Here is a 72,089-nt window from a genome sequence, read left to right as displayed (position 1 = left end):
ATACAAAGTAAATAAAAAATTGATCATACATAACAATAGAGTATAAATAATAAAATTTATGAATGATTCGCTACTACAAAAATAATAGAGTTATAAGAGGAAAATAATGTAAGGGTAATTCTTGCGTAAATTAGGCCTTCTATAATAAGTAGTAGTGTGCGTATTCATAGGTCAGCATTCAGCAACACATGAGAGTACTTCTTCATGAAAGCTTGTTTGTTACTCTTCATGAAAGCTTGTTTGATATATTAATTAATGAATTAATAGCTTAGGAGTATAACAACACATATAAGTGAAACTTCGTGGCAGCGAAGAGAGGTAGCTTAATGTAGCCCCATAGAAAGGGATGATAATAAATAATATGGAACACAATGAAATTAATTAAAAACAATTTTATTTTGTTTGGTTAGAATTCACGCATGCAGCTAGCAAGACCAGAAGATGGACGCAGAAGATAGGAAGAGCACATTTTCCGCCATAATTACTTGAGATCACATGTGTTGGTGAAACGTGTGCACCTTTTCAGCTGTGCTAACACAAACTTCTTTTCATTAATAGCTTAAGAGTATAACAACACATATAAGTAAAACTTCGTGGCAGCGAAGAGAGGTAGCTTAGTGTAGCCTCCATAAAAAAGGTCCATAGTAAATAACATAGCACACCATGAAATTAATTAAAAAATAACTCTATTTTGTTTGGTTAGAATTCACGCATATAGCTAACAAGATAAGAGGATGGATGTAGAAGACAGGGAGAGGTAGAGCACATTTTCTGCCACGATTACTTGGGATCACATGTGTTGGTGAAACGTGTGTACTTCTCAGCTGTGCTAACACAAACTTCTTTTCGTTAACAGTGAATACGTGTCTTCCACTCATTATTTTGCTCTTATTGTATTTTATGAAGTATATAATTAAAGGTGTGTTTAACAAATGTGTTGGAGAGGATAAAAATATGTTTAAATTTTTTGAACTCTAATTGTTGGTATTTGGTAAATTATTTTTGCTCTAAACGCAAATATAATTTTGCATTCTAAAAGCACGTTTACTTGGAGTAAGAAGTTGTAACTTTTGCTTTCTCTTAACATGCGTATTATTTTTAGTATTTTCTTTCATATTATAAGAATTTTCATATTTATTTCAAGTCATTCCAAATATCTTATTTTTTATATTATTTTTAATATTTTTTTTCATATTTTGATTTTTTATTAAAGTTTTTATTATAATTTTATTATAATATGAATTATTGATTTTATTAAAAAAGATAAAGTAAATAAAAAATTGATCGAGTTAAATCCCAAAGTGGTCCCTAAGATTCACAAAATGCACCGATTTAGTCTCTGACTTCCCAATTATACTAATTAAGTCCTCCAGGTTGGGAAAAATGCATCAAGGTGGTCCCCCTCATATTTTTCGGTCATATTCCTTGCCGGCGGGAGTGACGTGGTGAATGAGTGCCACGCTGGAGTGTCTAACGGTTGGTTGATGTGGCAAATGAAAGTTTAAACCCCAATTTGGCCCCTGATCCCTTTTTAAACCCTAACTCAGAAGTAGCGCAGCACTTCTTCGTCTTCATTATCTTTGTCTTCTTCTTCTTCTTCCCTACTCATTCTCGTACCCATTGCTTTGCTGGTTGGATGATGGTTGGACATGCAGATGAAGGAGAGGGAAGTTTTATGCGATCAACCACAAGGAGGCCAAGTCAGAGCAGAGGCACGCGAGTACCAGAGCGGTGTGGGTGTGGAAAATGTCCTGTACTCCGATGGTCTAGAACGGAAACCCACCCAAATAAGCCCTTCTTTGGATGCCCGAATTACAAAGTGAGTGTTTTCTGAAGATTTGTTGTTGACTATTTTGATAGTAACTGTTAAATTTCATGTTCACAGAGTAGTGGAAGAAGATGGTATGAGTTCTTTCGATGGGCAAACATTGTAGAAGATGATAAAGAAAATTTGGAAGATACTGCGGCATACAACAATAAAGAAGTGAGCGTCAGTTTTGCTTTGAAGATTGGCAATTTGGAGGCTAAGTGAAGGACCCAGAAATATATGATACAAATGTTAGGATTGCTGTTTTTTTCCCTATTAGTTGTTGTTTTAGTTGTGATGGTAAAAATGTAAGAACTGTGTTTGAAAGCATCTGTTAATGAATGTATGGGAACTGTTTAGCTTATTGGTGTGTTATTTGTAGATAGATTTTACAAAAATAGAATCCAAACTGAATGAACAGAAGAGGTAAATTGATAATAGTAGTTGTAGATTATAAACAAGACATTCTCATTGTAATACAGTATCAGTTGACCACATAAGAATAAACAAACTGATACAGCTACCAATTCGGAAATAAGAAGACCTTCGAGTTTAAACTCTGTTAAAGTATTTACTACCAGAAAATCAAAATAAACCATACAGGCTGGCTAAGAGCTTTTCTTTTAGAGAAATAACAAAAAACCCAAAAAATCAACCAAAATTCAAATCCCATATATATATATATTTTCTGAAATCAGCAGCTAGAACATTGAAAATCAAGGGTTTTTCTTCCTTGGTGCCTTGAACTGTGGTGTTGGAACAAACTTCATGAATCTTGCCAACCTTGAAGATGTGGCTGCACTTGCTCTTTGCATGGGATCGACAGAAGTAGTCACTGGTTGTGGTGAGGTCCTCCGTTTGGTTGGTAATTTAGGTGGTCTTGTTGTTGTTAGTGGTGGTGCCTGAGTAAAGTGTGATAATCTGTATGAGTTAGTGTGAAAAGGGGGGGTTAAATCTAGGAAGTAAACAACAAATGTTTTGAGACATTTTATACCTCATCTTGTGTTCCACCATAGCTTGGTTGGGATAATTCAACCTCTTCAGCTTGCGGTGCAGACACTGGTGGTGGAATGTCAACTGCTTGTGGTCCCGGAGTGGCAGTGTTGCTTGCTTCAGCTGCAAGTGTACTCCCAGTAGGAGTAGCTTTGGCCTTGGAAGCTGCCACAGCTGCTGCTGCAATTGCAAGAGCAGCAGCAAGCTCATCAGCTCTCTTCTGTTTGCATCCCCTCTTGGTGTGGCCCTTTACACCACAATACGTGCATGTGAATGGCTTGAGCTGTCTCTTTAGGGTAACAGTCTGCTTAGATTTCTTGTTTACACTAGGACCCTTATCAGCATCCTTTCTTCTTTTGGTTGTGAGTTTTCCTGGTTTTCGTTTGATGTTTGGAGCCTGGGGCTAACTATATGCTGATTTTTCCCACATGGATTGGCCCGGGAGAGGATTGATGTAATGTTCATAGGTCTTCCTGTATGAATCCATTGTGACCAAAGGGTGACAGAAATCCTCTGGTCTCTTGTTCACCCGTGCAAAAGCAGCACAGGCATGAACACAGGGAATGCCTACAGCACACCAAACAAAAGGCAGTTCAAGTCCATACCATGTCAGTTAACAATTCAAGTAAAAACAACCTAAAATGAAAATAAATATAATGTAAATGTAACAAAAATTACCTGTTAACATCCAAAACTGGCAGGTGCAAAGTCTTTTGCCTAGATCGACAACCATGTTTGTTAGGTGTCCATGGACCTCAAACTTTTCATAGGCTTCATCCCGAGTCCATATAGGAACCCAGTTCTTTGACTCTTTCCTTACCTTTTCTAACTGGCTCTGAATAACTGGAGGAAGTTTTCCAACGTGGTTCTTCAACTTTATCTTGTTCTTTGCAATAGACCTCATAACGAACATCCTTACCTCTTTAAGCAGTGTGATGATTGGCTTGCTCCTAGCCTCTTTGATCCTTGTGTTGAAGACCTCACATGCGTTGTTGCATATATTATCCAGCTTTGGCTTGTGGCTAAATTGAGACTTCGTCCATGAATGCCTAGGCCACTTGTTAAGGTATGTCCATACTTCCTCACTGACTCTTTTGATCTTGTCCATGTTGCCAATAAAATCTTGGAAGGTGGTTGACCTTGCAGCATCCCAAAGTAGTCTCCGTAGCTCAAGATCCTTCCACTGTTTGTTAAAATTTTGCCACAGGTGCCATACACAGAAACGATGGTGGACCTGTGGCATGACCTCCTCCACAGCCGAAATCAGCCCCTGCATTTGATAAAAAGATATAGCAGACACCAAACACCTAGAATAACCAAACAACATCAATAATCAAACTACCTACATAACCAATCACCCTAAATAATCAAACTACCTAAATAATAAAACTACTTAAATAACCAAAGTACCTGTATCCAGACTGCCTAAATTACCAAACAACCTAAATAACCAAGCCATCTATCCTAATCTCATGAAATCAGCAACTTGCAATTATCCATACCAATTAAGACATAGAACCAAACAGTTTATACAATAAACAGATACACATTTTCTTACAACATCTAGTCATTCATTTACAACAATGTAAATAGATTAAGAAATATTTAAGTCCACAATATAAAGTGTCTAACCTTCTGCATATCAGAAATGAAACACCACCCGTTAGCCTTATAGTCTCCTAAATCATTATTAACTAAAGTCATTGGAATAATTAAATCTACAACATATAGTTTACATATTTTTTATGTCCAATATTTATTTTTTAAAAAAATTACATGTAAAAGTATACTCATTAATCAAATTTATACTATACCAATATATAATGGACTATACCAATATATAATGGACTATACCAATGTATAATGGGAATAAGAAATTTTGGTATCCAAATTTTTCTTACTATTTTACCCCTGTTTTTTTTTGTTAAACATTGGATTCAATATAACAAACGTTTTACTACGGTCCTCCATGTTTATTATCTTTTTAATCAAGGAAAGAATTTATCACACGACAGAGTATCAAACTGATTTTAAAAACTAACTCACTTTCAATAAAAACTGTTCCACCTTCAATCATACTTAATAGAATTAAATTACTCATTCCCTTTCAATCTTGATCTCACAAAAATTTTTCTTCTCTGCATATTATTGTTATCTTTTTGACAAATAGAAATAGAAACTTCACGAAATCAACAGTCACGTCAAACGTCGACCCACTTGAACAGATTATGCTAGGCAAAGAAGATAGAACATGACCGAAGAACAAAGACAACAATACCTAGCTAGAAGACGTGCAAGTTATCAGGAGATGATTCGATATGGAAAACAAATTACCATACCAACTGATACAACTCCAATTCTAAACACTGGTGGAGGTACCGATTAACTACAAACATAGGGATAGCCAGATTGACTACAATTAAACAAATGGCCAGAGCTACCACCTATCATCAATTTGCTACAGGTAACACGATAACTAAATTTAAATTTCTTTGTTATAAATTGAATTAGTTCTTAATAATTATATTTTACTTTTCAAAAATACAGAAATGGAAGCACATGACAATAGAACTGCCACAGATAACAGAAATCAAAATAACATACACAAAATTAAACAAATTAATATTACTATACATGGTTTAGTATCCAAAATATATATCACGAAATTATACATATACTGCAGTGTCTTTCTTAATCAAACAACACATCAATCATATATCAAGTTATAAAGTTAATATTAAAAATTTGGTATCCAACTTTTTCAAACATCATTCATCTTTAAAAATAATTTAAAAAAAAATTAATGGTCAAAATAATAATAATAATATTTTTTTAATATATTTCATTTTCATCTTACAATATAATATATAACGTAATATATAATATTTATATATTTATATTTATATTAAAAAAGAATAAAAAAATAATGTCATGTAAGACTAACAACAAAAACAAAAAGTACTCTTATATTAAAGTTTATGATAATAATTTCATAATCAATAATAAAATTTATATATTAAAGTAATGAATTAATATAACATTAAATTTTTTAACAACATGTTAATTTAATTTTTTTAAATTCTTTATGTTCTCATATTTAGAGCTTTGGTAATAATATATATTTCTAAAAAATTAAAAATAAAATTAGGATATATTTTACTTACATACAAATATAACTGTTAAAAAATTACAAGAACTATCTATACCAATATATAATAGGAATACACATGTTTATTATCCCATTCTTTTTTTCTCTTTTGTTCCTATTTCTTTTTTATTAAAAAATGGGTTTCGCACGAAAGAATTTAGAAACTGAACCACTTCTAATAAAGAAAACTAACACTACGTACTCCGAATACATGATATTTTGAAATTAAATTTATTAATTATATTTTTATCTTTGATTTTTTATGATATTTTTTAAAAATTATTAAAATATAAATAATTAATATAAATAACGTTATACTATAATCATAATAATGATGTAAATAAAATTACGTCAACAAAATATTAATTATTTATTATTTTTATTAGTATTTTTCATACATAATAGCTCATAATACAATAGTATATAACTGATCAATATATCATTATAGTAGAATAACTAATAGTATATAAAATATAATTATTTTATTAACAGTTATTTCAATGGGACAATAGTATTTAAATTATAAAGAAAAATAAATCATTAACTAAAGTCATTGGAATAATTAAATCTACAACACATAATTTACATATTTTTTATGTCCAATATTTATTTTTTTTAAAAGCTACATATAAAAGTGTACTCATTAATCAAATCTGTACCAATATATAATATAATGAACTATACATAATGGTTAAAAAAATTACAAGAGCTATTATTTTTTATCCCCCGTGATTAAAAAAGTACTGCATAAATAAAGATTAATTCCTTTTATTATAAAGATTAATTCCTTTTATTATTAACGTAAACACAAAAAAAATAAATTAAAAAAATAAATTAAAATATCTCAAACATTAATGGACGAGATTCAAACCTTTGAAAAAAAATACTATAAAATACTATAAGAGAAATATAGAAAAAACTATTTGTATTATAATAAAGAAATATAGATCAATTCTAAAATAATTAAAGTTACCGATATTTTATTTCACGCAATCAAAGTTGACTAATATTATGATAACTAATTATTCTCTTATGAGTTTAATTTATGCTTATTTTCTATATCTACTTCTACTTAATATACTAAAACTGGGTTTTCTCCTAACTAATGGAAGTGAGGTGTCGATTCCTCATGAATCCATTTTTCCGCCAAAATAAATACACTATTTTCTCTTTTAAGTTTATTTTATAAAAATGTCTTTATTATAATTATACTATAATTAGCATTTACGTAATAATGCATAATTATACTAATTTAGGAAAATATCTTTATTATAGTTATATAAAATCAATATTTAATGCATTATTAAACTACTTATCAATTACCAATCGAAAATATTTTTAATAATAATAATAATAATAATAATAATAATAATAATAATAAGGGTTAAGTACTGAAATCGTCCCTAAGGTCTGGGGTGAAAATCAAAATCGTCCCCGACCTTTTTTTGTTATTAAAATAATCCTCAACGTTACAAAACGTTATAAAATCGTCCTTTTCCACTTCAATTTTATTTTTTTACCATATTTCCCTTCATTATTAATAAAAATAATCAAAAATAATATTAAAAAATTAAAACAACCCCCCACCCCCCCCCTCCCACCCCTCAACCCTCCCCCCCTCCACCCTCCCCCTCCCTCACTCCCTCCTGCCTCCCCCCTCCCTCCTCCCTCACCCTCCAGTAATTCCCTCAGCCCACTCCCTCACCCCCCACCCCTCAACCCTCACCCCTCCCGCCTCCCCCCTCCCTCACCCTCCCGTAACCCTTCAGCCCACCCCCTCACCCCCACCCCTCAACCCTCCCCCCTCCCTCACCCCCTCACCCCTACCCCTCAACCTTCACCCCTCACCCCTCCCGCCTTCCCCCTCCCTCACCCTCCAGTAACCCCCTCAGCCCACTCCCTCAACCCTCACCCCTCCCGCCTCCCCCTCCCTCACCCTCCCGTAATCCTTCAGCCCACCCCTCACCCCCATCCCTCATCCCTCATCCCTCACCCATCACCCCATCTACCCAATCACCCCACAAAATAAATTAACAGCAAATCAGAAGCAGAAGAAGCATAACAATTTCAATAATCACATCAATTTCAATAAACAATAATTCAATAATCATCAACTACCATTTTAGTTTTCAGATCCAAAAGTTCAATAATCATCAAGTTACAATTTCAGAAGCAGAAGTTCAAGCAGAGCAGAGGAAGAAGCAGAAGTTCAATAATCATCAATCATGTATATGTTCTTCAAAAATTAAAAAAACAAAAAACAAAAATAGGAAGAACGAAGGGCGGCGGCGGGTTGGACGCAGGGGCGGCGACGGCGGGTTGGACGCAGGGGCGGCGACAGTGGAGTGAGGGGGTGAGGAGGTGAAGGAGTGAGGGAGTGGGATCTGATGAAGAGAGTGAGGGAGTGAGGGAGGTTTGGGGTGAGGGGGTGAGGGAGTGAGGGAGGGGGTTTGGGGTGGAGGGAGAGACGAAGAGATCTGGGTGGGTGGGGGTGGGGTTTTATTTTTTTTAATATTATTTTTATTAATAGTTAAGGGTAATTTGGTCCAAAAAATAGAAAAGGACGATTTTATAACGTTTTGTAACGTTGAGGATGATTTTAATAACAAAAAAAGGTCGGGGACGATTTTGATTTTCACCCCAAACCTTAGGGACGATTTCAGTACTTAACCCTAATAATAATAATAATAATAATAATAATAATAATAATAATAGACGAACAATCATGGTTACACATTCCCTAATAAAAGGAAACACATTCGTGGTTACAATCATGTTTTTTCATTCACTTCGTGCGGTGTACACATAGACGAACAATTAGCTACAGCAAGTCATGGTATATATACATTCCGTGCTCAATGATTAATGTACCACAGTATATGAGGATTTCATCCGGATCAAGGGGCACGGCCACGCTTCTTGCAACTGTATATATACGATATTGAGCACGAGTTACAAAATAGAATGCTGGAGAACACACAACTGCATGAAAGTTTGATTTTGAAGCTACAACACTTGTTGCACCGATATAATCCTTTTATCCATGTATTCCGCCAGCTTGCACAATGACTAGATGTGCAAGAGTGTAGTTTGGTGATCAGAGAGCAACCTGCTAATCAACCACAATACAGTCTCCCAACTGCTTCACAAGTAGCAGCCATAATAATCAGTGATGACATTGAAACAATGGTGCGCGGACGAGATATTAAGGTTCAAACTCATGCTGGTAACCTCAGAAGGATTCAGGAGTTTGTTGGGTATTACGATCCACTATAATATCCTCTTCTTTTTCCATTTGGAACCCATGGATGGGATATAAATACTCGAACACAACGTGAAAACAAAGTATCATGCCGGACATATTATAGCTATATGCTCCAGGTACAAGCTCCTATATTTGCTACATCATTTATAGACTTCTGTAGATGATAGTTTGTACCAATACATCATTTCACAATTTATAACAATATTCTATAATCCTCGATATTTGTAGATCCGCCCCAATGATCACTCAACAGTTTTGCAAGCAGGGCGACTTCTTCAACAATATGTTGTTGACAACTATGTGAAAATGGAAACAAGAAAGTTAAGATGAGTTCGACAAAGACAAAAGGAACTTCGAGCTGAACTGTATCAAGGCTTACAAGATGCTTTGCACACAGGAGAGAATAATGCAGGTAATTATTCAATTTAATGGCCACACGATTGATCATTATGTGTTCCCGAATTTAAACTTTAAAACTAATAATACTTTTCTCTAAAATTTATTTTAGAAAATGTTGGCAGAAGAACGATATTACCATCGTCGTTCATGGGTAGTCGTCGAGACATGACTCAACGGTACGAGGATGGAATGGCTATTATTCTTAAAGAAGGAAAACCGGATATCTTTCTAACTATGACATGCAATCCATCATGGTCAGAAATAGCTTCGGAACTCAGTCCTACTCAAACTCCACAGGATCGTCTGGATCTAACAACTAGGATTTTCAGAGCCAAGTTCGAACAATTAAAGCAGGATGTTATTACCAAAGGTGTATTAGGAAAGGTGAAAAGTTATATTTATATCACCGAGTTTCAGAAAAGAGGATTACCACACGTACATATGTTGCTAATCTTATAAAACAATAACAAGTTGAGTGATCCTGACCAATATGATAGTTTGGTCCGAGCGGAAATACCATGTAAAGAAATAGAACCACACTTACATGAGGCAGTGCTAAGGCATATGGTCCATGGTCCTTGCGGAACACTAAATCAATCTTCACTGTGCATGAAGAATGGCCAATGTAAACGCAACTACCCAAAAGAGTTCGTACCAGAGACACGACGAGGTGATGACTCATATCCTCAATATAGGAGGCGATTTGATACTCCAATCCCTATCAACCAAAATGTCACAATTGACAATAGATGGGTGGTTCCGTACAACCCTTGGCTACTACTGAAGTATGATTGCCATATCAATATAGAGATATGTAGCAGTATCAAGAGCATAAAATATCTATACAAGTATTGCTATAAGGGACCAGACCGTGTGGCAATGGAGGTTCATAGAAGTTCTCATTATGATGAGGTGCAACAGTTTATTGATGCAAGATGGATTGCCACTCCAGAGGCATGCTGGAGGATATTTCGATTCAACCTTTACCGAATGTACCCATCAGTTGAAAGGTTGCAAGTTCATTTGCCAAATCAACATCAAGTGAGCTTTTATGAGCACCAAACTATTTCTAAAATAGTTAATAATGACTATTTCTCAAGAACAATGCTCACTGAATTCTTTGCACTTAATCGGGCCGATGACCAACAATCTAGGCATCTTTTGTACAGGAAAATCCCAAAATATTACAGTTGGCACAGCAAGGAAAAGGAATAGCGTCGACGCAGTCACAAAAGAGAGCTATCGATCAGATCTATACCGTTTCGCCAACAGAAGGTAAAAAATTCTATTTGCGTATTCTGTTGTCAAATGTAAGAGGCCCAATTGGTTGGGATGATTTGCTAACAGTCGATGGTGTCCAATATTCGTCCTTTAAGCAATCCGCTCAGCATCGAGGACTGTTGGAGAGTGATAGTAGTATAAGATCATGTTTGGTTGAGGCATCCATTTTAAGAATGCCATGTGCTTTAAGAAGGTTGTTTGCCACCATTTTAATTTTTTGTGAGCCAACAGATGTAAGAAGTCTGTGGGACGAGTTTCTTTCATGTATGGTGGATGATTACGCATCAACAAGCACTACAACCTGCAATGGGTTAACAAATCATTTGCTAAGGGATTTAAATGACATCCTCCTACAGCATGGAAAACATATTGCACAATACGATTTACCAGCTCTAACCGCGGACAACGATAATGACAACTTCATGCCTAGAATTATTCAAGAAGAAATGTCCATCGAAGTTCCTCAAGAAGACCTGTGTTCTATAGAAAGATTGAATCATGACCAGTCTGCAGCTTTCAGGTGCATTATGAATACAGTTGATCGAAGAGAAAGTGGAGTGTTCTTCGTTGATGGACCAGGAGGAGCAGGTAAGACATTTCTTTACAGAGCTATAATTGCAGACTTAAGAAGTAAAGGGCATATTGTCTTGGTAACTGCGTCCTCAGGAATAGCTGCAACTTTACTGCCTGGTGGTCGAACAGGTCATTCTAGATTTAAGATTCCAATCAACGCAGAGCAATCATCCACGTTCAATATAAGTAAACAATCTGATCTCGCAAAACTGATTAGGCAGACGACAGCGATAATTTGGGATGAAGCGCCAATGGCTAATAAAGAGACAATGGAATCATTGGACCGCACATTGCGAGACATCTTAGAAAACAGTAATCCTTTTGGAGGGAAGGTGATGGTTATGGGAGGGGATTTTCGCCAAGTACTAGCTGTTGTGCCGAAAGGAAGTAAGTCGCAAATGATTTCAGCTTCTATTGTTAAATCACATTTATGGGCATTCACCAAAATTCTCCACTTGTGACAAAATATGCGATCTCTTAATGATCATGATTTTGCGAAGTATCTTATGCGCATAGGGGATGGGATTGAGCCTACCATATGTGAAGACTTGGTACAAATAGAAGCACACATGGCAATACCATGGGAAGGTGAGGCATCATTACACAAATTAATAGAAGAAACTTTTCCAAATTTGCAATCTCATGGGTGGGATGCATCTTATATGGTGGAGAGAGCGATATTTACACCCAAGAATCATGATGTGCAACAGCTTAATGATATAGTCATCAACCATTTTCGGGGAGACGAACGAATTTTAGCATCCTTTGATGAAGTAGAAGGAGATACAAATAATCTGTATCAACAAGAATATCTTAACTCGATCTCCACAGGTGGATTGCCACCTCATATGTTGAAGGTAAAAAAAGGTGCTCCTCTGATGTTACTAAGAAACATAGATCCTAAGGCAGGCTTATGCAATGGCACAAGGCTACTGTGTCGAGGAACTTTTCAAAACATGTTAGACGTGGAAATCTTAACGGGCCATCACTCTGGAAAAAGAGCTTTTCTGCCTCGGATAAAACACAAAACAACTGAAAACTCAGGATTACCCTTTGTGCTTATTAGAAAGCAATTTCCTGTAAGATTGAGTTTTGCCTTAACGATAAATAAATCACAAGGGCAAACTATCCCTAAGGTAGGGATCTATCTCCCTAAACATGTGTTCAGCCATGGTCAATTATACGTTGCTCTATCTCGAAGTGTTTCTCAGTCAACCACAAAAATCTTAGTCAAAGAAGGAACAGTAGATGGGAAAAGGGGACAATTCACAAAGAATGTGGTGTTCAAAAAAATTTTGTTACCTGCACCTTAGGTAATTTATGTGCTTGGCAAATATGTGAGCCTTTTTACAAGTATAATCCGTGTATTATGTAATTTTATCATTACAATATCAACATTAGAATAGATAGTTTTGTTCACTAATTTCAACAACTAACGACTAAGATTTTTAACAGATAAATTGATATCAAGAGAGCTCATCAATATATTCAAAGAGATAAGCGAAAGGAACTGGAACCTCTACTTTACCGAACAGGTATGCACCAACTACGATTTACATAAATTATAAAAATTAATAAACATAGATCCTTAAAATATATCATTATTGGTTTTTTAAAAAATTATAGTTTGCAATGTTTATATTTACTTTGAAAAAAATTCCAAAATTTGATTTCTTTAAATGTTGCTATTAATTTTATAATTTTAGCAATAAAATTATAAAAATTAAAATTTTAAAACCAATAAAAAGTAGAGGTATGTCTTATTTGGGATGTATCATTACTTAATTCCAAAGTTATATATAAAACACTACTGAAATATATTGTGATGCATATATGTAATAAATTACAAGAAACAGGATTCCAATTATTATGGAGTACATGGAAGGATGAACAATCAATTGCATCAATGAGACCAATCGACAATAAAGTAAGGATTACAGCATTAATGACAGGGACAACTGCATTGATGATACATATTTTTGTTTTAGTGTTATTGATCAAACGTGAAATTGACTCAGGTTCATCCAATCAAAATTTATTCTATTGGTTGGGAAGGTATAGTTAAAGCAGACAAAACTCAATAATGAAAGATGGTAAAAAGAGAAATATTAGATCAAAAAAATAAAAGGTAATGCAATAAACTTTTATTACATAATAAATATTTCTGTCTATTTCGTCCTATAAACCAATTATGTTAAACCTTTAACTCTTTTTTTTCAGCCATGAACTTAGAAGAACACAACTAACTCATTTCGATACAGAACAATATCATTGCAGGTAATTGTTATTAAAAAAATTCCTAACAAAAAAAGATGTAATATCATTTAATTTATATTTTGTCAATGATAAACAAAGATTAATGTCATTTCTTTTGTCCTTTCAGAAAGTTCAATGCAAAACAAGATATCACAATTCTACAGGTTTTAATTGAATTCTTCTCTATAATAGGCAATCAATTTAATTGAATAAACCTGAAGCGTTTATATGTTTTTTTATGGTAAACAAAATCTGACAGTTTTTCAAGATGCAAGAAGTTATTGACAAGGAGATGTATGATGAATTACGAAGGATTTTTTCCAGGTACACAATCTTTATATTCTCCTAATTTTTTCATTAATACTCTTATAGTTTGATATTTAAAAACAAAATTTATAAGCATATTCATTTCTTCTATCCTTCCACTATTTGTAGGAAACTGAAGGCCTCTTCAGATTCAGAATCATATTTTGGCCTACCACTTAAAAAAGAAAAAGACAAACATGAATATCTATGATATTTAGGCAAAAATAATCTTTTGTAAATAACTAACATGCATTTGGGTTTATAGATATACTATTTTTAAATTAGGATAACATTTTTGCCGTTATTTCTTGAACTATACCTTTTTCTGATAATATATACATATATCTTTATTGTGTGCTTTTATAATTTAGCATTTTAATAAAGATTTTTTTTATAATAATTTTACTCTGAACAAAATATCATATAAATAATGCTACGTTAATTTTAAAATGATGAAAAAAATACTTATCTGACAAATTTAAAGGGTAAATGATATATTAACACCAACATTAAAATATGATATAAATAAGATCACGTCAATAATAAAATTAAAAAAAGATCATCTAATAAATTTAAAGAATGAATAATATATTTTAAAAATAAAATTAATTTCTTCGGAACAATAGAAAAGCGGCTGAACAGGCACGTTAGTGCGTGTTGAGCCGCTAGTATAAATAATAAAATTTATGAATGATTCGATACTACAAATATAATAGAGTTACAAGAGAGAAATAATGTAAGGATAATTCTTGCGTAAATTAGGCCTTCTATAATAAGTAGTAATGTGCGTATTCATAGGTCAGCATTCGGCAACACATGAGAGTACATCTTCATGAAAGCTTGTTTGTTACTCTTCATGAAAGCTTGTTTGATATATTAATTAATGAATTAATAGCTTAGGAGTATAACAACACATATAAGTAAAACTTCGTGGCAGCGAAGAGAGGTAGTTTAGTGTAGCCCCAGAGAAAGGGATGATAGTAAATAATATGGAACACAATGAAATTAATTAAAAACAATTTTATTTTGTTTGGTTAGAATTCACGCATGCAACTAACAAGACTAGAAGATGGATGCAGAAGATAGGAAGAGTACATTTTCCGCCATAATTACTTGAGATCACATGTGTTGATGAAACGTGTGCACTTCTTCAACTGTGCTAACACAAACTTTTTTTTATTAATAGTTTAAGAGTATAACAATACATAGAAGTAAAACTTCGTGCCAGCGAAGAGAGATAGTTTAGTGTAGCCTCCATAAAAAGGGACCATAATAATTAACAAAGCACATAATGAAATTAATTAAAAACAACTCTATTTTGTTTGGTTAGAATTCACGCATGTAGCTATCAAGACAAAAGGATGGATGCAGAAGACAGGGAGAGGAAGAGCACATTTTCTGTCACGATTACTTGGGATAACATGTGTTGGTGAAACGTGTGCACTTCTCAGCGCTAACACAAATTTCTTTTTGTTAACAGTGACTACGTGTCTTCAACTCATTATTTTGCTCTTATTGTATTTTATGAAGTATATAACCAAAGGTGTGTTTAACAAATGCGTTGGAGAGGATAAAATATGTTTAAATTTTTTGAATACTATTTCTTGGTATTTGGTAAATTATTTTTGCTTTAAACGCAAATATAATTTTGCATCCTAAAAGCACATTTATTTGAAGTAAGAAGTTGTAACTTCTGCTTTTTCTTAACATGCGTATTATTTTTATTACTTTCTTTCATAGTATAAGAATTTTCATATTTGTTTCAAGTCATTCCAAATATTTTTTTTTCATATTTTGATTTTTTATTAAATTTTTTATTATAATATTATTATAATATGAATTATTGATTTTATTAAAAAAGACAAAGTAAATAAAAATTGATCATACAAAATAATAGAGTATAAATAATAATTTTTTTGAATGATTTGCTACTACAAAAATAATAGTTACAAGAGGAAAATAATGTAAGGGTAATTCTTGCGTAAATTAGGCCTTCTATAATAAGTAGTATTGTGCGTATTCATATGTCAGCATTCAACAACACATGAGAGTACTTCTTCATGAAAGCTTGTTTGATATATTATTAAAGAAGTAATAGCTTAGGAGTATAACAACACATATAAGTGAAACTTCGTGGCAGCGAAGAGAGGTAGCTTAGTGTAGCCCCATAGAAAGGGATGATAGTAAATAATATAGAACACAATAAAATTAATTAAAAACAATTTTATTTTGTTTGGTTAGAATTCAAGCATACAGCTAGCAAGACAAAAATATGGACACAGAAGACAGGAAGAGTATATTTTCCGCCATAGTTACTTGAGATCACATGTGTTGGTGAAACGTGTGCACTTCTTCAGCTGTGCTAACACAAACTTCTTTTCATTAATAGCTTAAGGGTATAACAACACATATAAGTAAAATTTCGTAGCAGCGAAGAGAGGTAGCTTAGTGTAGCCTCCATAAAAAGGGACCATAGTAAATAACATAGCACACAATGAAATTAATTAAAAATAACTCTATTTTGTTTAGTTAGAATTCACCCATGTAGCTAACAAGACAAGAGGATGGATGCAAAAGACAGGGAGAGGGAGAGCACATTTTCTTCCACGATTACTTAGGATCACATGTGCTGGTGAAACGTGTGCACCTATGCTAACATAAACTTCTTTTCGTTAATAGTGAATACGTGTCTTCCACTCATTATTTTGCTCTTATCGTATTTTATGAAGTATATAACTAAAGGTGTGTTTGACAAATGCGTTGGAGAGGATAAAAATATGATTAAATTTTTTGAACCCTATTTGTTGGTATTTGGTAAATTATTTTTGCCCTAATCGCAAATGTAATTTTGCATCCTAAAAGCACGTTTACTTGAAATAAGTTGTAACTTCTGCTTTCTCTTAACATGCGTATTATTTTTAGTACTTTCTTTCATATTATAAGAATTTTCATATTTGTTTCACGTCATTTCAAATATCTTATTTTTATTATTTTTAATATTTTTTTCGTATTTTGATTTTTATTAAATTTTTTATTATAATTTTATTATAATATAAATTATTAATTTTATTAAAAAAGACAAAATAAATAAAAAATCGATCATACGTAATAATAGAGTATAAATAATAAAATTTATAAGTGATTCGCTACTACAAAAATGATAGAGTTACAAGAGGAAAATAATGTAAAGGTAATTCTTGCGTAAATTAGGCCTTTTATGATAAGTAGTAGTGTGTGTATTCATAGGTCAGCATTCGGCAACACATGAGAGTACTTCTTCATGAAAGCTTGTTTGATATATTAATTAATGAATTAATAGCTCAAGGAGTATAAGAATACATATGAGTGAAACATCGTGGCAGCAAAGAGAGTTAGCTTAGTGTATCCCCATAGAAAGGGATGATAGTAAATAATATAGAACACAATGAAATTAATTAAAAACAAGTTTATTTTGTTTGGTTAGAATTTACGCATGCAGCTAGCGAGATCAGAAGATGGACACAGAAGACAGGAAGAGCACATTTTCCGCCATAATTACTTGAGATCACATGTGTTGGTGAAACGTGTGCATTTCTTCAGCTGTGCTAACACAAACTTTTTTTCATTAATAACTTAAGAGTATAACAACACATATAATTAAAACTTCATGGCAGCGAAGAGAGGTAGCTTAGTGTAGCCTCCATAAAAAGGGACCATAGTAAATAACAAAGCACACAATGAAATTAATTAAAAACAACTCTATTTTATTTGCTTAAAATTCATGCATGTAGGTAATGTTAGAAACAAGAGACGGAGAGAGTAATCTGAAAAGTGTATTATTGAGTTGTATGGAATGATACAATATAGAAGGGTATTTATATATGCTAAGAGAATCGTAACAGTAAAAACATAATATTCTATAATAAATATTCCAATATACTAATTGATCCTAGTTATATTCTAACATCCCCCTCAAACTCAAGTGACAACTTGAGTTTGAAACTTATTTAAAACAAAAATAAAGAGAAAAAAACACTACATAAACTCGCTAAAACGAGTGCAGACAGAACTGCCGGAAGAAAGTGCAGATGAAACTGCCGCTTATCTGAAGGAAGCGCAGACGGAACTGCCACTAGTAAGCGCAAATAGAGTTGTCGCTTGTCTGAAGGAAGCGCAGACGGAACTGCCGCTATCTGAAGGAAGTGCAGACAGAATTGCCGGAAAGAAAGGCAGACGGAACTGCCACAAGGAAATATAGACGAAACGCAGACGGAACTGCCACGAGAAAAACGCAGACAGAACTGCCACAAGAGAACACAAATGAAACTGCCACGAGAGAACACAGATGGAACTGCCACGAGGGAACGCAGACGAAACTGCCACAAGAGAACGCAGATGGAACTGCCGAAAGAGAGCGAAAACTATATGATTTCTTCATGAGAATAGGTAAGTAGCGGATGACAATGGTGTTTGATCATTCGACTTGAAAAAATATAAGACAGAGAAAATAGGCTAATCGGCGAGGTAAAAAAGCATCAAAGAAGTAACAAAAGGGAAAGAAGAATGGTATAGAAAATAAAATGCAAAAACTACTGTAATTTCACCGCAAAAAAAACAATCTATCCTCTTCAAGGAGGATACCATGGCTCGGATACCATGTTAGAAACAAAAGACTAAACTGAAAAAATGATGGTATATTATTGAGTTGTGTCTAAGTTGTCTATTCAACTTGTCTAGAATGATACAATATAAAGGGTATTTATATATGCTAAGAGAATCGTAATAATAAAAACGTAATATTCTATAATAAATATTCCGATATACTAATTGATCCTAATTATATTCTAACAGCTAACAAGACAAGAGGATGGATGCAGAAGACAGCGAGAGGGAGAGCACATTTTCTCTTGGGATCACATGTGTTGGTAAAACGTGTGCAGTTCTCGGCTGTGCTAACACAAACTTCTTTTGTCTTCCACTCATTATTTTGCTCTTATTGTATTTTATGAAGTATATAACTAAAGGCGTGTTTAACAAATGCGTTGGAGAGAATAAAAATATGTTTAAATTTTTTGAACCCTATTTGTTGGTATTTGGTAAATTATTTTTGCTCTAAACTTAAATGTAATTTTGCATCCTAAAAGAACGTTTACTTGAAGTAAGAAGTTGTAACTTCTGCTTTCTCTTAACATGCGTATTATTTTTAGTATTTTCTGTCATACTATAAGAATTTTCATATTTGTTTCAAGTCATTTCAAATATCTTTTTTTTATTGTTTCTAATATTTTTTTTATATTTTGATTTTTTATTAAATTTTTTTATTATAATTTTATTATAATATAAACTATTGATTTTATTAAAAAAAAGTAATTAAAAAATTGATCATACATAACAATGGAGTATAAATAATAAAATTTATGAATGATTCGCTACTACAAAAATAATAAAGTTACAAGACGGAAATAATGTAAGGGTAATTCTTGCGTAAATTTAGCCTTCTATAATAAGTAGTAGTGTGCATATTTATAGGTCAGCATTCAGCAACACATGAGAGTACTTCTTCATGAAAGCTTATTTGTTACTGTTCATGAAAGCTTGTTTGATATATTAATTAATGAATTAATAGCTTAGGAGTATAACGACACATATAAGTGAAACTCGTGGCAGCGAAGAGAGGTAGCTTAGTGTAGCCTGATAAAAAAGGGATAATAGTAAATAATATATAACACAATGAAATTAATTAAAAAAAAAATATTTTGTTTAGTTAGAATTCACGCATGCAGCTAGCAAGACCAGAAGATGGATGCAGAACACAGGAAGAGCACATTTTCTGCCATAATTACTTGAAATCACATGTGTTGGTGAAACGTGTGCACTTCTTCAACTGCGCTAACATAAACTTCTTTTCATTAATAGTTTAAGAGTAACAACACATATAAGTAAAACTTCGTGACAGCGAAGAGAGGTAGCTTAGTGTAGCTTCCATAAAAAGGGACCATAGAAAATAACATAGCACACAATGAAATTAATTAAAAATAACTCTATTTTGTTTGGTTAGAATTCACTCATGTAGCTAACAAAACAAGAGGATGGATGCAGAAGACAGGGAGAGGGAGAGCACATTTTCTGCCACGATTACTTGAGATCACATGTGTTGGTGAAACGTGTGTTAGGAAATTATTTTAATTTTCTAATTTGTTTGTAGGCAATACATATATTAATTATAATCACAAATTATGCTATTTCAAATTAAATGACTTATATAAAGGTAATCTCATTTATTGTTATAAATGCTAAATTGAATAAGTCATTATTACTTTTGATTTGGAATTAAATGTGAATAAGATGGTTCCTTAGATAATTATCTTTTGGATTTTAGATATATTATCTTTTGGACTTTAGATACTATTTTATTTGGGTTTTAGGGTTTAATGGGTGCCATGCTCAAATATAAATAGGTTTTCAGGGTTTTGGTCCCCAATATACCAAAGCCGCCTTTGTTACTCTTTCCCCATCAAAAGAGTTGCAATTCATCCGCCTAGGAATATAGAAGGCCTTGGTTGAGGAAGATCGAAAGAACCACAAGACTGAGTCTTTCCATCAATTTCTAATTTCTACGAGTAAAGGTACGCTTCCGCATTATGATATATTTTTGGTGATTCAATATGGATGATCTGGATTATTGAAATTAATTTATTCCAACAAATAGTATCAGAGCCATCCATAATTTAATCATCGAAAATATTTTATTTTTATTTTGGATCAGTATATGCGTATGTATGCATCGTCTATGTTCATGGTTACTGTACAACAGAATTATAAATCATGTCTTCTGTAATTCTTTATTACTGTCACACACATAATACATTTAATTTTAATATATATGTTTTGTGTGTGCGTCGTATGTAATTGTTTCTGTTGCACAAACGCACAGGTCAATATTCTTTTGTGCTAATGCCGTAATTGCAATTTTATATATATATATATATATATATATATATATATATATATATATATATATATATATATATATTATCATTATTTGGTTTTATATTAAGGTATATATATACACTTTATATGAGACTGATTTGGCATTTAGCTTACATAATAAACAAATGTTTTATTCTAAAGCATTAATAGAACATTATTAAATTATAATTTTCTCATATTTAATTATATGTACCATTAATTTGGTATAAAATTGATTAATTATCTTTTCAAGATATAAGGATTAATATGTATATGTCATTTATGTAAATATTAATTGATCCAAAAGGAGATTTATATTCGGCCAAGTTATGTGTACATATCAATAAAAAAAATTAATTGTTACATAAAAAAATAGTAACAATTTGGATTATTATACCCATCTATTTTATAAAGATTTAGTTTTGGAATAAATTCATTGAACATTATGCTGCCAAAGTAGTCTCTTTTGTGAAAATTGATTTATTTAAAACATTAGGAATATGGTGTTATGTAATTCATGCGAATATTGGTCGGCCCAAAGGAAGGTCTATATTTGGCCGAATTATATACACATATTAATAGTAAATACATGTTTGGGTAACAAATTAAGAATAAAGTAATGCTTATTATTTATGTGGACAATAATCGGCCCAAAGGAAGTTTATTGTTTGGCCAAATAATAAGCATTAAATACTTTTGTTTATTTTCTATTAATTATGCAGTCAACAATCGGCCCAAAGGAAGGTTATTGTTTGGCCAATTAATAGAAAATATATGCGGTAATAAATAGGTTGCGAAGTTTAAGTCTCCATGTGCGTATTAAGTCAGTCCAAAGAAAGGCTTCATGTGTGACAAGAATTTTGACAATATTTGATTACTGCAATGAGAGTATCACTTACAGTTAATTTTTCTATCCAAAGATTAAAAATTAATATTATTCTAGATATCTCAATATGAATTTTTTTCCCATTATTTAACTAATATTTATTGTATGTTTATTTGTTCTAATCCAGAAACTATGGCTTTAGCTACCAATGTTTCTGCACAAATTAGTAGTATTCCTATGCTGAATGGTTTAAACTTTAAAGTTTGAAAGGATACCGTGGAGATTGTCCTCGATTGTATGGATTTAGACATAGCTCTTCGAGAGGAGAAACCCACTTCCACTCTGGAAAACCTCAATGAGGTTAAAATAGAGAAGTGGGAGAGATCCAATCGAATGAGCATTATGATCATGAAACGCTCAATTCCTGAGGCGTTTCGAGGCTCAATTACTGAGGATAAAGATGCCAAATAGTTCCTAAAGGATGTTGAAAAATTCTTTACTAAGAATGAAAAGGCGGAGACAAGTAGTCTTTTGAGCAAACTTGTCTCCATGAGGTATAAAGGTAAAGGGAACATAAGAGAGTACATTATAGAAATGTCTCATCTTGCTTCAAAATTGAAAGCAATAAAGTTATAGTTATCTAAAGATTTAATTGTACATTTCATTTTGATTTCCTTTCCTGCACACTTTGGGCAATTCAAAGTGAGTTATAACACTCTGAAGGACACTTGATCCTTAAATGAGCTTATATCTCACTGTGTGCAAGAAGAAGATAGGCTACAGCAAGATAAGATTGAAAGTGCTCACATGGCTTCATCTTCTTAGTATAAAAGAAAGCGTGATACTACTGCGGATGTGCCTTCTCAGCAGAAAAAGGCTAAGAAACAGGATTAATTTTCAACTTGTTTCTTCTGTAAGAAGGTGGGATACATGAAGAAGGATTGTATCAAATATGCCACCTGGCGTGTAAATAAGGGTATAATTCTTACTTTTGTTTGTTCTGAGAATAGTTTAAGTTATGCACCTGTTGATACTTGGTGGGTAGATTCTGCTGCTACTACTCATGTAAGTGTTACTATGCAGGGTTGCCTGTGGAGCCGACCACCAAGTGATGCTGAAAGATACATTTGTGTGGCAGATAGCAATATAGTTGTAGTCGAAGCTATAGGAACCTTTAGATTATGTTCCACGAGTGGATTTTACTTGGATTTATTAGAGACATTTTATGTACCGTCATTTAGACGGAATTTGGTTTATGTTTCTCGTTTGGATAAATCAGGTTATTTTTGTTCGTTCGGAGACAATAAAGTCAGTCTCTTCTATAATTCAAATAATATTTGCTCTGGTCATTTGGTAGATAATCTATATAGGCTTGACTTAAATTCCTATAATAATGAAATACTGCAAACGGGTACAAAACGAAAACTAAATGAGAATTCAGCATCACTATGTCACAAATGCCTAGGTCACATCTCTAAACAGAGATTTCAGAGGCTCGTATCGGATGAAATTCTTGGACCCCTAAATTTGGCAAACTTTGAAGTCTGCATTGAGTGCATAAAGGGGAAAGGACAAACGAAAGGAAATTAGGTGCCAAGAGAGCTAAAGACGTCTTAGAACTGATACATACCGATATATGTGGCCCATTTCCTACTGTCTCTTGGAATGGACAACGGTACTTTATTACATTCATAGATGATTACTCTCGTTACGTGTATCTATATTTAATTCATGAAAAGTCCCAAGCCTTGGATATTTTCAAGTGTTTCAAAGCTGAAGTTGAACTTCAACTTGGAAAGAAAATTAAAGCTGTCAAATCTTATCGTGGTGGTGAATACTACGGAAGATATGATGGTTCAGGTGAGCAACGTTCTGGGCCTTTTTCTCTTTTCCTAGAGAAGTGTGGTATTGTTCCGTAATACACCATGCCAGGCAAACCTAGCATGAATGGTGTTGCAGAGTGAAGGAACCGAACTCTTAAAGACATGGTGAGAAGTATGATTAGTCATTCTTCCTTGCCTGAATCACTCTGGGGAGAAGGCTTAACGACCGCAGTGTACATCCTTAATAGGGTGCCAAGCAAAACAGTTAACAAAACCCCATATGAAATTTGGACTGGGAAAGGCCCAGTATAAAGTATTTGCATATTTGGAGATGTCCAGCTGAGGCGCGACCTTATAGGCCGCATGAATAAAAATTGGACTCAAGGACGATTAGTTGCTACTTTGTTGGTTATGCTGAGCGTTCATGGGGGTACAAGTTTTACAATCCTACATCAAGGTCTATTTTTGAAACGGGAAATGCAAGATTTCTTGAGGATGTTGAGTTTGAGGGGAAGGAAATATTAGGAATGTTGCTTTTGATGAGGATTCTGTAACTGATAATAATAATAAGGTCTTTGTACCTATTATTGTTCAAGATACAGTTATAGTACAAGAGCACAATAAGAATCCTATTATAGATCCAGTTACAGTACAAGAGAACAATGAGAATATTGTTGTTGCTTAAGATACTGCTACAGCACAGGAAAATAATGAGAATCCTCCTCAACCTCAATCTATACAGCAAGCTCAATAACTCAAGAAGTACCATTATACCGCAAGTTCAGTGGGAGTAAATACTTTCTTTGGTCTTATATGTTGATGACATTCTACTTGCCAGTAGCGATATAGGCTTGTTGCATGAAACTAAGAAATTTCTATCGAACAAATTCGAAATAAAAGATCTTGGTGATGCATCTTTTGTATTAGGAATCGAGATACTAAGAGATCGCTCTCAAGGTATTCTTGGATTATCACAAAAGAACTATATCGACAAGATTTTAAGTAGATATGGCATGGAAGTTGTAGACCAATGGACACACCCGTAGCTAAAAGAGACAAGTTCAGTCTCAAAACAATGCCCTAAAAATGATCTTGAGAGGACAGCAATGCATGATAAACCTTATGCATCAACACTAGGGAGCTTAATGTATACTCAAGTCTATATACGTCCCGATATATCATTTATAGTGGGAGTGTTGGATAAATACTTGAGCAATCCAGGCATGAATCATTGGATAGCTGTTTAACGCGTAACGTGTTATTTAAAGAGAACAAAGGATTACATGCTTACTTATCGGAGATAAGAAAATTTGGAGATCATTAGGTACTCTGATTTCGATTTCATGGCATATGGTTGCGAAACTCTGTCACTGAGTTTCATATAGTAGATGACATTGAAAGGCCGTTAAAGATATTCTGTGACAATAAGTCAGCAGTATTATACTCCAACAATAATAAGAGCTTGACAAAATCAAAGCATATAGACATCAAGTTCTTAGTTGTCAATGAGAAAATTCAAGAAAAACAGATTTCCATAGAACATATAGGAACAGAGTATATGCTAGCAGACCTATTAACCAAGGGATTGATCCCTAAAGTCTTTCATGAGCACACTGCTCGGATGAGTGTCAATATTTGTGATGTCTTGGTTTAGTGGGAATTTATGCTATATGTCCTATGACAGATATTGAGTTATTTTTCTGCAGAATTAAGTTGATGGTTTATTTCATATTTTGTGAAATGTTCATTTTGCAGAACTTGTTTTGCGTTTGATCTCAATAAAGTTTTAAAGTTTGACCAGTTGGAAATAGACATGCATGAAATCACTTGGCATATAATTTCCATATTGCTCATCCAAATTTGATCTATGTCGTTAAGTATATTAGAATGGTGATTGCCGTGGTTTAGTCACGACATTAATGTGATAAAAGCTGCGGTAGTTCCATATCTAATGTATGAGACGGACCAGATTGTTAAAGTAATGAGAGAAATAGCATTCAGATTCGCGCATAAAGTTTATAAGATGTGATTATGTCAAGAAAGAATATATGTATAGCCCAAGTGGGAGATTGTTAGGAAATTATTTTAATTTCCTAATTTGTTTGTGGGAAATATATATATTAATTATAATCACAAATTATGCTATTTCAAATTAAATGACTTATATAAAGGTGATCTCATTTATTGTTATAAATGCTAAATTGAATAAGTCATTATTACTTTTGATTTGGAATTAAATGAGAATAAAATCGGATATTATCTTTTGTTCCTTAGATAATTATATTTTAGATTTTAGATATATTATCTTTTGGACTTTAGATACTATTTTATTTGGGTTTTAGGGTTTAATGGGTGTCATGATCAAATATAAATAAGCCTTCAGTGTTTCGGTCCCCAATATACCAAAGCCACCTTTGTTACTCTTTCCCCATCAAAAGAGTTGTAATTCAGCCACCTAGGAATACAGAAGGCTTTGATTAAGGAAGATCGAAAGAACCACAAGACTGAGTCTTTCCATCAATTTCTAATTTCTACGAGTAAAGGTACGCTTCCGCATTATGATATATTTTTGGTGATTCAATATGGATGATCTGGGTTATTGAAATTAATTTATTCCAACAACGTGTCCACTTCTCTACTGTGCTAACACAAATTTCTTTTCGTTAACACTGAATACGTGTCTTCCACTCATTATTTTGCTCTTATTGTATTTTATGAAGTATATAACTAAAGGTGTGTTTGACAAATGCATTGGAGAGGATAAAAATATGTTTAAATTTTTTTAACCCTATTTGTTGGTATTTGGTAAATTATTTTTGCTCTAAATGCAATTGTAATTTTGCATCCTAAAAGCACGTTTACTTGAAGTAAAAAATTGTAATTTCTGCTTTCTCTTAACATGCGTATTATTTTTAGTACTTTCTTTTATATTATAAGAATTTTCATATTTGTTTCAAGTCATTTCAAATATCTTATTTTCTATTATTTTTAATATTTTTTTTGTGTTTTGATTTTTTATTAATTTTTTTATTATAATTTTATTATAATATGAATTATTGATTTTATTAAAAAAGACAAAGTATATAAAAAATTGATCATACATAACAATAGAGTATAAATAACAAAATTTATGAATGATTCGCGACTACAAAAATAATAAAGTTACAAGAGGAAAATAATGTAAGGGTAATTCTTGCGTATATTAGGTCTTCTATAATAAGTAGTAGTGTGCGTATTCATAGGTCAGCATTCGGCAACACATGAGAGTACTTCTTCATGAAAGCTTGTTTGTTACTCTTTATGAAAGCTTGTTTGATATATTAATTAATGAATTAATAGCTTAGGAGTATAACAACACATATGAGTGAAACTTCGTGGCAGCGAAGAGAGGTAGCTTAGTGTAGCCCCATAGAAAGGGATGATAGTAAATAATATAGAATATAATAAAATTAATTAAAAATAATTTTATTTTGTTTGGTTAGAATTCACACATGCAGCTAGCAAGACCAGAAGATGGATGCCGAAGACAGGAAGAGCACATTTTCCGCCATAATTACTTGAGATCACATGGTGAAACGTGTGCACTTCTTCAGCTGTGCTAACACAAACTTCTTTTCATTAATAGCTTAAGAGTATAACAACACATATAAATAAAACTTCGTGGCAGCAAAGAGAGGTAGCTTAGTGTAGCCTCCATAAAAAGGGACCATAGTAAACAACATAGCACACAACGAAATTAATTAAAAATAACTCTATTTTGTTTGGTTAGAATTCATGCATGTAGCTAACAAGTCAAGAGGATAGATGCATAAGACAGGGAGAGAGAACATATTTTCTGCCACGATTACTTGGGATCACATGTGTTGATGAAACGTGTGCACTTCTCAGCTGTGATAACACAAACTTCTTTTTGTTAACAGTGAATACGTGTCTTCCACTCATTATTTTGCTCTTATTGTATTTTATGAAGTATATAAAGGTGTGTTTCACAAATACGTTAGAGATGATAAAAATATGTTTAAATTTTTTGAACCCTATTTGTTGGTATTTGGTGAATTATTTTTGCTCTAAACGCAATTGTAATTTTGCATCCTAAAAGCACGTTTACTTGAAATAAGCTTTCTCTTAACTATTATTTTTAGTACTTTCTTTCGTATTATAAGAATTTTCATATTTGTTTCAAGTCATTTCAAATATTTTTTTTATTATTTTTAATATTTTTTTCATATTTTGATTTTTTATTAAATTTTTTATTATAATTTTATTATAATATAAATTATTGGTTTTATTAAAAAAGACAAAGTAAATAAAAAATTGATCATACATAACAATAGAGTATAAATAATAAAATTTTTGAATGATTCGCTACTACAAAAATAATAGAGTTATAAGAGAGAAATAATGTAAGGGTAATTCTTGCATAAATTAGGCCTTTTATAATAGGTAGTAGTGTGTATTCATAGGTCAGCATTCGGCAACACATGAGAGTACTTCTTCATGAAAGCTTATTTGTTATTCTTCATTAAAGCTTGTTTGTTATATTAATTAATGAATTAATAGCTTAGGAGTATAACAACACATATGAGTGAAACTTCGTGGCAGGGAAGAGAGGTAGCTTAGTGTAGCCCCATAGAAAGGGATGATAGTAAATAATATATAATACAATGAAATTAATTAAAACTAATTTTATTTTGTTTAGTTAGAATTTACACATGCAGCTAGTAAGACAAGAGGATGGATGCAGAAGACAGGGAGAGAGGGAAAGCACATTTTCTGCCGCGATTTCTTGGGATCACATGTGTTAGTGAAACTTGTGCACTTCTTAGCTGTGCTAACACAAACTTCTTTTCATTAATAGTGAATACGCATCTTCCACTCATTATTGCTCTTATTATATTTTATAGAATATACAATTAAAGGTGTGTTTGGCAAACGTGTTGGAGAAGATAAAAATACGTTTATGAGGATAAAAAAGTATGTTTAAGTTCTTTAAACACTATTTTTTTGGTATTTTGTAATTTTTTTTGCTCTAAACGCAAATGTGATTTTACATCCTAAAAGAACATTCACTTGAAGTAAGAAGTTGTAACTTCTGTGTTCTCTTAACATGCATACAATTTTTAGTTTTCTTTAAATTTTCAGATTTGTTTTAAGTCATTTCAAATATTTTAATTTTTTTATCATTTTTAATACTTTCTTTCATATTTAGATTTTTTTATTAAATTTTTTATTGTAATTTTGTTATAATATGAATTATTGATCTTATTAGAGAGGACAAAGTAAATAAAAAATTGATCATACATAACAATAGAGTAAAAGTAATAAAATTTTACTATCCAAAATAATATTAAATAAAAGAATAGTGAGAGTACTAAAAAATGATAGAATATTTTTTTGTTTGACATTGTAAAATTTATTATTTTAAAATTTATTATTCTAACTTCAAGAAGAGATTTTTAAAACTCAAACTAAAGCGTTCATGATGTGTAATTGACGGCAGGATAACATTGAATCACTTTTACAAACGTTAGGGATAGAAATAGGATGATTTAAACGTTAGGGACACAAATAGGATTTACCCCAAACGTTTGGGACAAAAATGATACTTTACTCTTTTTTATAATATGTGTTATTATTCCTATTAAAAATGATAAATTAAATAAAAAATTAACCATAAATAATAATAAAAGTATAATTAGTAAAAAGTTAGAATCCAAAACAATAATAGAAACAAGATTATTAAGAGTATTTAAAAAGAGTAGTAAAATATATTATTTTATATGTTATTTTTAATTTAATAAATAAATATTAATTTTTATTATAAAAAGAATACTTAAAAAATTATTAATTTTTTTATGTTATTTTTAATTTAATAAATAAATATTAATTTTTATTATAATAGAAAAAAATTATAACATATTAAAATAGAGTACTATCAAAAATACTATATAAAAAATATACTAAAAGAAGTATAAAAAAGATTAAATATACTTAAAAAAATAACATTATAATTTAATATTATGTTTTTTTAGTAATTAATTAATTATTTCTAAAAGTGATTTTAACTAATATTATCCAAATAATATTCATTTTATCAAAATCAATTTTTGTATAAAATTATCAAACATAAATTATGTTGGTACAAACCACTTCTACCCAAAATTAATTCTACAAAATCACTTTTATTCAAACTCTAGTTTAACAAACGGTAATCCAAACACACACTAAAATGATACTCAAAAATTTCTAGTGGCGACAAAAATAATTTTAAAAGACGCGAAAGACAAAAAAACCTCTTAAAGAATTTTAAAATTTGACAAAAATATCCAAATTTAAAATCGTAACGTCAGAACGGAAAATGTTATCTGACACATTGAAAAAAATACGTATTTTTATAAGTAGTGATTGATTTATGGTTGATTTTTTTATATAAGATAGCACTGATAAATAATCATGATATATAGATCCAAAAAATAGAATGAGCTCATATTTATATTTATTATCAAATTTTAATATAATCAAATTATATTTACATTTATATCATATACTGTACCCTTGAAATCTCGGACGAGACTGAGTCATACCTCGGCGTAACGGCTCCATCCCAACAGTTCACTCACCAAAATCTCGGAACTAGTTCACTCGCCAAAATCTCGGAACCGGTTCACTTGCCAAAATCTCGAAAGAAACCGACCATTAAGCTACAAACCAAGTTATGTAACGGGTGGAGGCACCAATGGAAACACACAAGACAAAAATACTTCGCCCCCAAAACAACATACTTCAAAGCTATATCCCCAATCGTATACACTATTTATTTTATTCCCTTACGGACTTGGGTGTCGGAGTCCCTTTTGCAGGTACCACGCTTGGGTCTCAATTCACAAGGATATCATCAACTCAGCAAAAGCTACTAGGCATAGCGAGGTTGACAGAGAGCCGACGTAAAGATCAGACAGAGTATCCTTGCAAGAATATTTGGCGACCACCGTGGGGCCAGAAATTAACTTCACCCCACCCCGAAATTATAATTTTTATAACTCAAATTTGCTTTATACCTCTTTTTCTTTGCAGAAAAGGGAACATGACTGATTACTCAGAGACCCAGCAACCCCATCAAACTAACGCCGATCTCCTTACTGCCAATGCCGCTCTCCAAGTGAAAAACCAGCGGATGGCTGAATTATTAGTAGCAATGCAAAATAACGGAGATCGGAAGGTCGATAGCAAGAAGACAAACGCTGATCAACATGAAGAACATCAGTCAGAATCCAACGCAAAGATAGGGGAGACACCCCCAAAAACCGAAAGACGGCGAACCAACCCATTTTCTGAGGAGATAATGAATTTCAAAATGCCCAAGAACTTTACGCTCCCAATGACCCTAACGCCATATAAGGGGATCGGGGATCCTAAAGTTCATGTCACGAAATTTGAGTCTATGATGTTCCTCAATAGTGACTCCGATCCCATTTTATGTCGATCTTTTCCTACATTTTTAGATGGAGCTGCCTTACTATGGTTTTCTAATTTGCCTGCAGGGTCCATAACCAGCTTTGACGAGTTCGCCAAGATGTTCATCAGCCATTTTGCAGCATCTAAAATATATGTGAGAGATTCAGATTATCTCAGCACGATCAAACAAGGGCAGCACGAAAATCTGAAGGATTACATGACGCGTTTCACAATGGTGGCCATGGAAATCCCCGACCTTAACCCAGAAGTCCAGCTGCACGCCATAAAAAGTGGCCTTCGTCCTGGGAAATTCCAGGAAGCTATAGTTGTGGCAAAACCGAAGACATTGGAGGAGTTCCGAGACAAAGCCACCGGACAAATTGAAATAGAGGAATTGCGTGAGACATGAAGAAACGAACGACCATCATCATGGAAGGAAGACGATAGACCAAACAGGTCAAATAACAGAGATTCCAAAAAACCTTTTAAAGTAACTCCAAAATTTGATTCATATACCAGGTTTAATACCAGGAGAGAGGACATCATCAAGGAAATACTGCACAACAGACTTATAAAGCCACCAGTAAAGGCAGAAACATACCAAGACAAAAAATACGTAGACAAAAGCAAACATTGCGCATTCTACCAAAAGTTCGGCCACACCACTGATGAATGTGTAGTAGCAAAAGACCTACTGGAGATATTGGCCAGACAGGGATTATTGGACAAATATATCAGTTCCAGAAGTAGGAAGGAGGCAACCAAGGACATCGACAAGCCGAGATATGACTCGGATCACAAAGAAAAAGGAACATGGCGTGGCCCAATCGAAACCCCTACCTCCAAAGGAGTCATAAATTACATATCAGGCGGCTTCGCAGGAGAAGGACTCATCAACACAGCCAGGAAAAGATTCTACCGGACTATGATGACAATGAAAGGGTTGCACCAAAGCCCAACAGTTCCGACCTTAGCAGCCAACATCAGTTTCAATACTGACGATTTCAAATCGCAGACACCAAACTTGGACGATCCAGTAGTAATCTCGGTGCAAATGGGAGAGCTGACCGTAAAGAAAGTTCTGCTCGATCTGGGAAGCAGTGCCGATGTCCTATTCTATTCCACATTCAAAAAGATGCAGCTAAGCGACAAGGCATTACAACCATCAGGAGGAGAATTAGCAGGGTTCTCAGGAGAAAGAGTCCATATATTAGGTTATGTATGGTTGAGGACAACACTGGGAGAATTCCCAAATTCCAAAACATTAGACATCCAGTTCTTGGTAGTCGATTGTGTTAGTCCTTACAATATCATCTTAGGACGCCCCTCCCTTAACTCCTTTGGAGCTATTGTTTCTACCATTCATCTATGTGTCAAGTTTCCTTTGCAGGATAATACAATAGTGACAGTTCACACTGAGCATAAGGAAGCTAGACAATACTACAACGCAAGTCTGAAGAAAATCACAAAGGAGGCCATTCCGAGAATCCATTCAGTATACAACTCGGAAAGCATCCCCACCCTGGCCGAAATGGACCCCAGGGACAACAACAGTCGCCCCTCCCCAACGAACGACTTAGAAAAGGTACAATTAGATAAAACAAATCACTATACTAACATCGGTTCGGATTTCTCCGCAGGAACAAAACAGAACTTGGAAGGCATATTAAAGGCCAACGCCGACCTGTTCGCCTGGACCCCTGCTGACATGCCAGGGATCGACCCAAATTTCATATGCCACAAACTAGCAGTTAACTTCAATGCCCGACCTATAAGACAAAAGAAGCGTAACCTGGGCAATGAAAGAAGAAATGCAGTAGCAATAGAAACACAGAAACTACTAGATACAGGTTTCATCTGAGAAATTTGTTTCTCCTCATGGATAGCAAACGTGGTTATGGTCAGGAAAAGCTCAGGAAAATGGCAGATGTGTGTAGATTTCACAGATCTAAACACCGAAGGACTCGTACCCGCTGTCTAACATTAACAGACTCATAGACGACATCTCAGGTTACCAAGTGCTAAGCTTCATGGACGCCTACTCTGGATACAACCAGATACAAATGCACCCAGATGACGAGGATAAGACGGCATTTGTAACTGACCAAGGTAACTTTTGTTATAAAGTGATGCCTTTCGGACTAAAAAATGCAGGGGCCACTTATCAAAGACTAATGGACAAAATATTTAAAAATCAAATCGGACGGAATATCAAAATATACGTCGATGTTATGGTCGTCAAGTCTAGCTTAGAAAAACAACATGAAGCCAACCTTCAGGAGGTTTTCCAACAACTCCGAGCATACAATATGAGACTAAACCCGGAAAAGTACGCATTTGGCGTACAAAAGGGCAAATTCCTCGGATTCTTGTTAACAAACCGAGGTATAGAAGCCAATCCTGACAAGTGTCAGGCAATCCTAAACATGCAATCACCAAAGATGATCAAAGACGTATAGCGACTCACATGTTGCCTAGCAGCCCTATCCAGATTCTTACCAGCCGCAGGAACAAAATCCTATCATTTCTTCAAGACCATGAAGAAGTCGGATAAATTCATTTGGACGGAAGAATGCGAAAAATCATTTTCCGAATTCTAGCATATCTTGAGATCACCACCTATACTCAAGAAACCGGAGCAAGGTAAACCACTCTTTCTATTTCTTTCAATTTCCACTAACACTATTAGCTCTGTACTCGTAACAGAAACAGAAAAGGAGAAACACCTGGTGTATTTCGTAAGCAAAGTCTTACAGAACGCCGAGACAAGGTACCCAATGATAGAAAAGCTGGCATTCGGTCTAGTAATCACTGCTCGGGGCCTGGGGCATTATTTTCAAACACACCCAATTATAGTTCGGACAAGCCATCCTCTACGACAAATACTATCAAAACCAGACTTAGCAGGGCGAATGACAAAATGGGCAATCGAGCTCTCTGAATTTGACATATCATATCAATCGCGTGGGTCGTCTAAAGCCCTAGCATTAGCCGACTTCGTCTCAAAATTTACGGACAAAGAATAACACATCAAAACATGGGAACTATACGTGGATAGAGCGTCAAACGAAAATGGATGTGGAGCAGGAATTCTCCTGAAAGACGACAATGGAATCCAAGCCGAACAGTCAATCAAGTTCCTCTTTGAAACAACTAACAACCAGGTCGAATACGAAGCCCTACAAGCAGGCTTGAGGTTAGCCAAGGACGTGGAGATCTCTAACTTAAAAGTACACTGCGACTCACTCCTTGTAATACAACAGGTAAACGGCCAATTTCAGGTACGAGATTCGCTCTTAGAAAAATATCTGAACTCGGTCAAAACGCTAATGAAGTCTTTTCAAAATTTTGAAATACAACATATACCTAGAGAATAAAACGGTAGGGCCGACATCTTATCCAAACTAGCTACACATAGGGTAACCGATCAAACAGATAAACTACATCACATTACACTAATTAAATCAAGTTTAGATGTAAAATCTGTTTTAAGTGTCTCACAGGAAGAAGATTGGCGAAGCACATTCATTCACTACTTAAAAAGCGGAGAGATACCAAAAGATGAAAACCCAAGGACATTCAGATACAAAGCAAACCAATATACCTTATTAGGAGTCGACCTATACAAGCAAGGTATTTCCTGACCTCTTCTGAAATGTCTCGGCCAAGCAGAAGCAGAAACCATCGTGAACGAACTACATGAAGGAATTTGCGGACACCATACTGGAAGCAGGAGCTTAGCTACAAGAATACTCCGAGCAGGATACTTCTGGCCGACATTAAGGAAGGACTGCAGGAATAAGGTACAAAGCTGTGATGCATGTCAAAGATGCGCACCGCTCATTCACAACCCAGCCGAGCTCTTACATACCTCAGACGTCAGCTGGCCATTCCACAAATGAGGGATGGATATACTCGGACCATTCCCAATCTCAATAGGACAGGTAAAATTCCTTCTAGTAGCTGTTGATTATTTCACCAAATGGATAGAAGCACACCCTCTTGCAAAAATTACAGCCGAAAAGGTACAAAATTTCATTTGGAAGTCGATTATATGTAGATTCGGTTTACCAAGAGAAATCATATCTGATAATGTAGAAAATTTACGGATAAAAAGATCGCATCATATCTAACAGACTTGCATATTAAGCACCATTTCTCCTCGTCGAACACCCACAAACTAATGGGCTCGCGGACGCAGCTAACAAAGTTATCTTGCAAGCCTTAAAAAAGAAATTAACAGATGCTAAGGGACGATGGGCCGAGCTCATACCAGAAATATTGTGGAGTTATAACACGACACCCCACACAACAACGAATGAAAGCCCATTCCGACTAGTGTACAGCACAGATTGCATGATACCCATAGAGATTAGCCAAGGGTCCACTCGAACCGAATACTTTGATGAGCAAGACAATTCGGAAGCCAGGTGAACAGAGCTCGACCTAATAAATGAAGAAAGAAGCCTCACCAGACTAAGGCAGCAAGCCATGCAAGCAACAATACGAAAGCAGTACAACAAAAACGTAAGGCCGCGAACATTACAAGAGGGAGACTTAGTCCTGCGACAAATGGAGGAAGTCCGAAAACCGCCAGGACACGGGAAGCTTGCAGCTAACTGGGAAGGCCCTTTCCGCCTCTCTAAAGTCATCAGAAAATGAGCATACTCCCTCGAAACATTAGAAGGAACACCTCTCCCTAACACATGGAACATCTCATCTTTGAGAATCTATTACAGTTGAACTTTTATGTAAGTATGAACTGGCCAGGTACTCTTTTTCCTGATCACGAGGTTTTATCCCTAAGGAGGGTTTTACTCGGACAGGTTTTAACGAGGCCGACTACTTCATACCTTAAACATCTCATTCATATCAATAAATATTACTTTCAGCTCGACTATGAATACTTCGAATATTTCCGAATGCCTATCAATCAAACTGACTAGTCAGCGATTGGAAATTAGGATCATCGAACCGACCACACAAGTCGGAAAGAATAGTACCATCAAAATTCAAATATCAAAAACTACTATCAAAATCAATATCTATCATCTAACTATCACGCAAAGGCTAAGTTAATATCCACACACGAGCTTTTGATAAAAGCATTGTCACAAGTCAACACCAACACCAAAACAGTCATTAAATACAAAGTTCAAAATATTCCGAAAACATCAGAAAAGTCATGAAACAAAAATACAAACATCTTTTCAAGGGGGAGGAGGAATGCTCTCAGCCTTATCCCCTCCAACTTCATCATCAGCAAGTTCACCATTAACAACAATCTTCGCCACATTGAGTCTCCCTACATCAAAGTTCGGGAAAATAATGAAACTTGGCTAACAGCACGATCAAACCCAGCTATAAACATATCCATCTTCTCTTCCTCAAGCTCGTTAAGACGAGCAGTCATTTCACCCTTAGTCTTGTCACTCTCCTTGACTTCAGCTTGCAGCAATCTGACTTGTTCCTGAAGGCGGCCTACTTCATCCTCTTTCTCCTTCATCTTCACAGTCACGTCAACAACAACTTCTTCCTTTTCCTTCAACATACGTTCAAGAGATGATATTTTCTCAACTACCATCTGCTGCTCCGAACTTAATAACTCGGTAGTCCGACCAACACATAATAGCCGAGACGCAACAATCTGCAGAAGACAACAACATAACCGACCAAAGCAATTTGCAAATATGAAAAAAGAAACAAATAAATACAAAAAACCTACCTGAATAAATTTGCCCATCCCCTCAAGTCCAGTTCGACGTGTGAGGGCCATATCCCCAGGATACTGGGGAATGCAATCTGCAAGCTCGGCAATTGGAAATTGGTCACTCAACAAAGAATGTAAGTTCGCCCCAGGAACAAAACCATGCAGACGTCGCTGCCTTTCAACCACAGACTTCACAGCAGCACTCTGGTCACCTTTAGAAATCACCTCCAAAGACTTCTCCGACTCAGTCTTCCTCCTTTTTGGAGAAGGAGGAGCTTGCGCAGCAGAAAAAGTGGCATCCCCATCTGTATCCTTCACAACCCCAGAAACACTAACACCTTTCGTACCCTTCTTCTTCAAATACGCTTGAAACTTAGCAACATTCAGATTCGGCAACCTACTACCTACCATAACAAAAAATAGAAAGTTAACAAATACGAAGCTAAACAAGATCAAGACACGAAAAAACAAAATTACCTATATACAATTCCAGCCCTTCAATTTCATTTTCCGCTTCATATTTCAATAAATCGGGAATAGACAAACATTTTCCAACAGTAAATTTTTCAATTAGAAACTCTAACAAACAGTCCTCTTCCTCACTTCTCTCATTAGCTTCAAGGATTTGCAAAGGTTCCGAACACCAGTACAATGAAAATTTTTCTATCATCTCGTCATCTAGATAAAAGGGATATACAGACTCCAAAGACCGAACCTTCACAAACATTGACTTAAAACTTTTAAAAGAAGATTTATACAATAAAAAGAGGGAACGGCCAAGAAAGCTACTTAGAAAAACCCAAAGCCCTTTACGAACCCCCTTAGACTAAAACAAAGAAAAGAAAATGTTCAGCGAAGGGGGAGATTTCAGAAAACCCATCAGAACCTTAAAATCACACAAAAATGCCCAAGAATTTGGGTGTAACTGTGACGGAGCACAGTTCAACTGAGTTAAAACCTTACACTCAAATTCTGAAAACGGAAACCTTACATGCAGCTCAGTCAAATAAGGAACATACATGTAAAAATAATCCCAGTCCCCCTCTTCTCGCAAACCCTCTCCTCACTAGAATAGGGAAGAAGCTCAATACGAACATCAGAACCACCCCTAACAAACCTTGGAGCCTCTAGAACACGAAGCGACTCCTGATCGCAAAATGACGAGGCACGAGTTTTCACGTCATCGTGAACCCAATGATAATGTTCTCCTTATTTTCTTCAACAATTCACCTTTTCTTTCTCTTTTTCTTTAACCATTTTTTCCAGGTAATAACAGAGGGGAAGAAATGAAAGAAAAACCGGAGAGACGAAAAGACAGAAGACTAACTTCTGGAAGACATGTCTCCTCAAACTTATCAAACTCTTTTTTGCAAACTGAAGTTGTGTTCCGTAAACGACACAAGCTTTATTGCAACCCACTATTTTAGTGGAAAGTTGAAAAAGCAAAAATTATGCGCCCAAATGCAAAACGGTCCGGCTCCATCATAGCTAAGCATGGCATTTATTGCAGCTCAGTTTACAAAGCAAAAACCTTTTCTCGAAAAACATATTTAATTTAATTTTTATTTGTAAAACCCATTTGTTTTTTAGCCCAAGCTTGAACCGTGCGTTGAGCTTGGGGGCTCTAGTATTTTACCTCAAAACGCCGAGGTATAATCTCAACAAAAAAAGCTCAACTTGCTGCAACCACATCAAGTCAAGCTTGGGGGCTGTGTACTGTACCCTTGAAATCTCGGACGTGACCGAGTCATACCTCGGCGTAACGGCTCCATTCCAACAGTTCACTCACCAAAATTTCGGAACCAGTTCACTCGCCAAAATCTCGGAAGAAACCGACCATTAAGCTACAAACCAAGTTATATAACGGGTGGAGGCACCAATAGAAACACCCAACACAAAAAATACTTCACCCAAAAAATAACATACTTCAAAGTTATATCCCTAATCGTATATACTATTTATTTTATTTCCTTTCTGACTTGGCATCGGAGTCCCTTTTGCAGGTACCACGCTCATCAACTCAGCAAAAGGCCAAAAGCTACTAAGCATAGCGAGATTGACAAAAAGCCAACGTAAAGATCGGACAGAGTATCCTTATAAGAACATATCCAAAATATAAATACAAAATATAATAATATTTGATTGATGGTTAATTTTTTCTGTTTATGGAAAACTTAATTGGTTAATCAATTTAATTTAGGATTATTCCATTGGATAGTATATAAAATTACATATAAATGTTTGAGAGTTCTAATTCATCTTCTTAGTTATACTTTTAATACTTAAATAAGTTAAATTCAAACATAAATGTTATATTTTTGAAACATAAAAAAAGAGTAAAAAGATATATCTTTACTTAGAAAATAAATAGATAATTAAAAAAAAAGAGCTAAAACTCGTAATCATTTTTCATACACAAACACATGCAGGAGGAAAAGAAAGAAAGGATTATAATTTCTCTCGTTTTTGGCATATATAGTAGTCCTTACATTAATGTGAGACCCTTATAATTGCATCGTTGTGCTGTGAAGGATGTCAATTACATAGAAATTTCAATATGTTCGTTGGTGTCTGACCTCAAGGTGTGGATTATCCAAGACACTTCAGAATAATTTTTTCCTGTTTGAACCAAGTTTGAAATTAAACTTTTCCTCAAGAGAATAGATAAAACAATTCAGGTGAGATCATATAGATATAATTTTCTATTTACTCATAGGATCTCAGTAGTACGGAAATTATCATAACTCCTTTCTTTTCGAGTATTCGTACATTTCTTATCAGTATATGAATAATTATTTTTTAAGCATAGGTTTAGGTTCGATTCTAGTGAAAAAAAAAAAAAAAAAACTAAGTACTTAATAAGATATCTTCACAAACCAAAAACTATGAAATCACCCATTTTATTATTGGCAATAACACGATCGCATCACTCAAGCCCCTTTTTCATACTTTATTTAGTGTGTGCAAAAATTGCAATATAATTTTTCTAATATTCCCTTTCTTGAAAGAAAATTTTTCTTCTTTCCTAGACTAACTTTTGTCGGTTATAGAATATTTTTTAATTAAAAAAATTTAATTTTAATGTGTTGTCAGTATAAATTATAAAATAATTTTATATTTGTATTCAATTATATAACATCATATCAGTCAAAATAATTACCTTTCACATTTAATGCGTAAATAGTCATATAAAAGAATAAATATGATTGAACACTATATAAAATGCTTTACACTATCGGTGCATCAAAATTAAACTCAATAAAAATATCATTTTTCTTTATTTTATTAGCTACTTTGCTGGAATGCACAAATATTAATTAAGTAATGTTATATTATTATATTTTTAGATTTCATTTAGTTTTATTTATATTTTGGTTTAATTACTCGATCGGTTCCTATAGTTTTACTAAATTTTTAATTAGGTCTTTATACTTTTTTTTCTTTTCGATTGAGTCCTTATACCATATTAGATTTTGTAATTAAGTTCCTGCTGTGATAAAAACGTTAGAATTAACGAATATTCATTAAACAAAACGAATATGCCTAACATTTAACTGAATATTCTGTCTAATTTAACAGAATATTCTGTGAATTTCAATATTTTTATCACGGTAGAGATTTTGTTAAAAAATATGATATGATATAGGGATTCAATTAAAAAGAAAAAATGTATCGAGACCTAATTAAAAATTTAGTAAAACTATAAAACTAATAGAATAATTAAACCATACATTTTTTTTCCTTCTAAGTTTGCATGTAATAATTTAGGTAAATTCTATCATACCCTCCCTAAAGTAACATATAATTTACCTTCTATAATGTGATACTTTCTAATTAAATGTTATCTTACTCAGATAACTAACTATATTTATAATTTGAGTTACTTTAACTTAATGAGAATTAATATCTTAACCATAATAAAACTATTTTGTAATTAAAATATTATTTAAACTGAATAATTATATAATATAATATAATATATATATTGATTATTTTTATAATTAACAAAATAGCCCTAACTCAAATTTGACAAAGTTAAAAATGCGAAAAAAAATTGACCCAAAAAAACTTGGGTAAGGAACTCCTATGGTCGGTGCTTTTGAGGTATCTGAATAAGAAATTGTATGAATTGATCCATTATGGGATATTAACTCTTACTGTATTCCTTTGTTAAAATTGTAATGGCTAAAGTAAGTGCAACCTTAAAAATTTCTGCCAATAAAGTACTGTGAGACACTTCATTTTATGCAATTCAAGAACATAGCAAGAGTGAATCTTTAGAAAAAAATGACGAAGTTTTTTTTTTTTTTTTTGTCATTCTTTTCAGAATTCACTTGTCAGTCTTAAAAGTTTGTTTTCATAAAATTACAGAATGCGTAAAATATTGTTAGGGATCGATCTTTTTTTTTAATTATAAATTAATCTTATATATTATGATTAAAATATTAACTCTAATTAAGTTAAAATAACTACTCAAATTATAAATATAATTAGTTATCAGATTAAAATAATATCTAATTAAGTGATATTTTATAAAAAAAAATTACATGTTATTTTAAAAAAAATACAATAAAATTCACCAATAATTTAATTTGTTTTACAAGTTTGGCCGACGGAAGTTGGATCTAAGAGGAGCTAAAGTGGGTGGAATAATGTGCCTCTACCATAAACAAATGATGTTTAAAAGATAATAATTTAAAATTATTTTATTTTATTTAATACCTATAATTTTATATATATAATATTTGAAATTATTTATTTATTGTATTTAATATGATATAATTATTTTAAACTTAATTAATAAATATAAAATAAAATCATTTTGGAATGATTTGGACTATTTTTATTGTCAGCAAAATATTTTTGTGTCGTTGAATGGTACTTAGCACATTAAATTTTCAATCTCGCTGACAGATCAGACATGGATTATGTATCGATATATAGTTTTGCAGAAATACGTACGTTAGTGATTAGTAAATTATTTTGATTCTTGAATAACACTAACTAACTAAGAGACTTAAAATTTTGACGTGAGGGGACATATATATATTAGAAGTTCAGAACTTCAGATGCAGTTTTTTTCGGTTTTAATTATTTTTAGGTTAATTGGAGCTGTTCCAGTTAATCTGGTGAGATGGAAGAATTGAATTCTTTATTTTCTATATTCAAAATGGATTGCAATATTCTCAATAGACAGATGTATTGAGTCAAGAATTTGTCTAATGATTTGAGCGACTAATTGATACTTGAAACAAATTCAGGTGTTATTCTCTTCTTCTTTCTTCTTAATTAAGAAAAAAAAAAAGAAAAAATTTCTTAAAAATATTGAAATACGAAATCTATAATAGATGTCAACATATGATGTGTGTGCAGTAGTGCAACTGTGCAAGTGCCACGATGAAAGCTAAACTATGCTTTATTCTTTTCATACCTAACCTTTCTAATTGTCATTATTGTTCTTGGCTTGGTTTGTTGCTATCTACCAATAATATTAATCTAAACCCAATTTATGCATTAGAAACTATATAGTATATACCATTTAAAAAAAAATAGTCGACCTTTCCAGCGTCCATTTATTCTCAACACTGGAAGAAGGTTCACCTAAATTAATAATTATCAAGACACAATTTTAAACACTTAATTAATTATCACGACAAAAAAACACTTAATTAATTATGAGTACAGTTAAATGAATTGATCTAATTTGACGCCAAACTCAAGTTTAACATGGTCGTGGTTCATCTAAGTTATGAATGATTCCGCTACTATAAAAATAATAGAGTTACAAAAAAAAATATAAGAGTAATTTTTGCGTAAATTAAACCTTTTATAATAAGTAATAGTGTGTGTATTTATAGGTTAACATTCAGCAACATATGAGAATACTCTTTATGAAAATTTGTTTGTTATATTAATTAATAAATTAATAGTTTAAGAGTATAAAAATACATATAAGTAAAATTTTGTAGCAGCAAAGAGAGATAGTTTAGTGTAGCCCCATATCGTAAATAACATAAAATACAATGCAATTAATTAAAAACAATTTTATGTTGTTTGGTTAGAATTCATCGCATACAGCTAGCAAAACCAGAAGGTGGACGCAGAAGATATGTGTTGGTGAAACGTATGCTTCAGCTATGCTAACATAAACTTCTTTTCATTAATAGCTTAAAAGTATAACAACACATATAAATAAAACTTCATGGCAGCGAAGAGAGGTAGCTTAATGTAGTCTCTGTAGAAAGGGACTAACATAGAATACAATGAAATTCATTAAAAATAACTTTATTTTGTTTGGTTAGAATTCACGTCTAGCAAGACAAGAGGATAGATGCATAAGACAGTGAGAGGTAGAGCATATTTTATGCCACGATTACTTGGGATCACGTGTGTTGGTGTACACTTCTTCAGATGTGTCAATACAAACTTCTTTTCGTTAACAGTAAATATGTCTTTCAATCATTATTTTGCTCTTATTGTATTTTATGGAGTATTTAATTAAAAGTGTGTTTGACAAATGTATTGAAGAGGATAAAAATACGTTTAAGAGGATAAAAATATGTTTAAATTGTTTTTGCTCTAAACGCAAATGTGATTTTGCATCCTGAAAGCACGTTTACTTGAAGCAAGAAGTTGTAGCTTCTGCTTTCTCTTAACATGCGTATCATTTTTAGTACTTTCTTTCACAGGATGCTCCCATAAAGGTGCATAAAATGTCTTTTTTTAAAGATATTTTTTAATAATTAAAATTTAACACATATAATCACTTAAATTGTGTTATTTTTGTCAAAATTAGGTCAAATAAATTAATTCAATCGAAAAATAGTAAATCAAATTTTGAATCAATCTAAATTAATATTTTTTATAAAAATGACTACAATACCCCTATTATATAAAATGACTAAAATACTCTTATTATATATATTAATTTTGAGAATCCTAAATTCTAGTTCTTTTCTTCTCTGTCGTTATAGGGTTAGAATTTAAAGTTTTCAAAATTTATATATATATATAAAAAATAAGGATATTGTAGTAATTTTTTATAAAAAATTATTAATTTATACCGGTTCAAAATTTTATTTATTAATTTTTTTGCTAAACTGATTTGTCCAATCTAATTTTAATTAAAAAATAATACAATTTAATTAATTATTATATGTGTTAAATTTTAATTTTTAAAAAAAGACGTTTTTGACATCTTTATCTAAATGGCTCCCTTCTTTCATATTATAAGAATTTTCACATTTGTTTCAAGTCATTTCAAATATTTTAATTTTTTTTATTATTTTTAATACTTTCTTTTATATTTTGATTTTTTATTAAAATTTTTATTATAATTTTATTATAATATGAATTATTAATTTTATTAAAAAAAACAAAGTAAATAAAAAATTGATCATACATAACAATAAAGTATAAATAATAAAATTTATGAATGATTTGCTACTACAAAAATAATAGAGTTACAAGAGGAAAATAATATAAGGGTAATTCTTGTCTAAATTAGGCCTTCTATGATAAGTAGTAGTGTACGTATTCATGGGTCAGCATTCAACAACACATGAGAGTACTTCTTCATGAAAGCTTGTTTGTTACTCTTCATGAAAGCTTGTTTGTTATATTAATTAATGAATTAATAGCTTAAGAGTATAACAACACATACAAATAAAACTTTGTGGCAGCGAAAAGATGTGGCTTAGTGTAGCCTCATAGAAAAGGACGATAATAAATAATATAGAATACAATGAAATTAATTAAAAACAATTTTATTTTGTTTGGTTAGAATTCACCCATACAGCTAATAAGACAAGAGGATGGATGCAAAAAAACAGGGAGAGGGAGAGCACATTTTCTACCGCGATTACTTGGGATCACATGCTGTGCTAACATAAACTTCTTTTCATTAACAGTTGATTGTGTACTAAAAATATAAACTTTTTTTGTACATAAATAATTTTAAAAATGACCTACAAACATGGTCAAACAAGAGTCAAGTTCCTCTTAAAGGTATTGGGTAAAAGGATGGAACCCAAAAGAACATCTTGAGGAGTTGAATTTCTCTTCAATGGGAACTAAATTGGTGGAAGTGGATTGGTTGGATTTGAAGTGTAAAGAGCGTCATCTAGTTGAAAGAAAACCAAACTAGATGTCCCCTCACTAATGTCACATGTTAGGAGCTTTAGTTTAATGTGTGGGATCAACTTCCTTCTTTGAACAGTTGAAAAGACTTAAAGTCACGGGAATACCAAAAGATATTTGAGATAAAAAAGAGTAAACCAAATATCAGACTAAAATCATTGGACAATAGATTTCCTCTTCATCATGGTTTTACACTATAAAAAGGACCTCAAGCTACCTCTGTAAAGCATCCTTTGCTTTCATCTTCACCTCCATCATCTTCTGAGAGCTTCTTTTCTGAGAACCTTCACCTTCACCTTCACCTTTTTCTAGACCTTTCTTATTCTTGAAGCTGAGAAGTTAGAAACCTCATCTTTTCCTCTCCCAAAATTTCTCTCATTGTTCTTCATTTCATTCATCACCTTCACGAGTAAAAACTAGCATTCGAGTGTTCAACCAGAATACTCAACAACAATTAACCAACCCCTGTCCACTTTAAACAAAGCTTATTCATCCTCTTGTGATATTAGTGGAGGTCTCAACACTTATTCTCCACCTCTATTTCTCATCATTAGTTCTTGTATAGCTTATTCGCCATTAATAAAAGTGTTTTCCTCGTAAGTATACTTATCCTGAATCTTTCATCTTAACCATTATTTTTCATTTAATCTATTTTTTCCACAAAACTCACCCGAATTAACAGTGAATACGCGTCTTCCACTCATTATTGCTCTCATTAAATTTAAAATTAATTTACTCTTTTAATTCTATTAATTTATATTGTTTATACATTAATATTGTTAATTACCTATACTTTTTCTTTAAAAAATTTAATTAAATTATTATTTAACGATTATTATCAAAACTGCACCTGAATTTCTAATTTTATATATATATTACAGAAATCTTTGAGAACACTTTCTTTTTTATTCTGGTATACCATAAATGTGTGTAGATGCGTATACGAAAAAACTAAAGAAGATCCCTTTTATGTACGTAACCGCTATAACTACACTCCATAAAAGAAAGGTATATATATGTTCGGCAACAATGAACCTGTCATGATTACACAGCCACCAAACTACTCCAAATAAGAAGGAAATCGTCGCTATCAAACTAATTATAAAGTTTAAAAGAGAGAGATTCTAATTATAATATATAATTCATGTGTAAAAAATCATAAAATAATATATGCCATTATTCTACGAAAAAAACAACTAGATCGATATTCATGCAAGCAAAAAAATCTCTTAGAAGAGTGACTACTTCAACCTGGAAAATAGTTAAGACATGTATCTTTTGCCATTAATTACCTTGAATTGAAAATAGTGTACATAGGGGAGCAAAACTTAACATAATCAGCACTATGAAATTTTGAAACTAATACACAATTTCCTAATTATATAATTTATAATTATATTGGAATGTTTTTCACAATTTCCTAATAATGTGGTTGGAAGATTTGGGAAAATAAAAGTAGTTCATAATCTGCAAGGCAGTAGTGACAGGAAATAGTACGAAGCCATTGATCTTGATCGGAGGAAGACCACCATTTTGTTGAAAGATTAAGATTATAATTGAGCATCATTTTGCCACTGGTTTGGCATGTGGTGGAAGAACACAAGAAAGAATGATGATTAAGCATAGGAATGTTATTGAGCCACATGCTCCTAACAAAATACTTAACCCTCTTTCTACACCTTCTTATGCACGTGGACGCATTCAACGTAAGAAACAGTTCAAGTCCCTGTTTTCTCTCTTTATCGCTGCACATCAGAATCATTGAATAAACATACTTTCCTTCATCGTGGCCGTTCATTGCAGCCTTCTTCAATTTCTCAAGACCCCGATCAACGTCGCCGGAACTGAAATATTCCACCATTCCTTCGCGATATGCAATCTCCAAATTCCCACTTTCTCTACACCGCTTCAAGAACCAACATTCTTTCTGCTCGGTGAACCATGGAAGTGGCACGAGGGAAAAGTTCTCCATGGATGCACGCTGATACACGTGATCGTTCTCCGCCGCCTGGAGAAATTCCTTGCAACTCAGTTTCACCTTGCACAGATCAACAATGGATTGTGATGCCACCTTCCCGAAAATCTCCACCAACAACTCATTCGGAAGGAATTTTATGCCAGAAGAGAAAGAACAAGAAGAAGGGAACACATGATCCTGACCTACTTGCTTCTTCTTCTTCTTCTTCATCTGCTTCTTGTTATTGATGACACCCAAATCAGCCATTGAAGGAGAAACCAAACCTTCTTGTTCTTGTGTGAGTCAAGAATTCAAGAAAGAGATAAGAGCGTTCTCTGTTTTTATAGGAAACAGAAACATGTGAGAAATACCCACCACGTTTTCTTTCTACTTTTACAAGGATCTGTCATAGATCTAACTAATTTATTCTGATCTTTAAAGAAGCCGTTTTTAACTAACTAATTATAATCTAGTCGTATATAAATATTTTGTACTGAAATATAATTAATAATCATTTATATTTTTCGAATCCGCTTATTTAATATTATGATTATGATACCTAAATTGATCCACTCAAATCCGTAATGTATCCAATTTCCATAAATTGGCGGTTTGACCAAGTCAAAATCAAAGGTAAATATTAATGCCACGTGTCAAAATTTAGTGGGAGTAGGTGTTTGCTTTACTTTTGGTCTCTGTTAAGGTGGCGCCGCCGGTGACCGGCGTTTCATATTAATTGCGAGACAGAAATCAAAGGAATCATCGGTGGATGCTTGATGATGGATGAAAAGAGTGAGATTCCGACGAAGCTGGATTACTACGATGACATGTGGAAGCTTCAATCCACTGCCACACTCCTTTCGCATTTCAAGGTTTGTGAAGAACGAAGCCTCTCGAAATTTAAAAATTGATTTCATTGATTGTGGTTATAACTGAGAATAGTTGAACTGCAGGGAGAAGATGGAAGAGATGTATTGATATTGGATCGTACTATATTCTATCCGCAAGGAGGTGGTCAACCTGCTGACCATGGATTCGTCCGCATTGGCAATGGCGTTGACTCTTCCGATTCAGGCTCAGCCATCAAGTTTGTGGTTACTGATGTCCGATCCAAAGATGGCGTTGTCAGTTTTCACTTTTCACTAGTCAAACTTACCTTCTCTCTCTAGGCTAATGAATTGCTTGTTTTGCTTATCGTTCATTGTGTTCTTTTAGGGTTTATGGTATAGGATTTTAACATTTAATGTTTAGAGTTTTATGTTATTAGTATTTTTAGAATTTAAATTAAAAATACTAGTAAATCTACAATACTGATATAGAATATAATTAATTGATCCTTTACGGTCAGAGCATGTAAGAATTTCTCATTGTTGTGTATGTAGGTTTTTCACTACGGTTTCTTTGAGAACATAGTTGGGGAAGCAGAATCCCAACTTCACAAAGGGAAGGAAGTCTCACTATTTGTTGATGAGTCCAGGCGCAAGCTCAATTCCAGGTGCTGTTTCTTGATTGAGTTCTAAGTTGAAACATTCTGCCTTGCCTTGTTACAACCACTGATGATTAAATTATTGGAATTGAAGAGCAACTCAAAAAGATTTACCTTCTATGCTTAATTTATGCTCCATTTTTAATTTTTCTGAGGTGTGGTACTTTCAATGCCATTGTTATTTCTTTGTGTAGGTTGCATTCAGCAGGGCATTTGCTTGATGTTTGTCTTCCAAGAATAGGATTAGGTCATTTAGAGCCTGGCAAAGCTTACCATTTTGCTGATGGGTATGCACTTTGCCTTCTTTTGAGTGTTTTGTTATTGCAAACTTCTAAACTTTGGTAACCTTGACTATTATCTTCCTATTATATTCTTCCCAGGCCTTGGGTTGAATACAAAGGTACAGTTCCACAAAATGAATTGCAGAATAAGCAAAAGGATTTAGAGTTGGAAGCTAATAATTTAATTTCCGTGGGAGCAAAAGTAAGTTAACAGTGTTCATAATTTGCAAACTCATAAGTGGCATCTGGTTCTGAAAACCTTCACTTTTCTGTTTAGGTTCATGCTGATATATTACCATATGATGAAGCTGCTAAGCTTTGTGGTGGTTGTCTTCCTGATTATGTTCCCAAGGTCAGTCTATAGAAGATATATCATGTTGTCTTCCTGATTCCTCTTTGCTGTTTGTCCTAAACTGGTTGTTGACTTTGTTATGACTTATAACCCGTATGGCTGTCACCTCGCTTAGATATCGTTAAGCCCCCTTTTCAGTTTCTGCTTTAAAATTGTTTCAGTTTGTTCTCTAAATGGATAAACCAATAACACTCAATTCAATTTGATGTTAAGGGGCGCTTGACAGCATTATGTTACTATATAAGTATACATATCATCCCTTATACCGTGTCAGGAATATTCCAGCTTGTCTCATTGCTCCCATTGGCCTCCAATCTCGAAATTCTTCATGGGAAAGAATAACGCATACTTGTAGTATCCTAACCACTCTCTCCTAACTTCAAAATATGGTTTGTTGAAGATGAAAACATTTCTTTCCAGTCATTGTAATCTAAACAATGTTTTATTGTAATACAAATATCAGTTTTGGTGAATGGACGCACATTGTTTTCTCTGCACTGTTTTTGGGATGAGTTCATAATATTAATTGAAATGGAGGAATTATTTCGAATTAGCTGACAGAGAGCAGTATTCTGTATGTTATGATTAATGTACATAACACACTTACAAATCCTTGAAAGAATGGAAAACAATTAGAATTTCATCTCTAGGCTAGTTTTTCTACTTCAGGTTTATTTCTCTTCTCTTGCACCAGAGTATGCATTGATAATACTAATGCACAAAGTCTAACAGGAAAGCGCACCTCGAATTGTAAGGATAGGAGAGAATCCTGGGTGCCCCTGTGGTGGTACACATGTTACTGATATTTCAGACATCATACAAGTTAAGGTATGAAATCTATTTGCTTACACTGATCAACATGGTATGGTTATCTTATCTAATTTTTTGTAAGTTCTTGTCATTGTAATGAAGTCATGTTATTGGAGCCAGATGGAATCAGAACCTTGTAGACTTGGATATTCTTAATTTTGTCCGGTTTGTTTTGATTGCCCGGTAATCCTTTTCTATTGTATGTTCTTCTTTTAATCAGGTTTCCCAAATTCGCTCAAAGAAAGGACTGACAAAAGTCTCATATAATGTTGTATCAAGTCTCAAGATATAGAGTCAGTAATGTATAAATTCTACTGACAAATTATGGTTTTCATACCATGGCTGTTGAATAATAAACTACAAAACTTTGTATGAATACTGTGTGTGTGGAAAGAACAATTATGCATTAGATTTGGGGTGTGGTCCTTATAGTGACACATAAATACAGCATAGCATGCCAGAAGTCATTAGCATGATGACAATAATAATATTGTTAGGTTTGATATTTGTAAAATAGAAGTACTTTCTTTACATATTCTGGTATAGGATTTCAAATTTCTTTTCTTTTTCCGCAAACCGGACGTTGTTCTTAGTCAATCTCAACAATCACCCTTATTAATTGCTTCAAACATACGCATATTGGTATTATGTTCACATCCTCCTAATCTAAATCCAATGAAAATGGTTAAAATATTTCATGTATGCGGATCATATAATGATTTTGATCGTAGTCATTTATCCCATGGCTTCTGATTTTGATCAGAATTTGGAATAGTGTCTCCTTAAATTAAAAGGGTGGTAGTGATGAGTTTGGCACCTTGTCCAAACCTTTTTGTAGCTGTTTGAACCAAAAATATCGGGTGCATAGCTTGGGATTATAATGTGGTCCATGGAAATCTACATGGAAGGTATTAGTTGGGGGCAACTTTTTTGAGTTTCTATCAGCCGTCATTCTTTTATTGGTCAAGTAGCATCCCTCACCAATATGGACCATAAATAATAATCCGTGAGAGTGTGAGGCATCATTACTTGGTCAAAAGCATGATAGCAACCAATCTCAAGATTTTATGCACTAATTTGAAGTTTTGGATTTTTGGTTGGTGAGCTTTAATTTACTCAAGAAACCTCTTTTAGAGAGACTAGCAGGTACAACAATCATCCTCATAAAACAGTGGGAACCCAAAGTTGAACCATCCATTGAATTCAGCGGCAGCATCTATCCATGTTAGGCAATAATACAGCACACTAAGCATCCTATTCCACGGCATAACTTAACATGATGGTTCATGTAAGTAATGCTATGCTCCCCCCTCCCTCCTTATAACTAGAGATATATTTGCTCTTCACTTTAGTAAGATGCATACACAATAACACAATGCACTTTTTAAGGCTTGCTTGTTTTAACACATTTCAACCAAGTAAAAGCTTATAATTATCCAACAAGGGAAAAAGATCCAATATTCGATATCAACTAAGGAGCATTTTTTTTGGCTAGTATTAGTCAATCTTAAATCTTAAATTTCAAATCTTAAATTTTAAATTTTAAATTCTAATTCAAAATTCTAAAGTTTTTAAAAAATTACAGTAAAAAATTAATTTATAATAAAAAAATAATTAATATTGACTAAAAAAATATAAATTATAACAATAAAATCTTATAAAATAGCACACTTAGCAACTAAAATTAATTGATTAGTAACTCTATGGCTAATTAAAAAACAAAAAGAAAAATAGACAAAGCTATATTCTATTGAATTGGTGGAAGTGGAGGGATCCATTTTAAGTAGGACCCAAAAGAAAAAAGGGTTTTGAGTGTTAATTTGATTAAGGAAAGTGGAATTTGAATGGGTGCAGAAGGAAGGTGACAGGTGTAATTAATATTTTATGGGTTTAGTCGTTTAGTTAATATGTACCATTAGTCAAAGATTTTAAATTTTTTTATTTAACAAATATAAAATAAATATATTAAAAATTTAAATTTTTTTATATTTTTTATAAAAAAATTAATTTGTAATTTTATCATATATTTTTAGAATATAAAATAAATAAATTTATATTTTATTAAGAATTTAGAATTTTAGATTTTTTAAATCTTAAATTTTATTTTAAAAAGTGTTTATACTTTGGTCTAAAATACAAAAGTAGGTCCAATAAGGATGAAAGTTCACTTAAGAGGGTGACCTCTACCACACACGATGAAAATGGATAGCTTATACTAAAAAGTTCACTTATCTAAGTAAGTAACTGTATCTCCAAATCTCTCAAACTATCTCTATCTTTTCTAAAAGACATATCCTAACAAACTCGCAAGATAAAGGAAACTATCTATAAATAAAGATGGAACTACTCCAACAAAAATAGTTGTCTACTCTACTATAAATAACACCCCTCAGGTATATTCACGTTCTAATCTACTAAAAACCTGCTTAAAACCCTTGCTATCTTAAGTATTTGAGTCTTTTACAGGTACCACCCCACCTCCTCACACGAGAAACTCAGACAGACGGCACCTCGGCATCACAAGTCGGACGCTGCTACTCAAAGAGACCTGAACCTCCCATTCAAACTCAAATCAACGTTTCAGATAACCCTCAAAACAAAAAGTAAAATATAATTTTTTATTATTTATTTTATAAATAAATTTAAAAAATATAAAAAAATATTCAAAAATAAAAAATTATATCTTATTCCCTCAAATAAAGATTTAAAAGATGCAATTTCTTTTGTTAGAGGTAATTAATTTGGAAAGAAGAGGCAGCCGTCATGAGTGATGAGGCGTGTGCGTGTGAAAGTGAAAGTGAAAGTGAAAGTGGTTGTTAGCGTTAGCGGTAAAATAGTAACAAGAGAGGACAAGATGAAATGAATGAATGTTTATGGAAAGTTGGAAACCATAGTAGATGTGTTGTGTACCATCCATTCTCAATATCACTCAGATTCTCCACTAACTCGCTCACTCACTCATACACACCCCCACGCTACCAATTTTATTTCCTCTTCTTCTTCTTCTTCTTCTTTGTGATTTGTTAACTCACACTCCCACTCTCTCATCTCTCTCTATATATACACTCCTATATTTCCTATCCTTTCTTATTCTTCTCTTCTTCACTCTTCGGGAATCACCATCCACAGTAAGTCCCCTTTTTCCTCTCCTTTTAATCTTGTCTTCTATTCTCTAATGGCATTTTGTTGTCTTGCCTCTATTTCGGTAGGATTGTTTTTCTTCTTGTTGTTTTGAGTATTACTAGGACTGACTGCGTTTCTTAGGTTTTAGTTTTCGGAGATTGGTAGCAAGCAAAGGGCACTTTTTTAGCTAAATAAATTCCCAGAGATTGTTTAGAAATGCTAGAATTCTCAAATAGAGATTGTTTAGCTTTCAGCTACTGTTTTATTTGGTTGTTTTGCTGATAGGTTTACAAAGGGAGTGCCTTTAATGGCCAATCTCACGCATTGCAGTGCTGATCCCTACCCTTACAACTGGAATTTTTATTTATTTATGTTTGGTTACATGGGACAGTAGGGACACCATGCAGACCTAGGAACAGGGTCCGACCACGGATACCGGCAAGGGCTTAATTGGGGTGGACATGATCTGAGGATGCAAATTCGAAACTTATAGAAGCAATCAAGTAACTGTTAGCTTGTGCAGAGAATGTATCTCTTTTGTTAGAATGTGGATGAGTCTCATGAATTGTAAAAATAGACCCAACTTATAAGATACCTAGTGGTTTCAAAATAGGGTGAAATTCATGACGCCAAGGACATCTTGTTCCATGTATATTTTATATTCTACAGTTTCTTTATAAACTTTGTTATGTACACTGAAAATTGTTTTGATATGGTTTCAATGTATTTCTAGCTATGTGTTGACCAATTATACTGATAGTGCTGATAATTGATCTCTGTTAAAACAGACGAGAAACATGCTTACTCCTGAAGGAGAAATAAAAATAAGTTTTGGCTATCAGTGCAACAATATTGAAAGAGGTGGCATCCCTTGTGAGGTGGCAAATCGCCACAACATCCTTCCTGAAGTCCGTAGGACAAGCAGTTTCTCATGCTTGTCAGGTGCGGCCTTAAGCGCAAACGCTACACTCGCCAACACAAACCTCTGCAATGGTAAGATAGGAGGTGAAATTCTTCCAAGTTGGGACTCTCCTAATTCATTTCGCAAGGTGCCCTCTTCACCAAGTCTTTCAAAGCTGGAAAGGCTATCATCTTCTCTGCCAAGTAGTTTATCTTACCTAAGTTGTAGTCCTTCCACCTCAAGTGATATACTAGAATATGACCCCTGCACATTCAAGTCCATGAGCGATCCTACCAGAACTGAAGGTTTTCTTAATGCTACCGAACTACAAGTGGCGGGAGGAGCTGCTGGTGAAGATAGAGTTCAAGCGGTATGTTCTGAAGAGAACGGATGGCTCTTTTGTGCAATTTATGATGGCTTTAATGGTAGAGATGCAGCTGACTTTCTGGCTGGTACACTCTATGATACCATCATATCTCACTTGAACAAGTTATTTTGGGAATTTGAGCCAGTTTCCATGGTAGAATCTGAAAATTTGATAAGTTTGGGTGGATCCCCTCAATATAACTTAGAGCAGAACCACAGCCTTATTTGTGATGCAGACCGATCCCTTTCACACAGGGTACTTGATAGCCTCCAATGTGCTCTTACTCAAGCTGAGAATGATTTCTTGTACATGGTTGAGCAGGAAATGGAGGATCGTCCAGATTTAGTTTCAATTGGATCTTGTGTTTTAGTTGTGCTTCTTCATGGTAATGATTTGTATACACTTAATCTAGGTGACAGCAGAGCAGTATTGGCAACATGCAGTCATGGCGATGGAAGACTCAAGGCTATCCAGCTTACTGATAGCCATACCGTCGACAATGAAGCCGAAAGAGCTACACTTGTAGCCAATCATCTTGATGATCCCAAGGTTGTTGTAGCAGGAAAGGTGAAAGGGAAGCTCAAGGTTACTCGCGCCTTTGGAGTCGGCTACTTGAAAAAAGTTGGTATTCCTGGATTTTGCATTGTGTTTGAATGGATGCAATGGTGGATTTGATTTTCTAATTATTTCATTTTGATTGCAGAGAAATCTCAATGATGCTTTGATGGGAATCCTTCGAGTGCGTGATCTAACAAGCCCTCCATATATTTCCACTCAACCATCACTGAATGTCCATAAAATCTCGAATTCTGATCAATTTGTTGTGGTAGGGAGTGATGGTTTATTCGACTTCTTCAGCAACGTTGAGGCAGTAAAGCTTGTTGAGTCTTATATCTTGAGCAACCCTTTGGGCGATCCAGCAAAGTTTCTCATAGAAGAGCTTGTAGCTAGAGCAGCTCATTCTGCAGGTCAATTTTTCTCCATCTTTTACTAAATTTGATTTCAATATCAAGAACACTTACAAACTTTTTGTATATCTGTTTAGCTGATCAATATTGATGCAGGTTTGACCATGGAAGAGTTGATGAATATTCCTGCTGGAAGAAGAAGGAAGTACCATGATGATGTGACTGTAATGGTGATCATGCTTGGGATGAATCAGAGGACTTCCAAGGCATCAACTTGCATCTAAGACTGCCCAAATCAAAACTTGGCTTCTGAGTAGCTTTTTTTCATGGACATTCTTGGTCCATTACAGCATTATATAGGTTGAAGTTGTGATTTGAAATTGAAAGTGTATATATGTCATTTTAGAACAGTAGAATTAATTATTAGTTGACCCTTTGAAATGTGAAAAATTTGATAGTCTTACCGCTTTGTTTGAATGCGTTTGTTTTTTTTGCCTTGGACTTCAGTGTTCATTTACATGCATGTGTTCTCAATTTCCCTTCCTATAAATTCAAGGTAATCAACATATAAAATACTAAGTTATATTTCAGATTATAGCATGTCTTATCTTCCAGTAGCACACAATTTTCAGGAAAAATAGCATCATTATATATTATTATTTGTAAGATCATGTTAACATTAATATCATGATACCAACAAAAAGGCCATTGGGAATAAATGTTGATAAATAGAAATATAGAATACAACTTTTAATAGAAGGTTACTCCAGTGAGTCATAAATTGAAATTGAATACTGTAGTATCAGTGTCCTATCAAGCTGTATTATCTGTGTTTCAATTCACTCACTTCACTTGAATGCATGACTGCTTGATTCACATAATAGCATCACCACTTTTTATCTTCTCGGGCTTCAAGCTTGTGATAATGGACTACACTTGTCACATGCAACTCTCCCTTTAACACTTTTTGCACTTTATTTCATTGATGCTCACAATTATTCTTAGGTCCACAACCTCAATCACTCACATGGCTCTCTTCAACGTGCACAACCATTGCAGGGGGCATTAATTGCATCCTCACTCCTCAATCCCTCATCATGGAACCATTATTTCTTTCTTCTCTATTTGAATCGCTGAAAAGGTTAATTTACTAACAATACAGTACAAACTTTGCATATGAGTCTGAAACTTAAAAGTAAGTAGAAAAACATATATAGAACTCCATGTATGGTATGCTCACAGAATATACTTATATAAATTTAATTAAATTAATCTGTTTTAAACTATATTAACTATTAAGCATCCTCTCAGTACAGACTTGTGATGCTGATGGCTTTGAGAATATGCATGCGATGCCGAAACGGATGGCCTTAAAATGAGACTTGGCAACTAGAAACTGATCTTCTCTTCTCTATTCTTTGTAGTGATGGATGGATGTTATAATCATTACTTTAATAGCTTCACTCACTGATTCACTTGGCTGCTTTTTCTTTTATATTTATTCAAGCAGAAAGTTGATGAGATGAGAAACAATAATAATATATGCTTTCAAAGATGTGTTTTTGACCCAAATACACAAATTGCAGAATGTCAACCAAGCATAAGTCCCTTTAATTTGGTATGAGATGCCAATACCAATACCAAATTTAGTTGTCAAGTAAGTAGATAATTCATCAGTTGCAAATAGAAGGATGGTTAATTGGTTATGCTATGTTTACATTTATAAAATTAAAAAAAAAATAGTCTTAATATTTTGAAATATTAAGAATAACTACTATTGGAAAAATGAAACATTTGCCTGAGGAGCAAATGCAGTCTAAACACAGGTCAAGCTTCATGTAACTTGATTCATTTCATTGCTGAAACTGTATTTTCCTTTTCAACATGGAGGATGGTATCTCTCCTAAGAATATTTCTTTGCTTTGCTTTACCCTTTTGCAAATGACAAAGACTTCAATCTTTGTCTCAGCCCAACCCCAATGCAGTCAAAGTTTGAGATGGATAAGGCCAAAATAGGATGATTATATATATATATACACATGCCCTCCATTTTCCATCCAAAACAAAACATTAAAGGTTCCATATTAGAACATCATTTATACACGTTGGTCCAAAATCAAATCAAAGGAAGCTAAAAAGCTATGAGCTCTAATACAAAATAAACCATATATGATATCACCATACCAAAACTAAACTAGACTAAACTATGTAAGACTATAACAAAACAGAAGGTGCAATCAAGTTCACATAAGAGAACAGGCATTAGCATTGTCATCACTGAAGATCTCAAAGGGAACCAACGGTGGAGATTGAAAGTGGTAAGGGTCATGGTCAAGACCTGCAGAGATGTAGGGCAATGGTGAAACATAGTAAGAAGGACCACCACCCATTTTGCCATGCATGGCCATGGGACAAAATCTGTTATATGTTGCTAGGTACACCAAAGGTCCTGCTCCTGGGTAGTAGTAAGATTCTGATTCTGGATACGCATATGCCCATTCTTGCTGACGTGTAGGGCTCAGATTCATCTGCCCCATTCCCTCTCCTGATCCACTGTGTGCACCTGCACCGCTTGATGATGCTGAACTCGACCCATTCTTTTCAATTCCACTACTCTGAACCTTCTTTTTCTTCTTCTTATTCTTCTTCACTGAATCCCCTTCACCTTCACCTTCACCTTCACCTTCAACACCACCACCCTTCTTACCCTTCTTCTCTTGCTCTGGTGGTGAGGCACCACCTCCCGAAGACTTCTCCGGCGACTTTTTGCCGCCGGTTTTGGACTCGCTGGTCTTCTTGTTGTTGTTGCTTGAGTTGTCTGCATTTTCAATTCCCCTGTTTTTGGCAGAGACAGAGTTTGATTCAGCATTTGCAGGGGAACGATGGTGGTTCTCCACGCCTTCTGCTTCTCTTTGTTGTTCGTTCCTCTTCTTCGGTTTCCCGTCCTTTCCGGCGCCATTTTCCGGCCAAATCTCAGCGTGCTTCCCAGCTTTGATCAGTTTCCTTATGAGAGTCTCAACACCAACACTTCCCGTCACTGTAACCTTCTGCTGTTGGGGATCAATTGTTGTAGTGAAAACACCTGCAAAAGAAAACAAAAATAAAAACGTTGGGAAATACCCAAAATTCTGTGTCATTAACAAGAAACCGAAAACGTGCACAAGTTCTGTAAAAAAAAGAAGAATTTTTTTTTTCTAAAAAAGAAAGAACTAACTTTGAGTTGACTTAGTTAAAATGTGAAATCTTAGCAATGTTGTTGTTATACAGTTCATGCATGTGTGGAAAACAAGAACTAGACCCTATGAAAAACAGGGAACAGTAGAAAGTGTTGAAATTTCAAGTCAAAATACTGTTCATATATGCAGAGCAACAAAAAAATTGTTTTTTAATTTTTGTTTAAGCTTGGTAAATACTGAATAGTACCATCAATGTTGCGTAGAACTTTCTTTACTTTCCTTCTGCAACCTTCACAGTGTATGGAAACCTTCAAGAACCATGTCTGAGAAACAGAGAAGAGACAAGCTTAAGTGCTTAAGAAAGCAAATAGCAAAAAGCTGAGAGTTATCATCATAGTGTAACTAAGTTAGTTACCTGATACTTCAATGGTTCTGAGGCAGCACGAGGAGTCTTTGCTTCCATTATGGGGAAAGAGTGAGAAGGTTGAAGAAGGGATTAGAAACTTGAAAAAACAGAGGAGAAGTGAAAGCAGAGAGACGATAGAAAAAAAACAAAAGAAAGAAAGGGTTGGAAAAATGCCAAAAATGTAGCAGGTTAGCGAACAAAAGAAAGGAAGGGAAGGCAAAGAAAAATGGCTATCAAAGCATAATGTGACACTGACACAAGAACACCACCACTGCTTCTTCTGCTTCTCCTTCTCCCACCCCTTTACATCATTCTTTTTCTCTATTTTTATTTGCTTATTTATTTATTTATTTATTTTCTTAACATTTGTTTAAATAAGGTAATTCCTAATTTTTATTTTTATTTGCTTAATATTTGATGTTGGGTTTCTAGGAAAACCAAGATGAAATAGGAGGCCCCCTTCCCTTGCCTTATTTTATGAACATGCACTATATCTCTTTATTTATCCTATCTTATCTTTTTGTCCCTTGTACATGTATTAAGCTTTTGTTTCATGTGAATGATTTCTACAAAAGAATTTTTTTTTTATTGTTCTTCTAGGTAAAAGATTCTTCAGTGTAAATTTGAGTAACTTGGGTCCTTTTGTTTAATAAGTTGGATGAACATTTTAGTATTTTTCCAATTTGCCTTGAGAAAAACACGTACCAAAGTAAAGTCCTTGCATGGAAATACTAGCTAATAATCTTAGGTGTTTGCTATGGTACCTAAAAAGTATTGTCTAATTACTAAAATAGATAAAATAATTAATTTTAAATTTAAAAATATAAAAATTAAAAAACTTTAAATATTTTAAAGTTACTATAAAAAGTAATTTAGACAAAAGTTAGACCCCAAATAAAAAATATCATAAAATTGGCCTAATTTTTAACCTATTTTTATATTATTAAAAAACTTTTAAGTATATCAATACACATACATTAATGTTTCAGTCGTTTTTAATCATTAATCTTAATTATAAAAAATATATATAATATATATAATTAAGATTAATGATTAAAATTTACTGAAATACTAATGAATCGGTATACTTAAAAGCTTTTCTATATTATTAGCATGATTATGGGGTTGTTTTATATGTGAAGATGTGATATAACAAATGAAGAAAAGAAGCGTTTTTCTTTTGTCTAGGAGGTGGCAAAAGGCTAAAGAGAAGCAAGAAAATAATATAGGACAAGGTAAAAAGCGCCAAAGCTAGCTGTGTTATGTTATGGGGAAAGCGTAAGGTGCAGATTAATGAGGCCTACGCTACATCACCATTGAGCAGGACAAAAAGGGTGCCTTAAATGCTTCCAATTTGGACCAAAAAACACTTGAATTTTTCACCAAACCTCGGTCAATTTAGTCCCCATTAGAGAAACAAAGGACTACCCTCATCTTGATATGCTCTATAGAGCAATTACCCACTTTAGACGCAGGTGGCTGCACCAAAATCTAAAGACCTCAAAACATCCATTCTCAACTTGATCAAAACATGACCAACTTCAGCAAATGCTTTCTCTTCCTTCTATCATCATCATCATCATCGCCTTGTCATGTACTTTTTCACCTGCGAATTCCATTCATCAAAAGCATATATAGCCAGCCTCTTTAGTCTCTAGTAGTCTCTAGGCTTAGGCTATTTCTTAATTAATGGCTTGAATTTCTTAAGAAACACTTTAACCACATTTTGGGTAAGAGTCAATAGTCAATACTATCTCTACTTTGTTAAACTGGTTTTATTTGAGTGACAATTCAATACTTATTTTCTCTTGAAAGAATTCTATTATTGAGGTTGTGACTTGTGATTGCTGGATTTTATGGGTCCACAAAATCTCACATGCTAATCAAAACATTATTCCAAAGTAGTTCAAGTACAGGTCAGAAATGGCTACAGAGATTTTACTTGCCACGAAGAAAAAATTTGAGATTGCACCATATACAAAAGCAGCATTCTTACGTGTTTTCAAATAGAGTGAAAGCCAAATGTTACTACCATTAAATATTGAATGTTTTACGTTCAAATTTATGCACAAGTCTTATTCACTTCTAACCTCCTTTTAAAAAGCAGAAATTTTTGGTCTTATGATATGGTACGTTGGTAGGTAAAGTGAATAAAGTGAGCAAGTGAGAAACCAAACGTGCCCCAGAAAAGTGTTAGAATTGAAAAATGAAGGTTATGGCAAACTTGATAATTATGTAAATCATTAAATGATGAAGAGATTCACGTCACCGGTCATGATCGCATAATGTAGTATTAATTAATGTGAGCATCTGCGAGCTATGGTGTATCGGTGTATGTATATTAATGACACCTGCATAAACGTCACTTACAAGTCACGTTAAACTTTGATATGAAATATTTTGGCATTTGAAATTCTTAATTTTCTGCTAAAAGAAATTTATAGATTTTTTTGTTTGGTGTCTTCATTCTCACCAAATTTATATGATCCTGCAATGGGCTTTTTTTTTTTTAGGATGTTACACATCCATGTAACTATGTAACCAAGTTGGTCCAACACCAAAAAAATCTAATACTATTAAATGAAACGTGAAATACACGCATCCAATACATACGAAATCGCCCAACGCTTCTTCTCCCCCACGCTTCTTCTTCTTCTCCCGCGCTTTTCACGCTCGTTTACGCACGGAGTGTCTTCTTCTTCTTCGCGTTCCTCCTTCTCCTCCTTCTCCTCATTTTTCGCGTTCCTTCTTCTTCACGTGTTTTCTCCTTATCGTCATTCTTTTGTTGTTGTTACTGCTTTATTTTTTTGTCATTTTCTCCTTCTCTTTGGTGAAGAAGCAGTAGAAGGTGAGGAAGAAGAGTTTTGAATAGTGCAGAATGAATCAAACACAGTATTCATAGTGAACCGAAAACAATACAATTGTATAGTACTGAGTGAACGAAACATAATCCATTATATAAAATCAAATTCAAACAGTTTTCTGCAGAATGAACCGAACACAGTACTCATGGTGAACCGAAAACAATACAATTGTATAGTACTGAATGAACGAAACATAATCCATTATATAAAATCAAATTCAAATAACTTTGCCTACAATTTACATATTATCAGTTCAATTCAATTCAATTCAGTACACCTCTGTCCATTTAATTCAATTCAAATTAGCAATTGCATTCCATTCAATTCGATTCAAAATTGAATAATCCAAATCGCTCTCCTGTTTACCAAAAAATTATGAACCCCTAAATACTGAACCCTAAACCCTAAACCCTAAACACTAAAACCAGAATCCTGAACACTGAACCCTGAACTCATAAACCCTAAATCCCTAAAATCCTAAAACCTAAACCCTAAATCCTACACCCTAAAATCTAAACCCTAAACCCTGAACCCAAACCCTGAACTCTGAACTCTGAACCCTAAACGCTAAACCCTAAACCCTGAACCCGAACCCTGAACACTGAACTCTGAACCCTAAATGCTAAACCCTAAGCCCTAAACCCTAAACCCTGAACCCTGAACCCTAAACCCTAAATCCTCAACCATGAACACGGTGGACCGAAATTAATACACAGGGCGAACCGAAAGTTTGAAACACACTGAACCCCTGTACACTAAACCTTAAACCCATAAACCCTAAACCCTAAAATCCTAAACCCTGAAACCCTATCGTCATTCTTTTGTTGTTGTTGCTGCTGTATTTTTTTGTCTTTTCCTCCTTCTCTCTCTGGTGAAGAAGCAGTAGAAGGTGAGTAAGAAGAGTTTTGAATAGTGCAGAATGAACCGAACACAGTACTCATGGTGAACCAAACACAGTACTCATGGTGAACCGAACACAGTACTCATGGTAAACCGAAATCTTAGTTATGGTGAACCGAAATCTTAATTACGGTGAAACAATTATATTGTGCTTAGGGAAGAAAACATAACATATTGGTCTAATTTTTGTTAGACTCCTTTCTGCGGACCCGAACCGAAAACATGAAAGTGGTGAACCACCTCTTTAGTACTTACCGAGTCGAAAAGTTACTCACATTTACTCAGAGTTACTCACAATTACTCACAGTTACATATTATCAATTCAATTGAATTCAATTCAGATGTAAATCACTTCGGTCCATTCAATTCACTTCAAATAAAATTAGAAATTTCATTCCATTAAATTCGATTCAAAATTCAATAATCCAAACCTCATCAAATTGATGCATTTGAGAAGAATCATCAAAATCGCACTTATTCAACTGATTTGAAGTTGATTCATTCATTGTTTCAATTCAAAAGTGCAAATCGAAGAAGAAAATGAAGAAGAAGATGAACGACGAAGATAATTACGTTGAATCAATCCAGATCCATAATGCAGAGAAGAAAAACGCGAAAGAGGAGAACAACGAATTTAATTAGGTTGAAGAAGAAGAAGAACGCGAAAGAGGTTTACGTTGTATGAAAAAGTTTACGTTGAGAAACGTTGATAACGCAAAATAAGGATTCGTTATCTAGGTTATAAAAGGCGCGTGTAAAACAAGCGGGGGTGTGGGGCGTGGAGTGAAAGTTACATGGATACCATCTATGTAAGTTTTACATGGATGTAGAGCTTTTCTCTTTTTTTTTTTTTTTAATATTGGATATAAAGTAAAAAATTTCGTTAAACTTTAAATTCTAAATCTTATAATATTGAGACTTATTTTAACTTAATATTAAGTTATTTTTATTAAAGAAACTACTTAGATAAAGACGCTTAAAACGTCTTTTTTAAAGATGTTTTTAAGTAATTAAAAATTAATATATATATATATATATATATATATATATATATATATATATATATATATATAATTAATTAAACTATGTTATTTTTATCAAAATTAGATCAAATAAATTAATTTGGCCAAAAAATTGATAAATTATATTTTGAACCGGTTTAAATTAATATTTTTTATAAAAAATAATTATAATATTTCTATTATAAAAAATGACTAAAATATTCTTTTATATATATATATATATATAATCTTAAATTTTAACCTTTTTCTTTTCTTTGTGTTGTTACAGGGTTAGAATTTAAGATTTTTAAAATTAAAAAAATATATAATAAAAATATTTTAGTCATTTTCTATAATAAGGTTATTGTAGTTATTTTCTATAAAAAAAAAAGAATATTAATTTAAATCGATTCAAGGTTTGGTTTATTGATTTTTTGATCAAGTCAATTTATCTGATCTAATTTTGACAAAAATAATATAGTTTAATTAATTATATATATTAAATTTTAGTTAATTAAAAAAAGACGTTTTAAGCATCTTTACGAGTGTCTCCCTTTTATTAAATATGTTAATATTGGAGGTAGTTAGGCTAAAAAGAAAAAAGTGACTCGCGATTTTGTATAAGACAAAAATAAAAATTGCGACCCACGAATTTAAATAGGACAAAGTTCTCCACAATAAAATTCTACACAATATTTTTCTTTAATTGTGATTTATAAACTGACCAATTTTTCACCCAATATATGTGTATTATACACCTATTGGCCAATATATGAAAATTACACTATATATTGGATCATATAAAAAATAATTAGTACCTGCAATGCATACAGGCATATTTTATCTTTTGACATTATATTTGTGCCATTCTTTATCCACATATTTTTTTATGTTTTTTTATTTTTTAAAAGATAATTTTTTTAATTTTTGTCAACTATTTTTAATATCAAAAATAAAAATATATAAAAAAGTATACATATAAAAGTAAGAATTTAATTTTAGTATATTAACTTTATAAAAATTTTACACACATCTAATTTTTTTTAAAAGATAATGTGTATGAAAATTAGCCACTTTTAAATAGTGATATAAGAATATATGAATAGTTGTTTAATGTAAATCTTTTCTAAAATGACATTATATCTGCATTAAAATTAAATCTTAAAATATAACATTACCTTTTAATAATAATAATAATAATAATAATAATAATAATTATTATTATTATTATTATTATTATTATTATTATTATTATTATTATGGGTGTTCATGGATCGAATCATATCCGCAAATTCGTAGTAAATATCCGCATCTGATCCGAAAATTGCGGATACGATCCGACGGATTTGATAGGATCCAATCCGCACCTTTTACGGATCGGATCACGGATATCTGCTCTACATCCGCATATCCGCACAATAATAATTAAAAATAAAATAAATATATATATGTTTGGTATTATATTTATTTGTTTGTATGTTTTAGTTAGTAATTATTATTCATATATTGTATTATTTTATTTTTATTATTTAGAAAAAGTTTGATTAAAAATAGAGTAAAGTATCGTTTTTGTCCCGAACGTTTGGGGTAAGTCCCAAAGTTGTCCCTAACGCTTCATTAGTCTTATTTAAGTCCCTAACGTTTCAAGATTGACTCAATGTTGTCCTGCCGTTAGGGATCCGTTAACAAAATTGACGGCGGGATAAAATTGAGACGATTTTGAAACGTTAGGGACTTAAATAGGACGAAAATGTTAGGGACAAAAACAATATATGAAAATAAATTTTAATTTAATTTTATCTTTCAATAATATTAATTTTTTACTGTACATAGTATTTAATTATTTTTTAATTACATCTAAATAAATTACACTTAATCACATTACTTTCATTTTAAATAAATTTATTTTTTATAATTTTAAAGAATTTTGATACATTAGAGACAAAAGGTATAATTTATATTTTATTGTATATATATTTTTTTTCTTTTCTGCAAGTTTATATACTAGTCATTCTACAAACATTTCATGATAACTAAAAATCTTTAAGAGTAAAATTATAAAAAAAAATTAATTTATTGAAAATGAAAGTAAAATGATTAAGTGTAATTTAGTTAGATGTGATTAAAAAATAATTGAATACTATGTATAGTAAAAAATTGATATTATTGAAAGATAAAATTAAAATTTATTTTTATGTATCATTTTTGTCCCCAACGTTTTCGTCCTATTTAAATCCCTAACGTTTTAAAATTGTCTCAATTTTGTCCCGCCATCAATTCTGTTAACGGATTCCTAACGGCATGACAACATTGAGTCAGTTTTGAAACGTTTAGGACTTAAATAGGACGATTGAAATGTTAGGGACAACTTTAGGACTTACCTCGAACTTTGGGAAGAAAAACGATACTTTACTCTTAAAAATATTTTAGGAATAAATAAGTTTAAAACTTAAAAGTGTGAAAGAAATATTTTTATTGAATTTTTTACATAGAAATATGATTAAAAAGAGAAGATTATTGTGAAATAAATAAATAAATAAGGAAGACGTAAATATAAAATAGAGAAATACAAATATGCTCTTATCTCACTATAATATAAGTAGTTTATCAATTTGCTAATATTATAAATATTGTAGCTTAAAAGTACATAGAGATAAAAGAAAGAGAGTTTATTAGCACTGTATAAAGTGAAGAATATTATAGAGAGAGAAGAAAATGTTTTATTGCTCTTGTTGTCTATTGTACTTAAGGCTATGAAGCCTTATTTATAGCTGTACAAATTCAACCTTTATTAAAGGTTGGTCTTCAAATTTTTCTCTTGAAAATTTCAGCCGTCCAATCTCATAAATGGACATTCAATTTATTTTTATCACAACACTCCCCCTTGGATGTCCATTTAGGATTATTGCCTCGTTACAACCTTACTAAAGAAAAATCCAGTGAAAAAAAAATCTTAGTGAAGGAAAAAGAGTACAATATCCTTGGGGACTGCCTCATTAAAAATCTTGTCAAGAAAAACCCAATGGAAAAAACCGGACCAAGAAAAAAAGAGTACAGTCTCCCCCTCTTGCCGACATCATTTAATGTCTCGAAATCGGCGCATCACAATCTCATGTACCAATCTTTCAAAGGAGGATTTTGGGAGTGACTTTGTGAATAAATCTGCCAGATTGTCACTTGAACAGATCTGTTGGACATCAATAATCCCTTGATTTTGAAGATCACAAGTGAAGAAGAATTTGGGAAAAATATGCTTTGTTCTATCACCTTTGATGTATCCACCCTTAAGTTGAGCAATGCATGCTGTATTATCTTCAAATAGGACAGTTGGAGCTATCTTATGATCAATCAGTCCACATGATGACAGAATATATTGAATTAGACTCCTCAGCCAAAATACTCGCGACTAGCTTCATGAATCGCCAGTATTTCAGCATGATTAGAGGAGGTTGCTGCTATCGTCTGTTTCGTGGACCTCCATGATATAGCTGTACCACCATACATGAACAGGTATCCTGTTTGAGATCTCCCTTTATGTGGATCAGACAAGTATCCGGCATCTGCATAGCCAACTAGTTGTGACTTTGATCCATAGGGATAAAATAATCCCATATCAACCGTTCCATGAAGATATCGAAAAATTTGTTTGATTCCACTCCAATGTCTTCTGGTTGGAAAGGAACTATATCTTGCTAGTAAATTTACCGCGAATGATATGTCAGGTCACGTATTATTAGCAAGACACATTAGCGCTCCAATGGCACTAAGATATGGTACTTCAGGACCAAGGATATCTTCATTCTCTTCTTTAGGACAGAATTGATTCTTTTCCACAGCTAAAGATCTTACAATCATTGGGGTACTTAATGAATGTGATTTATCCATGTAAAATCTTTTCAAGATCTTTTCTGTGTATGTTGTTTGATGAATAAAGATCCCTTTTTTGTATGTTCGATCTGCAGGCTGAGACAAAATTTAGTCTTTCCAAAATCTTTCATCTCAAACTCTTCTTTTAGAGTTTTTATAATTGTTGGAATCTCTTCAGGAGTTCCAATGATATTTAAATCATCAACGTACACAGCAATTATAATGAACTCAGATGCAGATTTCTTTATAAAAATACATGGGAAGATATCATCATTCTTGAATCCCTTTTTTGCCAGATACTTAGTAAGACGATTATACCACATTCGTCCTGATTGCTTTAGACCATATAAAGATCTTTGCAATTTGACTGAGTATAACCCTTGCGAATATTCATTGGATGTTTTAGATATCTTTAGTCCTTCAGAGACTTTCATATAGATATCCCGATCTAATGAGCCATATAAGTAGGTTGTTACCACATCCATTAAATGCATATGCAGTTTATGATATGCAGATAAACTGACCAAATAACGCAATGTTATCACATCCACTACAGGGGAATACGTTTCTTCATAATCTATACCGGGCCTTTGTGAAAAACCTTGTGCTACAAGTCGGCCTTTGTAGCGCACAACTTCATTTTTCTCATTTCGTTTTCTCACAAATACCCATCGGTATCTAACATGTTTTACATCTGCAGGTGTACGGACTACAGGTCCAAAGACTTCACGTTTTGCAAGTGAGTCTAATTCAGCCTTCATGACTTCTTTCCATTTTGGCCAATCATTTCTTTGTCGACACTCTTCGATTGATCTTGGCTCAAGATCCTTACTTTCATGCATGATATTTAATGCCACATTATATTCAAATATTTCATTGACAATTGTCTTATTTCGATCCCATTTCTCTCTTGTAAAAATATAATTTCTTGAGATCTCGTCATTTTCACAATTTTCAGCTACCTGAACGTCTTCTGGCGTTAAAATTGTATCAGAATTTTGGACAACTGCAGGTGTCTTTAGTGTGTCTTTTTCAACAGGAATAGTATTTACCTCTTTTCTCTTTCGAGGATTTTTATCTTTGGAATCGACAAGCCTGCCACGCTTCTGACGTGTATTTGCTTCAGTGGCTATTTGTCCTATTGGGACATCAATTCGAATTGGGGCATTTTCCGCTGGTATATAAGATTTGGTTATCCTCTTTGTATCGAAAAATGCATCAGGCAATTCATTTGCTATTCTTTGCAAATGTATAATCTTTTGAACTTCTAGTTCACATTGCCCTGATCGAGGATCTAAATGCATCAACGATGATGCATTCCAATTAAGTTCCTTTTCAGGAGCTTATTCTCTCCCCATAATATTGGAAAATTTGATTCATCAAAATGAAAATCCGCAAACCGGGCTTTAAATACATCTCCCCTTTGTATCTCAAGATACCTTACTATAGAGGGAGAATCATATCCAACATATATCCCCAATTTTCTTTGGAGTCCCATTTTGGTGCGATTAGGTGGTGCAATGGGAACATATATCGCACACCCGAATATTCTTAAATGAGAAATATTTGGCTGCTGGCCAAAAGCTAGTTGCATAGGAGAGAACTGATGGTAACTCGTTGGCCTCAAACGAATAAGTGCTGCGGCATGTAAAACAGCATGCCCCCAAACCGAGGTTGGGAGATTTGTTCTCATAATCAAAGGTCTAGCAATCAATTGGAGGCGTTTAATAAGTGATTCTGCTAACCCATTTTGTGTGTGAACATAAGCTACTGGATGTTCAACACTTATTCCGTTAGTCATACAATAAGCATCAAAAGCTTGGGAAGTAAATTCACCAGTATTATCAAGACGAATTGCTTTGATTGAATTTTCTGTAAATTGTGCTTTTAATCGAATAATTTGAGCAAGTAATCTCGTAAATGCCAGGTTGCGAGAAGATAATAAGCACACATGTGACCATCTCGAAGATGCGTCTATTAGGACCATAACATATCTAAAAGATCCACATGGTGGATGAATAGGTCCACATATATCACCTTGAATCCTTTCTAGGAATTCAGGGGACTCAAATCCAATCTTTACTGGTGATGGCCTTAAAATTAATTTTTTCTGAGAACATGCAGCACAACAAAAATTCACTAGTTTTAAGAATATTCTGATTCTTTAGTGAATGTCTATGTGAGTTTTCAATAATTCTTCTCATCATGGTTGTTCCCGGATGACTCAATCGGTCGTGCCAAGTTATGAAATCATTTGGACTAGTAAACTTCTGGTTTACAATGGCATGTGATTCAATTGCACTAATCTTGGTATAATATAACCTAGATGAAAGTGAGGGTAATTTTTCTGATATAACTTTCTTATTTGAATCATGAGTTGTGATACATAGGTACTCATAATTTTTCTCATTCATAGTCTCAATATGATATCCATTTCGGCGAATATTTTTAAAGCTCAATAAGTTTCTTCGAGACTTGGTAGACAATAGTGCATCATTTATTATGAATTTTGTTCCTCCAGGAAACAAAATTATAGCTCTTCCGAAGCCTTCTATCACATTGCCTGAGCCAATAATAGCATTAACATATTCTTCTTTTGGCACAAGATGGGTAAAATATATATCACTTTTAAGAATAGTGTGCGAACTTGCACTATTCGCAAGGCAAATATCTTCAGAATATGTACTGCCATTTTTCTTCAAAGACAAATGATAATAATAAAATGAGTAGAAGTACATGCACAGTAAAATTTATCACATGAATACTTAACAAACACAAACACATATCAAACTATTCCATCATTGATCAAATAGCCAATATTTCCTTCAGAATCCTTAAAGAAATTAGATACATCATAATGAGTGGTGGAATTTTCATTATTTGAAATAAAATTTGTTTCCTTTTCTTTGTCATCCCTTTTCAAGGATGCTTGACAAAGATCAACTAGGTGCCTTGGGGTACGACAGGTACGTGACCAATGGCCATTTCCACCACAACAGAAGTATTTATCCTCAATTGATTTACTTTGCCCATTGTTTCTTTCTTTATCCCACTTCTGATGAGATCCTTTCTTGTGAACATAATTTCTTTTCCTTCCATAATTTTTCTTGTTATCAAAATCTTGCCATTTACCTCTTCTGGGATTATAAGTTGCCGCATTTGCTTCAGAAAATGGAGCGGCGCCAGCTGAGCGCGCTTCATAATTTCTTAAGAGCAACTCATTGTTGCGTTCAGCAACAAGAAAGCAAGAAATTAGCTCAGAATATTTTTAAATCTTTTTTTTCTCGATTGCTACTGCAAGAGCACATTCGAGGCACGGAAAGGTCGAGAAAGTTTTCTCTAGCATATCAGGCTTGAGGAGGTATCACTGTCTTTTGATGATTGTACCTTTCTTCAAGGTCTTTCCACAGATCTGCAGGATCTTTTAATGTGGGATATTCATTTTTCAATCATACGTCAAGATGACGATGAAGGAAAATCATAGCTTTAGCTTTATCCTTTTGGGAGGTATTATTTTTAGCCTTAATAGTATCTCCAAGATCTATTGAATTAAGATGGATTTTAACATCTAGTATCCATGATAAATAATTATTTTCAGATATATCAAAAGCATTATATTCAAGATGAGAGAGTTTCAACATAATGAAAATTTGTTACTTGGAGTCTTCCTAAAATTTCGTTAGAGTTTCGTGCTGATAACGTGTTGTGAAATAAATAAATAAATAAGGAAGACGTAAATATAAAATAGAGAAATACAAATATGCTCTTATCTCACTATAATATAAGTAGTTTATCAATTTGTTAATATTATAAATATTGTAGCTTAAAAGCACATAGAGATAAAAGAAAGAGAGTTTATTAGCACGGTATAAAGTGACGAATATTATAGAGAGAGAAGGAAATGTTTTATTGCTCTTGTTGTCTATTGTACGTAAGGCTATGAAGCCTTATTTATAGCTATACAAATTCAACCTTTATTAAAGGTTGGTCTTCAAATTTTTCTCTTGAAAACTTCAGCCGTCCAATCTCATAAATGGGCATTCAATTTGTTTTTATCACAACAAAGATTCAATTATGCGGATATATCCGATATCCGATCCGACACTAAAATAGGGGATATCATATCCGATCCGATGGAAATTGTGCGGATCGGATCGAATTTTCGGCCATATCCAACTCAATCCGATGTGATCCGATCTGCGTACACCCCTGAATAATAATAATAATAATAATAATAATAATAATAATAATAATAATAATAATAATAAAATGTCATATATGTTGACCAAGTTCAATACTAACATGACCAATAATAATGGATAATAAATTTGGGCCATGGGATTAGTCTCTCCTCGGAGCACAAGCCTATTACTGGGCCGAAACTACCCAATTCTTACCTAAGTTCCTTTCTGTCTAAATAAGTAGCCTAATCTATAATACCAAAAAAAAATAGTCGAATCTATATTTCATAGAAAATTATTATCAATCATCTAACCCATCATCGTTCATAAGGATGAATAGTTATTTGAATGCCTAATTTTAATTTTTTAAATAGTTCGCTTGCAATAATTGATGTATGTGGATTAGATATTTGGTTGAGCCAAAAGTCATGTGGATGTGGAGTGTTTGTCTCTTAGCTTGCACCCTCTTAATACTACCAATTATAATGATGGATTGTCATGCCTAAAGAAATTAGCATCAGAGTAGGTATTATAATGTTTACACAATGTTGACCAGAATGATGATCCGCACCAGAAAGCT

General features: G+C 33.2%; 5 protein-coding genes across 9 annotated transcripts; 3 read left to right on the top strand and 2 right to left on the bottom strand.

Annotated features, from left to right (window-relative positions):
• The first annotated feature begins 5,051 nt into the window (after window positions 1-5,051).
• LOC107614191 (uncharacterized) lies at window positions 5,052-18,265 on the top strand. The gene is made up of 7 exons (XM_088503180.1): window positions 5,052-5,175; window positions 9,611-9,625; window positions 9,722-9,996; window positions 10,228-10,653; window positions 10,767-11,853; window positions 11,983-12,323; window positions 18,071-18,265. The coding sequence occupies exons 1-7, from the start codon at window positions 5,052-5,054 to the stop codon at window positions 18,263-18,265; spliced, it is 2,463 nt and encodes an 820-aa protein (XP_088359306.1).
• A 27,909-nt stretch (window positions 18,266-46,174) lies between these two features.
• Window positions 46,175-47,153, bottom strand: LOC107638563 (F-box protein At1g67340-like). Its single transcript, XM_016341903.3, has one exon. It carries the CDS (start codon window positions 47,151-47,153, stop codon window positions 46,350-46,352), a length of 804 nt encoding a protein of 267 aa, XP_016197389.1. The 3' UTR covers window positions 46,175-46,349.
• Window positions 47,154-47,262: 109 nt separating this feature from the next.
• LOC107638574 (threonyl and alanyl tRNA synthetase second additional domain-containing protein) lies at window positions 47,263-50,348 on the top strand. Its single transcript, XM_016341914.3, has 8 exons — window positions 47,263-47,758; window positions 47,840-48,010; window positions 48,269-48,381; window positions 48,567-48,659; window positions 48,753-48,855; window positions 48,931-49,005; window positions 49,738-49,833; window positions 50,036-50,348. Exons 1-8 carry the CDS (start codon window positions 47,663-47,665, stop codon window positions 50,105-50,107), a joined length of 819 nt encoding a protein of 272 aa, XP_016197400.1. The 5' UTR covers window positions 47,263-47,662; the 3' UTR covers window positions 50,108-50,348.
• A 2,340-nt stretch (window positions 50,349-52,688) lies between these two features.
• Window positions 52,689-55,603, top strand: LOC107614181 (putative protein phosphatase 2C 40). 4 transcript variants are annotated; one of them, XM_088502061.1, is made up of 5 exons: window positions 52,807-52,943; window positions 53,330-53,441; window positions 53,727-54,827; window positions 54,910-55,174; window positions 55,271-55,603. In XM_088502061.1, exons 3-5 carry the CDS (start codon window positions 53,736-53,738, stop codon window positions 55,396-55,398), a joined length of 1,485 nt encoding a protein of 494 aa, XP_088358187.1. In that variant the 5' UTR covers window positions 52,807-52,943; window positions 53,330-53,441; window positions 53,727-53,735; the 3' UTR covers window positions 55,399-55,603. The 4 variants fall into 4 exon arrangements, with proteins under 4 accessions (XP_088358185.1, XP_088358187.1, XP_088358186.1 ...); XM_088502060.1 differs by having other exon boundaries at window positions 53,224-53,441; XM_088502059.1 differs by lacking the exon at window positions 53,330-53,441 and having other exon boundaries at window positions 52,689-52,943.
• Window positions 55,604-57,143: 1,540 nt separating this feature from the next.
• LOC107614175 (uncharacterized) lies at window positions 57,144-59,033 on the bottom strand. Of its 2 annotated transcripts, XM_088499893.1 has the most exons (4): window positions 58,706-58,994; window positions 58,538-58,613; window positions 57,697-58,196; window positions 57,144-57,618 (listed from the first exon to the last, which is right to left on the bottom strand). In XM_088499893.1, exons 1-4 carry the CDS (start codon window positions 58,751-58,753, stop codon window positions 57,358-57,360), a joined length of 885 nt encoding a protein of 294 aa, XP_088356019.1. In that variant the 5' UTR covers window positions 58,754-58,994; the 3' UTR covers window positions 57,144-57,357. The 2 variants fall into 2 exon arrangements, with proteins under 2 accessions (XP_088356019.1, XP_088356017.1); XM_088499891.1 differs by having other exon boundaries at window positions 57,144-58,196; window positions 58,706-59,033.
• Between the last annotated feature and the right edge of the window lie 13,056 nt (window positions 59,034-72,089).

Source organism: Arachis ipaensis, chromosome B1, assembly GCF_059453495.1.
Source record: "Arachis ipaensis isolate K30076 ecotype BB chromosome B1, ASM5945349v1, whole genome shotgun sequence".
Lineage (NCBI taxonomy): Eukaryota > Viridiplantae > Streptophyta > Magnoliopsida > Fabales > Fabaceae > Arachis > Arachis ipaensis.
Note: the sequence above shows the minus strand (reverse complement) of the source record. Positions and strands in the feature narration are given on the sequence as shown.

Coding starts and splice junctions, on each gene's coding strand:
- LOC107614191 (XM_088503180.1), top strand. CDS start 5,052: ATGACCGAAGAACAAAGACAACAATACCTAGCTAGAAGACGTGCAAGT. Junction 9,997..10,227: donor CCAAAGGTGTATTAGGAAAG/GTGAAAAGTTAT, acceptor CTGTGCATGAAG/AATGGCCAATGTAAACGCAA. Junction 10,654..10,766: donor ATTTGCCAAATCAACATCAA/GTGAGCTTTTAT, acceptor CCAACAATCTAG/GCATCTTTTGTACAGGAAAA.
- LOC107638563 (XM_016341903.3), bottom strand. CDS start 47,153: ATGGCTGATTTGGGTGTCATCAATAACAAGAAGCAGATGAAGAAGAAG.
- LOC107638574 (XM_016341914.3), top strand. CDS start 47,663: ATGATGGATGAAAAGAGTGAGATTCCGACGAAGCTGGATTACTACGAT. Junction 48,856..48,930: donor TAATTTCCGTGGGAGCAAAA/GTAAGTTAACAG, acceptor TTTTCTGTTTAG/GTTCATGCTGATATATTACC. Junction 49,834..50,035: donor CAGACATCATACAAGTTAAG/GTATGAAATCTA, acceptor TCTTTTAATCAG/GTTTCCCAAATTCGCTCAAA.
- LOC107614181 (XM_088502059.1), top strand. CDS start 53,736: ATGCTTACTCCTGAAGGAGAAATAAAAATAAGTTTTGGCTATCAGTGC. Junction 54,828..54,909: donor GAGTCGGCTACTTGAAAAAA/GTTGGTATTCCT, acceptor TTTTGATTGCAG/AGAAATCTCAATGATGCTTT. Junction 55,175..55,270: donor TAGAGCAGCTCATTCTGCAG/GTCAATTTTTCT, acceptor ATATTGATGCAG/GTTTGACCATGGAAGAGTTG.
- LOC107614175 (XM_088499891.1), bottom strand. CDS start 58,753: ATGGAAGCAAAGACTCCTCGTGCTGCCTCAGAACCATTGAAGTATCAG. Junction 58,614..58,705: donor CAGAACCATTGAAGTATCAG/GTAACTAACTTA, acceptor TCTGTTTCTCAG/ACATGGTTCTTGAAGGTTTC. Junction 58,197..58,537: donor AGTTCTACGCAACATTGATG/GTACTATTCAGT, acceptor TTTCTTTTGCAG/GTGTTTTCACTACAACAATT.